At 35.0% G+C, this 70,609-nt stretch overlaps 7 protein-coding genes, 1 long non-coding RNA gene, 1 other non-coding gene and 2 pseudogenes across 18 annotated transcripts in view; 6 read left to right on the top strand and 5 right to left on the bottom strand.

Moving 5' to 3' along the window:
* The first annotated feature begins 7,411 nt into the window (after positions 1-7,411).
* Positions 7,412-8,136, top strand: LOC132048045 (uncharacterized). Its single transcript, XM_059438992.1, has 3 exons — positions 7,412-7,562; positions 7,640-7,706; positions 7,797-8,136. Exons 1-3 carry the CDS (start codon positions 7,498-7,500, stop codon positions 8,121-8,123), a joined length of 459 nt encoding a protein of 152 aa, XP_059294975.1. The 5' UTR covers positions 7,412-7,497; the 3' UTR covers positions 8,124-8,136.
* Positions 8,137-16,511: 8,375 nt separating this feature from the next.
* Positions 16,512-17,761, top strand: LOC132048044 (uncharacterized). The gene is made up of 3 exons (XR_009412884.1): positions 16,512-16,807; positions 17,028-17,069; positions 17,182-17,761. It is a non-coding gene; the product is annotated as an uncharacterized LOC132048044 (long non-coding RNA).
* A 7,879-nt stretch (positions 17,762-25,640) lies between these two features.
* Positions 25,641-32,474, top strand: LOC132037506 (cystathionine gamma-synthase 1, chloroplastic-like). The gene is made up of 11 exons (XM_059428040.1): positions 25,641-26,154; positions 28,430-28,533; positions 28,710-28,783; positions 28,915-29,083; positions 29,348-29,407; positions 29,512-29,715; positions 29,806-29,892; positions 30,613-30,720; positions 31,546-31,641; positions 31,742-31,860; positions 32,157-32,474. The coding sequence occupies exons 1-11, from the start codon at positions 25,740-25,742 to the stop codon at positions 32,278-32,280; spliced, it is 1,560 nt and encodes a 519-aa protein (XP_059284023.1). The 5' UTR covers positions 25,641-25,739; the 3' UTR covers positions 32,281-32,474.
* A 1,431-nt stretch (positions 32,475-33,905) lies between these two features.
* On the top strand, positions 33,906-37,835 carry LOC132037495 (SPX domain-containing protein 4-like; annotated as a pseudogene).
* A 1,423-nt stretch (positions 37,836-39,258) lies between these two features.
* Positions 39,259-41,573, bottom strand: LOC132037484 (uncharacterized protein At5g39570-like). Its single transcript, XM_059428024.1, has 2 exons — positions 39,799-41,573; positions 39,259-39,641 (listed from the first exon to the last, which is right to left on the bottom strand). The coding sequence occupies exons 1-2, from the start codon at positions 41,059-41,061 to the stop codon at positions 39,564-39,566; spliced, it is 1,341 nt and encodes a 446-aa protein (XP_059284007.1). The 5' UTR covers positions 41,062-41,573; the 3' UTR covers positions 39,259-39,563.
* Positions 41,574-42,443: 870 nt separating this feature from the next.
* LOC132047588 (proteasome subunit beta type-6-like) lies at positions 42,444-43,103 on the bottom strand. Its single transcript, XM_059438611.1, has one exon. The coding sequence runs from the start codon at positions 43,101-43,103 to the stop codon at positions 42,444-42,446; it is 660 nt and encodes a 219-aa protein (XP_059294594.1).
* A 1,836-nt stretch (positions 43,104-44,939) lies between these two features.
* LOC132037468 (uncharacterized) lies at positions 44,940-51,046 on the top strand. Of its 2 annotated transcripts, XM_059428005.1 has the most exons (5): positions 44,946-45,290; positions 45,543-45,629; positions 49,771-49,920; positions 50,007-50,204; positions 50,684-51,046. In XM_059428005.1, the coding sequence occupies exons 1-5, from the start codon at positions 45,063-45,065 to the stop codon at positions 50,783-50,785; spliced, it is 765 nt and encodes a 254-aa protein (XP_059283988.1). In that variant the 5' UTR covers positions 44,946-45,062; the 3' UTR covers positions 50,786-51,046. The 2 variants fall into 2 exon arrangements, with proteins under 2 accessions (XP_059283996.1, XP_059283988.1); XM_059428013.1 differs by lacking the exon at positions 45,543-45,629 and having other exon boundaries at positions 44,940-45,290.
* Positions 51,047-52,693: 1,647 nt separating this feature from the next.
* On the bottom strand, positions 52,694-52,766 carry TRNAA-UGC (transfer RNA alanine (anticodon UGC)). The gene has a single exon. It is a non-coding gene; the product is annotated as a tRNA-Ala (tRNA).
* A 5,675-nt stretch (positions 52,767-58,441) lies between these two features.
* Positions 58,442-59,917, top strand: LOC132048043 (amino acid permease 6-like; annotated as a pseudogene).
* A 3,765-nt stretch (positions 59,918-63,682) lies between these two features.
* LOC132037454 (microtubule-destabilizing protein 60-like) lies at positions 63,683-67,166 on the bottom strand. 3 transcript variants are annotated; one of them, XM_059427980.1, is made up of 8 exons: positions 66,196-67,166; positions 65,905-65,956; positions 65,726-65,821; positions 65,288-65,407; positions 64,928-65,026; positions 64,343-64,402; positions 64,146-64,240; positions 63,683-64,061 (listed from the first exon to the last, which is right to left on the bottom strand). In XM_059427980.1, the coding sequence occupies exons 1-8, from the start codon at positions 67,092-67,094 to the stop codon at positions 63,926-63,928; spliced, it is 1,557 nt and encodes a 518-aa protein (XP_059283963.1). In that variant the 5' UTR covers positions 67,095-67,166; the 3' UTR covers positions 63,683-63,925. The 3 variants fall into 3 exon arrangements, with proteins under 3 accessions (XP_059283963.1, XP_059283978.1, XP_059283970.1); XM_059427995.1 differs by having other exon boundaries at positions 63,683-64,056; XM_059427987.1 differs by having other exon boundaries at positions 65,905-65,950.
* Positions 67,167-69,984: 2,818 nt separating this feature from the next.
* Positions 69,985-70,609, bottom strand: part of LOC132037412 (coilin-like) — a 6,626-nt gene continuing 6,001 nt past the window's right edge. For 5 of the 7 annotated variants that reach the window (XM_059427930.1, XM_059427939.1, XM_059427949.1 and 2 more), the window contains exon 12: positions 69,985-70,564. In XM_059427930.1, coding sequence (XP_059283913.1) covers positions 70,284-70,564 — 281 coding nt within the window. In that variant the 3' untranslated portion in view covers positions 69,985-70,283. The remainder of the gene's footprint in view (positions 70,565-70,609) is intronic. The other 2 variants (XM_059427955.1, XM_059427934.1) reach the window with 2 other exon arrangements.

Genomic DNA, 70,609 nt, shown 5'->3' with positions numbered 1-70,609 from the left:
CTCTAATGAAAAAACGGAGATGCAGAACCCACTGTCTCGTTGAGTCGCCAGGTTGATGATGACGAATTACTTGAAGGTTAAGAGGAAGAAGGAAAGGACTCAGAGGAGATGCAGAACCCGAATGGAGGACGTTTCTAATTTCTAAATTTGGGTGGGTTCTAATTATAATGTGGGACCAATCAGAAAATGCCACGTGGCTTTTTAAAAGAGTCAAGTTAGACTGAGTTTATCTGTTTGTTCGGAAGGGCATTTATGAGTCAAAAACAAACCTTAGGGGTATTTTTAGACCCAAATATGGAAGGAGGATATTTATAAGCCTTTTCTCATAGGTTAGGGATATTTATGACTCTTTTCCGTTTTTTATATTAATAGTGACTGTGAATAGTGTTATACGCATAAATAATATCCCAACCATACAAGGTGAAAAACACTCACAATTGGTGAATAATACTTTCATCATTAATGAAATACTTTTACTATTGTGAATATTAATTACTTCCCTCTGTCCCAGAAAAATTGTCCTCCTTTCCTTTTTAGTCTGTCCCAAAAAAATTGCCCCCTTTCTATATTTAGAAACAATTTAACTTTATGAGATGATTTACAGCCACACAAATATCTAAAGCTTGTTTTGGACCACATATTTCAAAAGTCTTCCTTTATTTCTTAAACTTTGTGTCAAGTCAGAAGAGGACAATCTTTTTGGGACGGAGGGAGTAGTAGTTATGATCAATAGTTTTGCACTATTCCTGTGAGTAGTACACTGCGCCAGTACGAAATTACATTATCTACACCTACTACTAGTATTGGAGAGCGTATTAGGCGGACAAAAGGAAAACATAATTAGAAGAGAAAAATAATAAATTTCACAAAACAACACAAGAGACGAGATAAGATTTATGTAGTTCGACTTTTGCGTACTCCACAACCATACAGAGAACAACTTTACCATTAGAAAGAAGAAGAATATAGACGTGATGATTTACAATTGAGAAGGGTATGCCTATTTAAAGACAGAAAAATCAACCCAAAATTTCCTCCAATTAGATATGAATATGCAGAAGAAATTTTTTGCGCAGCAACTCAATAATTTACCTTTCTTTCAGGATTATTCTTATGTGACATTTACTTTCTTTGTTTGTCTTCTTCTTTTCAATTGTCTTTTTTTCCTTATTCTTTTAATTGTTTCTTTTCTTATTGTCTTTAACATTCTATTTATACATATGGGTCTGTTCCATCAGTAGTATCGTGTGTTAATGAGTATGTATAAAAGAAGTGTAGAGTTGAGAGGGTTTAATCTATCTTGAGATGGCTACATTATTTTTATTACGCTCCGAAAAATATTACTATTAACTATTTGTCTCTGGTAAGGTCAGTCAGTGAATTTTTTATCATAAAATTTAATATAATCCAGTATGTTATAAAATGAGAACAAATAACAAACAAGAGTAAAAGATGAAAGCAATAGAAATAGAGAGATCAAGAGAGACACTAGAGGAGAGCTTTTCTTATTTCTTTCATATGTTCCAAGTTTATACAATATGACTTCTTACACCCAATTTCTAGTATCACATAGGGGTATACAAAAAAAAATGTCATAAACATGACATTGAACATTTGAGATCGGGAGGGAGGCGGGAGACATGATATTAACCAAAGATATCATGAGGGAAGATCATGGGTAGGTTATTTCTTTACGAGTTTGACATTCACCATAATATTTCATAACAAAGTATTAATTGTGTAATTTCTTAAAATTGTATTTTCTCTTTATGAGTATGAATCTATCGTTGTATTAATAATAATTTTATACTCTACCAACACTTGCAATCCCGTTATAGTAATAAATTAAAATTTTAGGAATTGATTTGTCAACATAAAGTACTTGAAATAATAAATCTTCCAACCAATCCAATGCTCACTAGCTTAACTAAAGCGACAATCTGAATTGTCATGATACAGTTAACAATGACAAATTTTTTTTTCTCAACAAATATATAGCACTACTTCCCAAAGTAAAAACATAATTAGTAATAGAACAAAAATCACCTAAGTAGTTTGATTTGCATCATCAAATGAGACACGTGATAAAATTTTGTAGTTATCGTAAATTAAATGCATTTAACTAATAATTAACTTCAAACTTACCTGCAATAGTTGTAAATAAATACCTTGGTCTTATACAAGTTGGTGAAGAGCAGTCAAAGAATATCTTGAGTCAGTTGAAAGTTAGATTTTTATAATCTGATAGTTCAAATGTGTTATAAAGATTGCAGATTGCATTATGTTTATTGATGAGAAAATTTCATAAATAGCTAATGCTAAGAGCGTAACTACCACACGTAGATATAGTTTGCGTATTTACAAAAAGTAGCTACAATTCTTTGTATCAGACGGAAGAATTGTATCAAGCGAGTATTAATTGTATCAACGAAAGAGCTGTATCAGTCAGGTATCAGCTTTATCAGGCGGATATCGATCAGATGAAATTGCGCGAAAGAGATGTATCAATACATACAGTTACGCGTGTGTATTGTGTATTCGCTACAAACCCCAAAATGTAGCTATGGTTCGTAATGTTTTGAAACTATAGCTCTGTATGATAAATGCAGTCTAACTGTTTGCCATGTTGAGTAATTTTTCCTTTACTTATTTGGGTGCAATCTGATTTCCATTATCAAGATAATTAACTTGTCTTACATACCTTCGAAAAATATATATGTACATATCAATAATCAATCAAGGCGAGAAAGTGTAATATTCCAATAATCATGAACTTCACAAAGATTCTAGTGGCAATTTTCCTTGCAATATTTTTTAGATCAAATGTTGAAGCTTTTGATGAGGCTAGAATAACATCTTATAGAGCAAAATGTGCACTTAAATGTCTTCTCTTTCCGTCTGATTGTTATCCAAATTGCATTAAGAAATGTCATGATGCCATTAATCGGAGCTTATGTGTTCCACAGAACGTTGCATCAAGTTCAGAAAGGTATAATTCTTTTCATAACTTACTTTGTTTCAACAATTCACTATGTTTGTCTAGACGTACTGCATATCCAAATGGGTTGAGTTAATAAATGGGTGGGTTATTAACTCCCCAAAGATTACTTGGGTTGAGATGAGCGAGGTCAAGATGAGCTAAACAATAAGTTCTAACCAACTCGCCCAACTCTTACCAAATTTTAATTTTTAAAATTTCTTATTACGTAATAGTTCTTTATTATGGTTATATATAACATATAAAATAATTTTGAAGAAATTGCACGGTTTTCCTTTCAAATGGGCTCGTCTTTAATATCTGCCCTATGCAATCAAACTTATGCCTAGCGGGACAAATTCTTTAAGTGCGTGGTGCATAACTTATGGGATATTATGGTGCGAAAATGTAAACTTTTGCCCCGTGAAATAGTTATTTGTTATGAGGGCAAAAAATTAAAGAACAATACGAAATATACACTACTAAAAAAACTGGTTTTACCGACCTCAAAAAACCGACCTCAGTTGAGGTCGGAAAAAAACCGACCTCATGAGGTCGGTAAAGTCGTAATATTTATTTTTTAATTTTTTTAAAAATAAACCGACCTCATGAGGTCGGTAATATTGTACCAAAATTTAAAAAAATAATGTACCGACCTCACTAGGTCGGAAATTTATTTGATGACAAATATATTATAACTTTATTTTTAATTTAAAAGAATACCGACCTCACGAGGTCGGTATTAGTTTAAATAAAAAATAAAATTATTAAATATACCGACCTCATGAGGTCGGTATAATTAATCAAATAATTAATATATCCAGACGCATCCAATCAGTCCCATTTCTCTCTCTTTTCCGCTCACCTTTTCTCTCCCCTCTCCGTCTAACCCTAACAAATCCGGCGACGTCACCGTCATTCCTGCGCTCATCTCCGCCGCCGCCGCCGTCCCTACCTTATCTTAATCCTAATCGCCATAGCCGAGCACCACAGAAGAAGAGCGTACAGAATAGGTATGAAATGTTCATCCACCCTCTCTTCCGTGTTATACTCTGTGCTTAATTGATTCATGTCGAAAACCCAGTTGAAAAATAACATTCTTGCACTGTAGTTTTTTTTAGTTTGTTGTTAGATAGCTTTTCTTTTGTTCTAATGGTTGTGTTAAACCACTTAATTTCCACTATAGTGTTGAACTGAACAAAGATGTACCAGCCAACTCTTTTAACTCAATGTCCTTTCTGAAAAAAGCTTGTTTTAGAAATGACATTGAGTTAAAAGAGTTTGCCTAATTGACTACTTCTTCCAAATTCCTCCCCCATTTTCTATGCTCTCAAACTTAATTTCTTCACTTCATTTTCCCCATATCTCACGCCCTTTTCTTCACTTCATTTTCCATCTTCTAGGTAAGCCCTAATTTCTCCTTTGATTCACTAATTTCCTTTTTCGTTTTAATTCCCAAAGTTACTTCCCTTTTTTTTTTTTTTTTTGGGTTTAATTTGTTACTGTAACTAAAATGTTCAAGTCTTGGAGAGAATTGACCCAATCTTCCCTTTTCTTTTCTCAGTTGTTTGTGCTTGATTTAGGAGATCATTGTGCTGCCTCTATTGACAACTTCGACGATCGAGACAAAAGCATCCTTAATCTTTCTGGTATGTATTTTCCTATCTCAAAATGTGCTTTCTCTATTTTAATTGTTGAATTGATGCTTAGTGTAATTTGGAATTAGAAACACCGTAATTGTTATCTTGTTGTCTTTTGTCTTCCATTGTTTTGCTGTCTTTGTTTCTTTTTTCATTATTTAGTGATTAACCTGCATGCTAGCAATCTTTTGATTTATGAACTATTAAAGCTTTTCTCAGTTACCAGCTGGGAATTCCTAGTACGAAGCTTTAATTTGCTAATTAGAACTAACTGGTGATTTGGGTTTTGAACATTGAATTAAATTAAACATTGAATTTGTTCCCTAACAATTTCAAATTTGGTGTTATTTGTGTAGATGGAATCTCGTAATTGGATGTATAATAGGACAAACGAAAATCGAGGGGGGATGAGGCAAGAATTTGTAGACGTGTCGATGCTTTTGTTGGCTATGCAATGACACTTGAAACTTTTCTAAGTCATGGCTTGGTTAGGTGCCCTTGTGTGATATGTCAATGTAGGAATTACGAGAAACCAGAGATTGTTAGGCTTCATCTCTATAAAGACGGCTTTCAAAAAGATTATACAGTGTGGACTAGTCATGGAGAAATGAAGAGTAGTTTTGGTAGATTTCAAGACTTTGTTGTTGGTGAAAGTAGTAGGGCGGTGGAACCTAATGTCCAAAATTCTAGAATGCACGACATGGTTCAAGATGCTTATGGGATGCATTCCGATTTTGAATCCGGTAACCATGGTGAAGAAGCTCCAAATGAAGAAGCTAGTCGTTTTTTTGAACAGTTGAAAAAGGCTAGTCAGCCTTTATATGACAGAGTCCCCACTCTCAATTGTCGTCGTCGTTAGATTATTAAGAATCAAAGAAGATTGTAATGTTCCTCAAGGTGCAATGGATGCTGTGATTGGCCTTATACATGAATTAGTTGACCCGAATTTAGAGATACCTGAAAATTACTATAAGGCAAAGAGACTAGTGTCTAAATTAGGACTCTCGTCGATGAGAATTGATTGTTGTGAAAATGGATGCATGTTATACTATAAGGATGATGAAGGTCTAGAATCTTGTAAGTTTTGTGGAAAAGCTCGTTTAAGCGGACTCGTAGCGGGAAGACGGTTGCCGTTAAGGCGATGCATTACTTACCTCTTACACCAAGGTTAAAGAGGTTGTACGCATCAAATAGCTCTCTTTCCTCATATGAGATGGCACAGTGAAAATAGAAGGCCGCCTGGTGTTATGTGTCATCCATCAGACTTTGCGGCTGAACCACGAAACATTAGGTTGGGTTTTTGTTCCGATGGATTCACTCCACATTCTGTTTCTGCTACACCATATTCTTACTGGCCTGTTTTCTTAACACCCTATAATCTTCCACCTGAGTTGTGTATGACAAGTCCATATATATTCCTTACTTGCATCATTCCTGGCCCACGTAATCCAAAAGTTTTGATTGATGTATACTTGCAACCTTTGATTGACGAGTTGAAAATGTTGTGGGTTGAAGGGGTTGAGACGTTTGACGTTTCTCTTAGCGAAATTTTAATTTGCGGGCCACTTTAATGTGGACTATTAATGATTTTCCGCCTACGGGATGTTGTGCCGGTGGATACCGCCGGAAAGTTAGCTCGTCCTTACTGCATGGAGAATACTAAATCGTTCACTTTAAAGCATGGCAAAAAAATTCATGGTTTGATTGTCACCGTCGAGTTCTTGCCAATGGATCATGAGTTTAGGAGTATGAAAAATGCATTTAGGAAGAACAAAATTGAACGAAACTATCCACCTCCAAGACTTTCAGAGAGGAAATTTGGGAGAGGGTTGAGAACTTTCCAAAAGTTGCGAAGAACCACCGTACAAGTTCGATGGGTATGGGCTTGCACATATTTGGACCAAACGAGCATATTTTGGGAGTTACCATATTGGAAGGATAATCTTCTCCGGCATAATCTTGATGTTATGCACATTGAAAAAAATTACTTTGATAATTTATTCAACACAGTATTGGATGTCAAGGGCAAGACAAAAGATAATCCAAAGGCAAGATTGGACTTACAGGAATATTGTATGCGTAAAGAGTTATGGTTGCAGGATAAAGGGAACGGCGTATTCAAGCCTAAGGCTAGTTATTCATTCACAATGGATCATAAGCGAAAGATTTGTGAATGGGTTAAGAACTTGAAGATGCACGATGGTATGCATCAAATTTGGAAAAACGTGTTGATATGGCGCAAGGAAAGTTACATGGGATGAAAAGCCATGATTATCATGTTTTCATGGAAACTTTACTCCCATTGCATTTAGTAGCTTGCACGCTCGAATGCGGAAGCCTATGACGAAATTAGTTTGTTCTTCAAAGACTTGTGTTCCGGACGTTGAGGGTAGACAACTGGATCGGATGCATCGAATATTCCGTAATAACAAGTAAGTTGGAGAAAATTCTTCCAGGGGTTCTTCGATATGATGGAACATCTTCCAATTCACCTTGCGGAGGAAGCTCGACTCGGAGGCCCAGTTCATTGTCGTTGGATGTATCCCTTCGAGAGGTAATAGGTGTAAATTTTTTATTTATTTCTCTCTACTAATTTATTTTAAAAAAATCATGCTTAAAATAATATTATGCAGAACTATTGGCAAGTCTAAACGGGCTATCAAGCAGAAACATAGAGTTGAAGGATCAATTTGCGAAGCCTACCTTGCTAAGGAAACATCTCATTTCTGTTCTTACTACTTTGCGAATGTTGTGCCATGCTTAAAAAACGGACAATTCCGGCATTATGAAGGAGGTGAGAATGATGCTTTAGCAAAGCCGATATCAATCTTCAATCGACCGGAGTTCGAGTTCAAAAAACGTACAAGAGAATTTAATGATATGGAGTCTAAATCTGCATCGCTACATGTCTTGCTAAATTGCCTGGAAGTTCAACGATATTATGAGTAATTTATTATTATTTTGCACTAAATATCCAAGTATAAAGCATAACAACTAACTCAAACTCCATTTTGTCGGACAGCTACTTTGTGCATTTAAATGGCATTGAAAAAGTGTACGACCAGTTTGGGAAGTGGTTTAACGATTATGTAAGTGTTACAGCCTTTTCACAAAGCTAATATAATTTAAAAAGTGCGCATTATATTATTGCTAACTTACTATTTCTTAACTATTAATAGGTTTACAGTACAGAGTATGGTTACCATGACCAACTTTTAAAGGACATATCTTGGGGACCCGGTATGGTCTATTCTATGGACAAATATGTGGTAAATGGTTTTAAATTTACTACCGAAGAACGATCTAAGCATACAAAAACTAACAACAGCGGGGTTTGGGTTAAAGGTGGGGATGGGAACCAAGCCGGGGTCGATTATTATAGTGTAATTAAGGAGATCCTAGAACTGGAATATTCTGGTGGTGGCAAAAAAAGAATTGTACTTTTTCGGTGCAAGTGGTTTGATCCAACCCCAAATAGAGGTACAAGGGTACTCGAGCAAAGATAACATCATAGAAGTAAATCACACGAGGAGTACGCGGCTTATGATCCTTTCATTATTGCCCAAAATGTTAGACAAGTGTACTATGCTCCTTATCCCTTGCGTCCAGATAAGTCTGCTTGGTGGGTGGTAATTAAAGTCAAGCCTGTGGGTCGAGTGGAAGTTGAGAATGTTTTGCCTGTAACGTTCCAGGATGACGACATATCAGTTGTTCACCAAACAGTTGACAATGAGTTAGAAGATGATTTAGAGCATGCAGAACACATATTGGAAGAAATAAATGCGAGAAGATATTAATGCAGAGGTGAACGAATGTAATAATGAAAACGAAACAACTGATGAGGAAGAATGGTCAGAAGAGGGAGATGGGGATGGGGATGAGGATTAATAGCAATTAGTAAGTATTTTTTTTAGACTTACATATTTTCTTTACATGTTTAAAATTAGTAGCTGATTGTTTACTTCCTATTTATAGGTTCTATCTGGAATGGCTTAGCTTTATTACTCGATTTTCGAATACTATCAGTGTTTTGGAGTTGGCAACTTTTATGAAAGAACATAAATGTGCGTCTTTATTCTTCCTCCTTAGCCTCTTAAAAGCATCCTTATGTTGTTTCTTTCTCTTTTGTTTCCTTTCAGATACCTCAACGAAGACATTCTTTGAGCCATTTCGACATTTTAGAGATCTGACAAGGGTAATGCACTTGACAATATTGATGGTGTAGTGGTACGTTTTATGAATTTTTCCCTTTTGTAGAATTTTACCTTACTAGTCCTATTGAGGCAAACTAACATAACTAGCAAGCATGTAGAAAATATGAACTTGACAAAATGGTAGTCATGACCTGATGTACATTAGTGAATGTTAGACAAACCTGCAAATTGCCTGCATTTACATGACCTGATGTACTAGTATCCTCTCTGCTAGCTTGTTGAGTTCCATGGATTTGCTATGACCTGATGTACTTGCAGGTGGTTTGTTAAATTCCTGACTATTTGTTGTTGTTTTTTCCCCAGCAAAATCATCCTTTACATTGTTCTAGATATTTCCACATATCTCAACAACTTTAGATGGAGATACAAAGTTGTTCTCCTGATTAGCAAGACTGCAGTATCTCATTTTCTTTGTTACGAAGTTTCAAGAAGTTACTTCATAACCTGCAGGTCATTTATTCACTTCTTGGCTACCTTATTCTGCATATCATCTTGTGCTTGTGTGTCAATTTTGTCATGCTCTTGTCCTGTATGCTAGATGTTTTGAAGGAAAGTCAGGTAATGTAAAGCAACTTAAATACAGATGTTTATCGATTTTAGCCTTTTGCTGTAATCCACAGGATCTAAAGGAGGTAGATAGTATATTAGACTTCATTGACTTCTTTCAAGTTTAGGACTATCATAGATTTGCTTCTTCTTTTTGTATTTGTTCAGAAGGATTGTTGATTCTTGTACTGCCTGACTAGCTTCATGCTAAGTTTCCGACTGTATGCTAGAAAACCTGTGAACATTATACACTACTCTCTCTGTGTATGTTTTAGAATTTTATGAACTTTCACTCACTGGAAAGTTGTTGCTGGAAATTTTATATGTTGGGGGTGGTACATCGAATATTGTTAAACTCCGCTTACTTCTTTAGCTTTTTTGCGGTCGGACCTCCTAGTTGTGAAAAGAGAAACGGCAATCTTTTACATCGTCCAATATATTTCCGAAAGGTATCTTTGGTTTAATATCTTGAAATGTAGCTAGTCGAAGAAAAAAGAAATCGGATGTGATTATATTTTTATGATGTTTATCATTTGGGTTCATATTTTGGTATGCGGGAGGATATAGAAAAGGAGATATTGTCAAGGGCATCTACGGGATCGGTGTCTCTCAAAGCACATTATGGTATCATAATCACTTTTGCTTTCTGTTTGCTTTCCAATACGGCATGCAGATAGTTATAGGATGGTCAAACATGTTTAAGGTGAATATAAAATGTCTCTGAGTAAGTATTTTTTCTTACAAGTGTCTTGGAGTAAATCTCATTGGCGGTAATCTCTCTTTTATTAAGTCTAGCATTGCTAAGAGCTGTTTCTCTACTGCTCTTATCAAGCCTACTTGATTGTTTCTACATAAAGCCCGATAAAGGTTGGTAAGTTGTTATTATAATGTATCTTACTTTCTGTAGCAGATTTCTCTGGATTTGCTTATGCATGAGACCATTTGAGCAATTTCTATGTAAGTTGATGAAAATATTTTCATGCGAAAAACTCAACTTTTATATATATTGACCAACAGAAACGTCTAATCGCATGAGTCTATCTTTGTATCTTTTTCAATTTTGTTGGAATAGTTGACTTCATTTCTTTGTAATAACTAATTTTTGTATAATCTATTTAACGAAAGAGAGGATGGTCATGTATCGTTTGTCGATTAAGAATCATTCTCCTTCCGGACAAAATAAACGGATGATCGTCCATTTACTGCCTACTTACGTTGCTTCTGTTGGAATAATGCTTAACTGTCCTAATACTTGGTTGAATTTGAACTAAAAGTACAAATTGTCGAGTTCAAGTGCTCTTCATGATGCTAGATTCGTAGTTCCAATGTATTTCTTAGGACTACTTGACAGCTTTTGCTTTGAAATTAGGTGAGACTAATGGAATAATATGGAGGAGGAGAGGAGGAGGATATAGTAGCAAAGCAAGTGAAAATTAGCAGAATCCATTATTCTAGCCAGTGGATGGTGAGATTAATTGTAATGCACTTAAAGGAAATGTGATCTTTGGTTCTTGTGAAGACGGGTTATAGGAATTTCTGTGTTTCTTTACATACTAAGAGTAGTTGATTATACCTCCAATTTATAGCGTTCGAATTCTTCTTTAGTATAATATATCGTTATTTCAGTCTTCTTTTTCCTAATGTGTATCCATTTTTCCAGAGATTGAATGCAAAGAATTAAGTAGTCAACTACTCGATCAATAACAAATCGTACAAACTACTTTGTAATTAAGTGTAGTATACCTATTATAGCGAATTGCAAAAGCCTCGCCTCTAGGGCGTGATTTTGGATTATAGAAAAGGCAGCTAGTACTGTATAAATGTTTTTATACATATTCAGTGGATTTCTGAACACAAATACAAACTTTGGCCAAATTAAAGCTATTGGATTGTACTGACCCGTTGCTAGAACTCTTGTTGCCTCTCTGCCTCGCCTCTTGACAAATGTGGAAAGGTGTCTATGTCAAAGAAGAGTCTTTAAACGTGCTTCTTGGTTATATTTTCCGTAGTCCATCAATTGACTGGAATTAATAGTTTCATTTGCAGTAATCTCTTGTCCAATCTGTTCTTATTTTCTTTCCTTTGCCATGAAAGTTTCATGGGTCAGAATACTTAAATGACCACTGCTGTACACGATTGGATGGATCCTAGGATGGTTCTTATTATGTACAATTCGAAATAAATCATAAGTAGGTAATCGTGCGTAGCTAGATATGTTTATATAAGAATTCTTTGGTAAGGAAAATCTGTTGGTAAGCAGAAATGGACATTCTTGTTGATAGATCAGAGGTGAAATATTTGTTGGTTGATATCAGAATGTTATCCTTTCTGCTAAGGGAAGGACATGGAGTCCATGGCATACTTCTCATCTCGGGTTTCATCCCGAAATTGCTATGAACCCGGCAGAGTTCTTGCCTGTCAAATTCAAATAAGGAAATGCTTTCCCCAATCATTAGGGAAAATGGGGTCGATAAAGGAGGGAGGTGCGGCAGGGGAAGGAGAACATTATTCAGCTGATAATCTACAGCAAGTCCATCTTTCGGTGTGTTTCACAAAGTCAAGAAGGCACTGATATTTTCTTCCAACTTTACCCTTATAAATAAATGAACTTTTACATAACCAAGAACCATTAAAGAGTCAGACACATTTTCGAAGCATCTAAATAATGCAAAGAGCCAGAAGCTGCTTTGACAAGAAAGAATTTTTGGACAGTGAAAAGCACATTTTCTTGGACAGGAATGATTAGAAAACTAAATTTCCTGGCAGTAGAAGGTCAAAGTATGGAGACATACTTCTCATTTCAAGTCTCAAACTCATAAACAAAAGCTTATAACCAGCGTAGACGATGATGTCGAGTGGGTTATGATTAGATTTATCCACACCTCTCTGTTGCATTTACAACTGAAATTAAAATGCAACTTTCAACCCATGGAAAATGGAAAAAATAAGATAAGGAAGGAAGATGAAGTTAATTTAAGATTTTGTGCTTCAACGTGGTATAGGCAAGATGATGAAAGAATTACAGTTCAATTACTAGCTTCACAGTTAGAATGTTAAATGACTTCTCTGTCTCTATCCGATCGTTATTTATTTGATGTCAACTACTATTAGCTCACTGTTCTGATCTGACATGCAATGTGATTTTTTCAATTGGTGTTGATGAGTCTGAGTGACTTATTAGATGGATAAAATATTCATCTCCTTAGTTAGCCAATTGATTTCAACCATCTTTTAGTTGAATTGTTAGTAGTATTGATTTCAACCATGTTCTATTTTGGTTGTTTACTAAATATTTGATAGTTTTTTCTGTTGAATTCGAGATTTAACTTGGTTGCTTACTTTCTAATTTCAAAATCAATATCAACATTCAAAGGCGGAGTTTCTTCGTACTCACCACCCAACACACACGGTACGGAAGAACAAGGGAGGAAAGGTGGCTTGAGAGTGTTGGTGGTCCCACTAGGTTTGGCACAGCTTACGGAATGCCACATCGTGCATTTCGTCAATACCGGTCGTCCCTGGAAGGCTTACATTCTTCCAATACCGAGTCGTTTGATAGAGTGAGAGCTATGGCTATGGAGCAAAAGATTGCCGAGCTATCTAGCCAACTACGGTGCCTCGGAAGGGAAAGGGAGAGGCGAAGGGATATGCGGTTTGACGGTATGAAGGCCCGATTAGACGCGTTACTTGCTTGAGGGGGATTCCCTCGTGTCCTGATGATGCTCGTAACCCCCATACTCAATCTAGTGGTGCGGATGATGATGGGACTCACGTGTCAAACACACAAAGGCATGTTTGAATGTTAATGTTGTGGTGGATTTGTGGATTGTGTAAGTGTTTTGTGGATGTTTGCGAGGGGTGAAGTAGTCTAGTGTTGTAGACTAACTAGTGTAGATTAGTTTAATGTTTTGTGGATGTTTGTAAAGGTTGACGTAGTTTAATGTCTCTTTTGAATGTTTGAATGATATTTTGATTCAACTTTGAAGTAGTTTCGAATTGAATTTGATGTATCGGTGGTTGTAGTATATGTGTTTGTTGAAGTAGCTTAATGTTTTATGTATTTGTAGTAGTTTTATGTATATGTGAATTGTTGAATTTCGACTTGGTTTTAGTTGAATATAAAATTGTTTTCATCGTGACAGGGGGCAGCTGGAATAGTAGTTAGACTGTACCAATTTTTTTCCAGAATACCGACCTCATGAGGTCGGTTTTATGGAAAATTTTCCCATAAATTGGAAAAAAACCGACCTCATGATGTCGGTCTACAAATTGCAAATTACCGACCTCATGAGGTCGGTTTTCTGTAAAAATTTTCCAAAAATTACAAATTACCAACCTCATGAGGTCGGTTTTCTGTAAAAAATTTCCAAAAATTACAAATTACCGACCTCATGAGGTCGGTTTTCTGTAAAATTTTCCAAAAATTACAAATTACCGACCTCATGAGGTCGGTTTTCTGTAAAATTTTCCCAAAAATTACAAATTACCGACCTCATGAGGTCGGTTTTCTGTAAAATTTTCCCAAAAATTACAAATTACCGACCTCACGAGGCTCAAGGGTTCGTAAATATTTTGCAAAAATTGTAAAATTCCGATCTCACGATGATGAAAATATAAAACAATATGTTACATATAATCATATAAATTACCGACCTCATGAGGTCGTTAAACTCATATCATTATATTATTAATATAATTTAACGACCTAATGAGGTCGGTAATTTATATAATTAATATCCGACGTAAAAAATTTTACCGACCTCGTGAGGTCGGTTTTTTGCGACCTCATGAGGTCGGTTATATTACCGACCCACTCTTTTCTGACCTAATTTTGAGGTCGGTTTTTGGCCAAAATCGACCTCATGAGGTCGGAAATAGCCATTTTTTAAGGTCGGTAAAACCAGTTTTTTTAGTAGTGATAGGGCATTAATTGCCAAAGACCCAATAATATTTTCCTTATAAACATATTTTAACAAGGTTTCTCATCTGTCTATTTGGATTACATATTTAACCCAATCAGCCTCAACTTTTAAATGAGACGAATTATGTAAGTCAAAATGGGTCATTTGCACTTTTGTTCTATTTTGTGTTGGCCTTTAATTTTTACCCTTCAAATGGGCTGGTTAATTTTTGCCCTTCAAAATCTAACTTATGCCAAGAAGGGCATAAGTTACACATCATAATCTCCACAAGTTATGCCGTATACTTAAAGAACTTATGCCCCACTAGACATAAGTTCGATTCTGAAGGACAAAAATTAAAGACCAGTCCATTTGAAGGACAAATCGTGCAATTGCTTGAGTCAAAATTGAATGAGTTAATAAATGGACTTGTCATATTGTTTTGGACTAATTTTCCACTCTTAGTCCCTACTTGTGAAGTTAATTTAACTCAATGAATGACATACATCTGAACAATTTTTGTAGATTTGAAGCTAATGGAAAGTTGCATAGCTGAATGTAAATCTTATTGCTCTTCTTTTGCAAAAGCAAAGTAATGACAAAAGTAGAATAAATATGCTATCTTGATTACTCCTCCATATGTAAATCAAGGTTTATGCATCATTCACACTCATTTTAATAAGGCCAGATACCTAACATAGTGCCAATCAAACTTGTTTTATACAAAATCTGTGTTAATCACTGCGGTGCAATTATGACAAAGACAAATTGGGTCTTCCCAAACCAAATACCTTCGATGGGTCGTTCATCTTGGTTTTCAAAAGGTTATTCAAGAAATTTTAGTTGACTAACGGAGATAGGATTTTCATTAAGAGAATTTGAAATTTTATAAAGTAAATACATAAAGAAGTCAAGGCAATGACATTCAACATCTATTATACATATATTAATAATTTTATTCTAATGCTAATTTTTCGACGAAAGGGATCTCAGAATGCCCCTTGCCACCCCTAGCTCTGCCACTAATTTCAGAATTAACCATCTTGTTCCTTCTATATATAAGTTCCAACTAGAATGAGTTGATTTCCTTAACTTATGAAGGCATGTATAATTTGGAGAAAATACAAGGGAAGTTAGTATATTTTTGTGACGGTAATCCAATTTCGACTTCTTTTACTGGGCCTGGGCTATGCAATAGTTGAAAACATGAAATGTTGACACCTACAACTTTAGTGATCCTAAAGTTAAAAGTAAATGTTTCAATCTCAATTCTTTGTTGTTTTTCTTAAATGATATTATATCATATATATTTCGACAATTTTATTTTTGCTACTAATATGAATGATATAAATATTTCCATTAACCCACAGGTATTGAATTTTTTTCTGAATATTAATTCGTTAGTCTATAAGATTGCTACAACGTAACAAACTTTTTTCTGCAGTAAAGGAACCATTCAAACTCTGTTCATCGCCTATACTTAAGAGAGAGCAAAATTTCTGTCTTAACAATGGAACTAGTTTTGGAAGTTATTGCAGAAGAAAATAGCATTTTTTTCGAAAATTATGTGATGACGAGGTAAAGGTTGTAACAATGAGAAATTGCAACCACATCTTCCATTCTCAGATGCATCAAAATCAATCGCTCATATAAGTAGGAATGCGTATGTTAAAATGTCATTTTTCTATTCATTCCTGACCTCATTTAAGAATTATCTTTTATCCAATCAGAAGGAATAAAAAAAGGCAAATCTCTTATGCATTTTCTAAAATCTTTCTTCTGATTCAAAATCATAGTGTAACATGTATCCTGTCTTGTTCTAGTCATTGAATAAATGATAAAATAAGTTTTTAAAAAATAAGTATTGTTCAAGAATCAAATCTTGTTAGAACTGTGTATATTCTGTTCATCCTTTTGAAGGGAAACTAAATGAAAAATGTTGCTTTAAAAAAATTGCTTCAAATAAAAAAGGTCTATTTTTCCCATGTAATTATCCGTTCATCCTTTCGAAAGGGAACTAAATGAAATTAATTCAAAAAAATCTTGCTTCAAATTAAAAAAAGAAATCTATTTTCCCACGTAATTCGTCAGTCGAATCAACATTCTCAGAGAGAGTCATTTGTACACAAAAAACTCCAAAAACTTCTTTAGAATCTATATATAATATTAAGCTAGGCATAGACAAGATGATGTGACATCTCTCAATGGTCTCCATTCTTATTTATTTTTTTTCTCCTTTTTTTTTGACCTTTGTCCCTTCATTTATCTATTTATTTTTATTTTTAATAGCTAAAAAGTTCTTTAATTCAATTAATTAACTTTTCACCACCCACTTTAATTGTCTTCTTTATTAGATATCTTAATATGTATTTATGTGTTGTTACACCTTTTCCCTGCCCCACGTTGTGAACAGAAAATGTAAGATTTGCTTCTAGGAAATTAAGGAGTCCAACATTACTTGAGTGGAAAAGATTAAATCAAATGAGAAATGTTGAGAGTGCAGTTTCATTATCAAACACCAGCCTCAAGGTAAATATCACGTTTGCATGTCAAATACTACTATATATGATCAAAAACACGTACTTTATCAACTTTATCTTGAATTAATTTGCATCAACTAAGGATCGGTGATTGTTTAGAAGTAATCTGTATATTAAAACAATTTGTCTTAGTTAGCAAAATCTCCTCTCTCTTTATCACAAATTTCTTTTACCGTTTATAATTTTTTAAACATTTTTTTTTTTTTTAGGTTCCAGATGATGACATTGTCGTTCCTTTAATTTGACGCCAGGTTAATCCTTTTGAAATCATTTTTTATTTATCTTTTGGTTTATAATAATGTTTTTGTCTTACAAAATTATTACTTTGAATGTAATTATATTCTATTTACTGCTGCTGGACAGGAAGATATGATGGCATGAAACTTGATTACGTGCATTGATTGTTCGTCCACTTCAAGCACTCAAAATGGATCTTCACAGGGGGTTTGATTTGATTACTTAGGTAATTCTAGGCAAAGACGTTATTTTCAAATTGTGTTTTTGTTCTCTTCTATTCTTTGAGTTCATGAATGTATTCTTCTTTACCGTGAATGTATTCTTCTTTACCGTGTTATGTTTTTGGAGATTCATTTTGTGATGTTTTGGTTTCAAATTAATGTTGTTCTCTTTTTTTTTTTTTTTTTTTTTTTAATTTCTTTGTTCTGAACAAAGATCTTTGATAAGATGTATGATTCCATTTTATCTATCAATAATGAATTATGAAACTTTCTCTCTGAGATGTGAAACTAACAAGTCTATTAGAAAGTCGAATGAGAAATTTTCACACGAATTTTAATTACGTATTTTTAATTGCTATTAACTTTGCTCCTCCTCTTCTTCTTCTTCTTCTTCTCATCTTGCGATGATGAAAAGCGTGTTTATGTTATTGTCAGCTTCTAAATTAAGTTGACTATGTTATTATTCCTTTTTTCTTTTCAATGAATTTAAAGTTATATTGCAATATTTTTGTTAGGAACAATATTTTAAGTTTTTTGTAGGGTTGGAAGCCATACTGCCTATGGTACAATATTTCGCGTAGTTATTGGTTGTTAATGCCCCAAAAAAATATGACAGAGTCTAATAAACATTAGAAGCCAGCCAAAGAATAAGCAATTAAGTTATCTTTTTAGTCTTTTAGAACTTTTATAGTAGTTATACATTTTCATGAGCACATAGTTTTAATATTTTTTAATGTGAATGAATAAATTAAATATGACAATGTGTGGTAGCAATGAAATCACATGAGAATGTTTTCAAATGGTTGGTTGTAAAACTTATCAAATGCGTGTAATTTATGACAAAATAGATGTTATCCATATACAAATTAATTTTTATATAAGCAATTTTGGAGAGAGAAAATTGAGGATTTTGCAACCAAAAAAAAAAAAAAAAAAAAAAAGAGGATACAACATGGGAGTTGTTTCACTAGAGAAGAATAAGAGAGAGACTAGGATTGTATAGAAAGAATTCTTCTCTCAATTTAAAGGAAGTGGCGGGGTGCATGATAAATGCTAGGAAGTTAGCTAGAAAACGAAGCGCCCATTTTAAGCTTTTGTTTAAAATTTGGGAAGCAAATGAGGCAAGGGAATATAACAAGATATAAATTATAAGATATTACAAGAACAAGGTCATTTGATTCCCAGAGTAAATAGGTGCTCTAGAGGATTTAAAGCACACTAAAGAAAAAGCCCATTTCACTATATGTAACTATTAGGAATAGTAAAGGTGATGTGATACCTCTCTTTCACCAAGCAACACAATTATAGCAACACAATTTGTTTTTTCTTCTTTTTTGGCCTTTTCTCTATTTTTTCCTCCTCATTTATGTGATATAAAAATGCTCAAAAATCTCTCCTTTAACACTCTTAATCACGCTAAATAACTATGTTATAAAACTAAAAAATCATTTCGTTAACTCTCTTAATTATTATAAAAGTTTCCGACCTCCCTTATTTGGTTCTCCTAATTACACATCTATATTCAGAGTATTGAAGAAGGGTCATATTTTTCTTTCTAATAACGTAAATGAGGTATAAATAAGGATAATAAAGAGTCATATTTTTTCTTTTCTTATTCGATAATGAATGTGAATAGATGATTAATGTGTATCAAACCTATTATTATTAAAAGCCCAAAAAAAAAAAATCCCCTTTAGTGTCCCCACATCAAAGGAGTTATCTTTTGGAGAGTTATTACCACAACAATGTTGCAAATTGCAATAATCATTGTATTAATGTTGTTAAACTCTTCCATTTCCCTACATATTGAATATATATTTAAGGGCACTTTTAATACTTTTTCTACTTCTTCAACACTACATGCACATATTCTATTCGGAAATCTAATGCTTTGTTGCTCTCTGATAATCTCTATAGGATGAGAGTAGGTAAATACCACACCAAGTCACTAAATGGTATCATGACTTGTCTTTTACATTACATTTTCCGTCATGTGTATTAATTTTTTTTGTTTTCTATGATAAAAGCATAACCTCCACGGTAATGTTTCACTATCGCAACTTAATTCTTGCAATGCTCTCTTCAACAAATACCGGTATAAGAATGAGAGTTGAGATATGTGAGCTCTAATATTAGTGAATCTTACGCGATGCAAAGACACAGTAGATGAGCCTCAGTACGGGTACCGAGTATGAGAGAAAACCAACAAAAATAAAGTTCTCTCTAACTTTTAAATTTCCTGCATAACTATATTGGAATATAATTCAAGTATTTCCTCACCCTAATTTGCCGAGAATATATCTTTATTTATTTATTTTTATTACGGTCATTTGAAAGTCAGGTAATTTATGATCAAGTAAACTTAATGTTGTTGTTGGTTGAACCACTAATATTGCTATAATATTCATTGAATTTAGTATGAAGTTACAATAATTAAATGATCAATTTATTGGAACTTTTCATATCAACTTTTTTATGTTTTCCTTCTTTCTATCGGCAGTTTTTAGTTTGAAATTACAGCTTGAGAATATCTCTTTAGCAATTTTCCTGAATAGGCAATCTCAGGATCGGGACTTAATTTGTATTTCTGTATTTCTCTCTTTTATTACACTAACTACACTGCTTATTGCAATATTTATCAAATAGTGACATTAATTATTTAACAATATATTTTAATCTTTGTTTATAACAACATAAGCGCGGATAAAATTAACTAGTTTTATATCAATCACTCTTAACTCTGTTGAGCGGTACTGGAAAACGATTAGTTGCATAAAGGGGAAGACTAATGTGAGTCTCCTCATAAATCTTAATTTAATACTATATGATATAGTCTCCTTATTTAAGGAGAGGTCTTACTGTAGTTTGTTTTTTTATTTTATTCCCATAATAAATACGGGAAAGAGAAGAGGATAAGGGTAATGAGATCAAATCCACAACTATTGTTGTTGAGAGATTTCGTCGATATCACTAAACTATAAATCTTGATTCGGTATTTAATATGTTAGGTAATTGACTAATAAAGTGACAGTGAGTGAGAGCCCATTTTTAAATACGTGAAAGTTAAGTCTTCTTTTTATATCATATTCAATTTCTTTTTCGATTTTATCATTTGCTAATCAACGCGTACTAGGGCAATTTGGATTTGCTCATCACAACTGGGCTCATGCTCCTGCCAAAATATTTTCTATTTTAAAGCTCAAATTTAAATTTTTAATTATGAGTGAAGAGATTATAACTTTTCTTTCGAATAATCAAGTATAGGTAAAGACAGAAGAAAAGATTGAATTCTGGTTTCGAAAAGATTCGATTCCTTTTACACTAACCACCCTGTCAACCTTGCACACATGTCACTCTCGTCCCAGCTATTCATTTTTTGTCTCCTAGTAACTACTCCCACAGTCTCAAAATATTTATCGTCCTTACTAAAAATATTTGTATCAAATATTTATCATTTTATTTACCTAAAATAAAATTAAGTATCTTTTTTCCATTTTACCCTTGTATTAATTACATCAATGGGCTGATTTTATGAGTTCACATATCAACATTTAAGAAGATTCATCATTAATGGAGTAAATATTTATTGAGGAGAGAAAATATGATGAAATATGTTAAGAGGGTAAAATAGTCTAAGAAGATAAAATAGTCAAAGTGCTACCCTTATAAATGTTTTCTTAATTGGCGTGTAAATGAAAAATGCGACAAATATTTTGAAACGGAGGGAGTAGTAAGGATAATTATATTTAAAATCAAGAAGAAAGAAAGACACTTAAAGAAAAAGGTATTATCAGTTGAGTCTCCTGGTTTTATTTCTTTTTTTACACGGTCTACTTAAATAATGTCTGACTGTGTCTTTTTGTGGTTCAGTTTAACTCAATGTTTATTTACAAAGAAACTAAAAATCAACCAAGTTGGTTTTATTCACTTAAAATAAATCAAACCAAACGTAATACGACTCTATCGATTTTGGTTTTGTCAGTTCTATTTATTTATTTATTTATTTTTCTTTTGTGTGTCTGAGGGTTTAATTTTTGAGTTTGTACATTGAGTGACAAGATCTACATAAAATTTTGGCTTAACACATAGCCAGTCCCTTAAACTTGCCAATACATTTTGTTTGGACACACTAAGTCCTATTCCAATTGAACACCTCAAATCTTAATAAAGTATTTCAATTAGATATTTTCGGTTCTTTTTTTTTTTTTTCATTTGTCTATTAGATAGCTAAGTTAATAACATAAAATATCGCACCTCCTTTAGTTATACGTATCAACCTTAAATAGAGAATGCCTGACATTTTACAGCTTATTGAGACGAATGCGTATAATTAAAGGAGATGACATATTTTATGTGGTTAACTTAACTACCTAATAGACGAATGGAAACACACGCAATTTTTTTTTTAAAATTTGAATCGATAATGTCTAATTGGAACAGTTTATTAAGAATTGAGATGCTCAATTGAAATAGAGCTTTGTTCGAATTACAAATAAAATATCCTTGCAAATTTAAGGGGCTACTTATGGGTTAAGCCTAACAATTGTCATATGACTCCAATGCGCGCAAGAACAGTTTAGATAAGGGCAATAAACTAAGTACAGATTATGCGTAAATACCAAAGATTTCAAGCAAAATTATCATTTCAAGTAAGACTATTGTATATGGCTTTGAAGTTTCTCTTATCACCTAATATTTGTCGTTTGATCTATTTAAAGCTCACGCACTGTTTGAGTGATTAATTAATTAATTAATTAATATAAATAGTTAAGAAAAAAGAGAGAGGAGGGGGTGGGGGAGTAGCATGGTGAATTTTGTAAATCAGTTAAAAACTTAAAATTAGTCAAAATAAAAATAAGTAAATATACGAAAAGCCACAAAGACTTAACATATACATTTCGACATTTCTATAACGTCCTTATAAAATGGCACCTCACAACAAAAGCTAAGTTTTTTTTTTTTTTTTTTTGAAACTGATTTTTTTAGAGTCTTCTTTTGATCAAGTAGAAGTGTTTGGATGAAACTCTGTGGAGTACAAGCATCGGATGACAAATCGGAACAAGTATACATATAAAAAACTTTTCATTAATCGATACAATATAATCTTTCAGCGAAGAACTCAACTGGTACCCTTAGATCAGGATGATTACACCACTAAGCTCAGAGGCGGACCCATATGGAAGGGCGGGAGTGCATTTGCACTCGTTAGCTTCGAAAAATTATGTGTATATATATATATATATATATTCCTTGAGAAATTAATAAATATTTAATTGTGCACTGCTGCTTTCCTTACATGTCACCCCGGTCGAACCCGAATGTCCTTTTTAATTATTTTTAGGAAAACAATAAGGGTGAATGAGCTTGCCTAGATTCGAACCTGCACCGTTAACACATGTTGCACAGCCTTAGCCACTGAGCTATCTCTTTCATTTGATTCGCTATGTTAAATTTTATTTATTACTAAAAGCCTCAGCTACTTTCATTTGCTTCACTGTATTAAATTTTATTTATTACTAAAAAATTATGTTTGACTTATATACTTGTATTTTCGCCACTACTACGCTATTAGTGATCGATCCGATATGGTAATATCCCTCAATCGTCATTAAAATATTTATTGGCGTTTATATTAAGATAATGGTGCTCCCGCCGTCTTAAAATCCTAAACCTGCTTCTGACTAAGCTCATGTATCTACGAAGAACAACAAATTATATTTTCTAAATAAAAAATTATTGTAATGTTTAAAATCACGACAGGATCGAAAAGGGCAAGGCACATGGAGGCGCCATAGATATGGCGATAGTATCTATAATTGTGGTCAACACCATGCCAACAAGCCTACTAACTCGAACATGGTACTACACAATTCTTTCAGAATCATGGAACCACAGAAATTATAATGACACTATAATTTAATGAAACTTAAAATTTTAGTACCAAGATATACACATATTACATTTGTTATGGTGTGGGGTTTGAGTTATTTGTGTACATCTTAATTAATTGATCTAATGTTTACTACTTATAATTAGTGAATTTGTCCGATCATAAAACACCAATAATTTATTAAATATAATATAATAGCAGAGGTATTTTACCCTCTTTCAATATAAAGCACTTCCAATGATACGATGGCAATTTTCATACTTCAAAAAAATATTATATGTTAGAACTTATCATAAAAAGGTACAAATGACACGATTTTTATAAATGAACTATTTTTGTAAAGTTGTTATGTATTTCTTAATTAATCACTTTTTGACTATTTTCCGAGAGTTTCTCCTTATATTAAAAAAAATGTAAAATAGAAAGAAAAAAAGTTACACCCACTTCGCCGTTTTATATAAATATCCAGACATACGATTTGATTCCATAAGGAAAAATGTTTTGAATTCATATGAAGAACACACTATTTACTCTTGCAACTTCCACCGATTTTAAAATAAATTAAATTATTAAAACATTCTCAAAGTAAAAGAAGAAAAAAGAAATAAATATAATAAAACATAAATGTTTCTTCTTCATGTATATAAAAATTTAAATTACCTTGTTCTCCCTCCTCCCATGTTGCTCTGCATATTTTATGGTTGTTCTGAAAACTTAAACATAACAAACACCAAATAGAAGGTGTATTTCAATATTTAATATTTATTCCTTTTAAGCAGTCAATTATATATTTTGAAACTTGGTTAGTACTTAGCACACTTCCAACAAAGTCATAAAGTTACTAAGTAAAAAAATTACAGACTTATGACAATAAAAAATTTCATACAAAAATCAAACTAAGAGGAATCATCGAGAAAATTTACAAAAAAATAAATATAGAAGACAGTAATACAATGCACATACATCAATCTCACTATCTTAATCGTTTGAAAAAAGAAGAGCAAAATACGGAAGCAAGGCATAATTTCTCGAGCTCTGGTCGACATATCCACTCCTACAAGCCGATCACCACTTAAGAGCCTCCTCCTCCTTCTTCTTCAAGCCAAATTAAAACATAAATATAACAATGTAGTAAATATAACAACATTACTATTTTAAATATGGAATGAAAAGATAACCTTGGGTAAGGTCTCATGAAACATAAAATATGAGTTTATATAGAGAAAAATGGAGGAATGATATAAGCTATCTTGGACTTTTGAGTTAAATATTTGAGAGTTATGAATATGAAAATTTGGAAAGCATGAGAGTTATAAATATTATAAAGAGTAGAGATTGAATAGGTGAGTTATGGAGGTGAAATTTTAAAGCAAATAAAGGGGAGTGGAAAAAAAGGACAAAAAGAAATGGTAGTAAGTGCTACATCTATGTGGGAAAAAACGGATATCAACCTTTATTGACTACTGGGACTTTATTGGGCAAATCAAAGGGATCAGTTTTATCTTAATTGTTAGAGACATTTCAGATTCTTTTCCTCCACGAATAAGGAATTTAGCGGTGGAAGTTGGAACAATAATAGCTATTTTATTGTGAATTTGACTCGATAGCTAGTTTATATAGGTATGTGTAATGTAGTAAGTTAAAAGTAAACAATAAATTACTCCATGAATAAGAAGAGTGGAGAATTAATTGTTGAGACATTTATTGTTGTTATAATAAAATACATAAAAAGATGGGATAAAAAACAAAAAAATAGGAAAAAACTCAAAAAAAGGAGAAAAAAGATAATTGTGTTTCTAGGTCATAGAAAGGTGTTACATCACCTTGTCTATGCGTAGCTTTATATTATATATAGATATAGACTAATGTGAAGGAGGTGATAAAAAATTTATTACAGCAACTTATTGGGGACAAAAGAGTAAATTTAATAAACTTTATTGGGTTATTGGTTAAAACGTAAATTATTGACCGAACTGATAAGCCAATAGCATAGAATACGAAATCGTTTTTGAATGTTAAACCAATATTAATAAATTAATAATCTGTCCATCCCATTTATATGACACTCTTTTCATTTTTAGTTAGTTAAAAAAAGAATGACACCTTTCTATATTTAGTAACACCTTAACTCTAAAACTTTTATTTTACCCTTCATGAAATGATTTCTAGCCACAATTTTTTTGGCTTATTTTAAACCATAAGATTCAAAAGTTTTTCTTCTTTCTTTTTTAAATTTTCTGTCCAGTCAAAAACCCTCCTATAAATTGGAATTGATAGAATAAGTAATAGGACATTTTTACCCATACACGTCATTGCATTGATGATTGAATTGAACTAAACCCAATTTGGCCCAATTAATATAGCCAACTTGACCAACAATTAGGAGTATATTGTGTGTTTGGACCCCACCATTCCAGTGTAGAAGACGCCAAATCTCAACCGCGTGATTAGTATTTAAACTTTGTGTGGAAGACAATTCCCTCAAACTTTCTTTTCATTTTTTCGTGGCAGCGAGAAAGGCTCGGCCGTCGGGGTAATTACATTTTTGACCCTTCCAAAACCCATCATCCCCAATGGCCGTGTGTAGCTACACTAGGGCATTTCCGTCATTCGAATGCCGTTCGGAACCCGATTTCTCCGGCAGCTTTCCCCGTTTCTCCAGCAAGGCTAACTCCGGATCTCAGGTTCATAATCATGGTCTGTCTTCTCTGATTTACAGGTTTCCTCCAAATTTTGTGAGGCAGTTAAGCATTAAGGCGAGGAGGAATTGCAGCAACATCGGTGTGGCTCAAGTTGTTGCGGCTTCCTGGTCAAATAACGACGCCGTTCCTGAGTTCGATTCGTCCGCTTCTGCTGCCGTTACTTCGATTGGTATCACCGCAGATGATGAGGTGGTGGCTGATTGTAATGAGGATCAAAATGTACAGATTAAGGGTGTTAAATATGCTTCTTTTTTGAATTCTGATGGAAGCCTTGCTATTCATGCTGGTATGATTCATTTTACAACTCATACCTCTAGTTTGTTACGGTTTCCTCTTATTATGTTTTGCTCTGCTTCCTGAATAGCAATATTCTGAAAACTCTGATTATATATATATATATATTCTATTTTAAAAGCATGAATATAAATGTTAGTTGGCCAAAATATCCTTTAAATATTGAACGACTTTTATACCCTTTTAAGTTAAATTTTTTTCTAGAAAATAATATCAAATTGGGTAAAATTGTAATATTAACTTTTTTTCCATACTGTTTAGGACTTCGAACCCAACTGAAAAACTATCATATTAGGTTTTACTAAAAATCATGGACTTTAATTTTCAGTAAAGAATTGTTATTTCACTATAATTGTGAAACTATAATCCTAAATATCTACACTAAACAAACAGATAACATGCCTATGCTATATAGGATATTCCAAAAGCAACGGAAATTTAGATCTTTCATTAAATTAATAGTTAACATACTTTGGTGCCAAATAATTAAAAAGTATAAAATAAATTGGATGTTCTTTATATTTAATCTTTGGATAACCATGTTTTTTATGACACTATAACGAAGAAAATAACTAATAAACATCCGATTTAGAGCGCTATGTTATTTTGTTTAATCACATAGAGTTGTATGAATTTTTTGATTCAATAAAATAGATCAAAGTTTATAATATTTGTCAAATAACTAGGCATAAATTACTGTTTACTTTTATTTAGTTATTTGTGTTAGGGGGAGGGATAATTACAAAATCAACTCTCACTAATCACCACATGGTGAAGAATGAACTACCCTTCAACACCTATACTTTAATTTTATTTTATAGTCTTGGTAAATTTACTTAGTAAATTATATAATAACATGCAAAACATACATGATTTTAAGATTCTTTCACTTCTAGATATCAAGAAACTACTAAATCAGCTTTCACGTCAACCTCAGAAGACATAAAGCTCTTTTTTGGGTAAAACGTAAAACTAATAGAACTGTGAGAACATGAAATACCTACACTATCAAGAATAGAGATAACGTTGTTATCATCTTGAAATCTAAACAAAAGATGCACAAATTAATAGGAATCAGTAGTGGATTGATTTTATATATTAACGGAAGTTGTAATGTAATTAAAAGTAATATTACCCAAAAAAAAAATTGTGATAATGACAGGGAATAACGTGCAAGCGCACGTTCATAGAGACTAGTATATATATATATATATATATTGTATTACAAAATGGGACGATCCATCATCCATGCGACTTGATGAATATATTTGATGAAGGGGAGCCTTGGCGTAACTTGTAAAGTTCTTTGTCATGTGATCAAGAGGTCATGGGTTCGAACCGTGGAAAAAGCTTCTTGCAGAAAATGTGGGTAAGGCTGCATACAATACAATAGACCCTTGTGGTCCGGCCCTTTCCCTACCCCGCACATAACGAGAACTTAGTGCACCGGGCTGCCCATTTTTAATGGTCTAAATCAATATAGAGTGGATGTGATATAGATATATCTATAGCAGTTCAGGATTGAGGTGTAGTTGATTCATTAAATGAATGGTTTAAACTTACAGTTTACTTGACAATCTTGGAAGAGATGCATGCATGAAATATGTTTTGGGCCTTATCATTTTGTGTAGATGACTATCATACTGAAGGCTTAAGTTGAGGACAAAAATAATGTGACACTTAAAGCTAAAATTGGATAGACCTTCTGGATAAATGATCAATAAGGATTCAACATTATTTATCAGTTTGTCTGAATTAGCGCATAACTCTCAGTTCAATTGAGGTTCAACTTTGCACCGTCAGCCAAATTCTAAGATATTACGGTTAAAATGTCGTCTCAGCTGAAAAATATTGGTGTCTTGGCTGAAATTGGAGCTTGGATGATCTCTTCATATTTGCTTAATGCTCATTCCAAACCACTGTTTCTGACTTGGATTTGGATTTCAACACTGTTGATTCTTTTTTTCTTTTACTCTTCTGACAAACCACAGCAAATGACAGAAAGAAAAAGGAAATGTTGTTCCTTGAATATTGTTGCCTGAATGCATGAGGGTTCTTGGGTTGCCTCATATGAAAAGCAACCTTTTTATCAATAACATAGATGCACTTTTCTGGACATTCTCTACTTTGAATAAAGATTATTTCGATATATACCTTTGCACAGTGCAATTGATCTCAACAGGTTTTTTAGAGGATGGGGATACTATAGCTTTCAGATTGGCTGTGTGAATCAAGAAAAAAAACTTACGTTGTTTGTTCTTCTGCAGGTGAAAGGTTGGGATGCGGTATTGTTACTGATGCCATAACTACCCCAGTGGTTAACACATCTGCTTACTTCTTCAACAAGACTGCTGACCTTATTGATTTTAAGGTATTTACTGTTATATTTGATCCTTGAGTTGCTTACACAGTATGAATAAAAAATACAATGGCTCTCTAGTTCCAATGGCTTCCCTTTCGTACTGTTAGTAAGAAGATTGCTAGGCACATGTTTCAGCAAGCTGAATTTGTCTTTGTGATCAATTTCACCTTATGATATTTTGGCAGGAGAAAAGACGTGCAAGTTTTGAATATGGGCGCTACGGAAACCCCACTACTGTTGTTTTAGAGGAGAAAATAAGGTTAGCTTTATCTTTGGTTAATTAGTTTGTTTTCGTTTTCTATTTTGTCTTTTTATTTTCTCTAGTTGTCTTATGTGATTGGTACTTAAGGGGCAATTATTCTACTAATGAGGTATTTGTATCTCTAACAGTGCACTTGAGGGCGCTGAATCAACCTTGTTAATGGCATCTGGAATGTGTGCCAGTACTGTATTGTTGTTGGCCTTGGTACCTGCTGGTGGGCATATTGTAACAACCACAGACTGCTACAGGAAGACCCGTATTTTTATTGAGACAATACTGCCTAAAATGGGAATTTCGGTACTTCAGCTAATCCAAATGTTTAAGATACTAGGCATTCTATTTTTGAAGTTTAGAGATATTACAAGATTTCTTGACAAGACAAAACATGTTATTCAGAACTGAGCTACTGTTTTTATTCTTGTAATGAAAAAAATAGAATAAATCCAGTCCAGGTAACACTCTCCCAAAACTGCTGGCGAATAATATAGTTGAACCATAACATTTCTCTTTTGTTGAATTAGTCTAAGGGAAAAAAAATGCTGAAGTGTTTCATTATCACAGGCCACAATCATTGATCCAGCGGATATTGGAGCTTTGGAGTTGGCATTAAATCAGAAGAAAGTCAGTATGCAAACACATTGTTGCTTGTCACTCAACTATTATGACCTTAAATAGATAGAGTTGTGGAAGATAGTTCCCAATGACTGGCACCTTGTTCAATGCAGGTGGATCTTTTCTTTACTGAGTCTCCAACAAATCCATTTTTGAGATGTGTTGACATTGAGCTGGTTTCAAAGCTTTGTCATGAAAAAGGAGCCTTGGTTTGCATAGATGGGACGTTTGCGACTCCTCTTAACCAAAAGGCCCTTGCTCTGGGGGCTGACCTTGTTCTGCACTCTGCTACAAAATTCCTTGGTGGGCACAATGATGTAAGTGGCATTTGCTGCCAATTTAACAATTAAACAACTATGCTGCCACTAAGCACGATCAAACTGATTGCTATGCTGCACTTAATACAGGTTCTTGCAGGTTGCATTAGTGGTCCTCAAGAATTAGTTTCAGTAATTCGAAACTTGCATCATATCCTGGGTGGTGCTCTCAATCCAGTGAGTTTTCTTAATTGAAGTCTTGATTGACTTAATTCCCTGGCTTTCTATGCTGTATATGTATATGTAAATTTTGGTGAAGGAGAATTGCTTTGGGAGGGTTGGACTGAACATATTTTCATGGCGGGTCAATTTGGGCAGAGTCCAGTCAGCCCATCTAAAAATTGGGATAATTTGGACTTAGTATGTTGCCCAAATTGACCAATAAAGAAAATTGTCAAAATATTTTTAACTTTTTTTTGTTTCATATGTCTAATTTAGTCATACTAAAGGAAAAGTTATTAGTTATATTTAGTTATTAAACAAATTATAAGAAAAATAATTAAGAAATTAAAACTTAATTAGATTTGAGCATGTCGGGCTATGGCCCATTAGCTAGCCCATCTCGACCTAATTCAAATAACCCACCCATTTATTGGTTCAACTCATTTTAACTAGCCCAAATTCAGCACAACCCTCGTTTGACACCCCTAGTCATGTTGGTACGCTTACTTAAGATTAAATGTTCATTAGGTTTCTTTTAGTCTTGTTAGAGGTTATTATCCAGTAGAAAAATGTAAAGAACTTTTAGTGTTTGAAAACCTAAATTTTAAGTATGGGCGACAGGTCTAAATGGAGTGACATGGATATTACAGCGTAGTTGTTGATGTTGTATGAAGTGTAACTCGCATTTTAAGCTTGTATTTTGAAGAAGTCTGATTCAATTTTTCCATCTACCAGAATGCTGCATATCTTATTATCCGTGGCATGAAGACGCTGCATCTTCGTGTACAGCAACAAAACTCAACTGCATTGAGGATGGCCGAGATTTTAGAGGCTCATCCCAAGGTACTGTAGGCTTCCATCTCTGTCAGTCATGGTTTGAAATTCACACTTGGACCAGAGTACAACTACCTAATTGTTATTCATGAGATTTTATATATATGAGAAAAGTAAGAATGCTCAACTTGATGTTGGTTAGAGTAAATGCCAATCTTATGAGCATAACATTGACATCATGGTCTAATTCTAGGTTATAAAAACTGGTTTAATCTGTGAAGGGGTTGGAAAATAAATAAGACGCTGAAAGCAACTAACGAAGAAGATGGCAGTCTGCTGTTTTCAGCCATTATTATGGGTGAACTTTGTTAAGCCAGATAAACTGGACGGTCTTTTCTCTGTCACTCCTTTGCACCTGTAGATTGTGCTGTAAACATCACAAAGCTGTACTTTTTGGGTGATTCAATTTTTTCTTTCCTTCGTTCATTGACAAAAATTATTCTTACATCCATGCTTGCAACTTCTGGATGCTTCATTGTCTTCCGCAACGACAAAATGAGCACTCACCAAGGAAAATAGGTAGGAAACAAGAAAACAGTAAACAGAAGAGGAAACATTCATTAGTGTTGATCAGTATCCTCTTACCTATATACACATCTTTTATTTTCCTTGTACAGTTATACTCCCTGTACAATCCACCTTAACTCATGTAGCTACTTCATCCTAATAATGCATGATTGGCTCATTAATGAACATATAAATGACTGTCAAGCCACACTTCTAGCTTTTCTTTGAGTAGTTACATTAAAGTTAAGAGGTCTAGTTTTCCTGCGTTTCATTTAGATCTCTGCCAGTTCTGCAAGTGCTGTCATATCTGAAAAGAATGAGTTGCAGGTGAAACATGTCTATTATCCAGGCTTGCCAAGTCATCCGGAATATCATCTTGCAAAGAAACAAATGACTGGATTTGGTGGTGTGGTCAGTTTTGAGGTCTGTATTTTATGATGAATCTACGATCTTTGGTTAACCAAGTATTCCTGTTATTTCTCTCTACCTGCAGTAAATTAAAAGGCTATATTTTTTTTATTAGGTTGATGGAGACCTCCTAACTACTGCAAAATTTGTGGATGCTCTGAGGATTCCCTATATTGCTCCATCATTTGGAGGCTGTGAGAGCATTGTGGACCAACCAGCAGTAATGTCTTACTGGTATGTCAATATTCTACTATTTCATAGTTACTTATCAAAAAAGTATATTGTATTCTAAGGTTGGCGGTATCTCAGTTTCTCCCTTTAGCTATTTGGAGCATGTGTAGTGAAACTCTAGAAACTAAAAAGCTTTGATATCAACTATTAACATATAGTGTGTTTCAAAGAGTCATGTTTTATATTAGGTCATGCAATTATCTTCCATCTGTAAAAGCATCCGAAGTTTTCAAGATAAATAAGAAATGAAAAAATTGGAAACTTGTGGATAACATGCGTGATTTTCTTCCGGAAAACAGGGATCTTAGCCAGTCTGATAGAGCCAAGTACGGGATCATGGATAACTTGGTTCGGTTCAGCTTTGGAGTGGAAGACTTTGAAGACGTGAAAGCTGATGTTCTTCAGGCTTTGGAGGCCATATAGGCTGTTTCACATGCAACAATTCTTTTTCTTTTTCCTTTTCCTTTTCCTTTTCCGTTTTCCTTCTTTTCCGATGGTCCTGTCTTGATTTGGTTGTTCGTACTTCTGTTATTGTTGACTTCCCTCATGTGGCCAATGGTTTGAAATGTAATAAAAGGATCATCAAATAGATGATCCAGTCCATTACATTATCTGGATATTTTCATGTCGTTTTCCTTAGTCCTCAATTTCTTCAAGGACGTGTACTTCAAATGGGCTAGCTGTGGTAGTAGGAGGAGATTTGTTTGGAAACTTGACTAAGCAAATATGAAAAACCAGTGACAGTGAATTTGGAAGGGATGTTGAACTAAATGAGGAACGGAGGACGAACTAGGTACTTCAAGATAATTTGGTCAATATTTTCTTATGATACGGTTTGGGAAAATTTAGTGATAAACTGCCTAATTAAAGAAAGTAGTACTTGTTGAATGCGTCAATTATTTTCATAGATCGTTTTAAGAATGCCTTTTTTAAAATGAATTTGTGTTCAGTGTGGGAGACTTCTACAGTTAGCACTAGATTAGAAGTCTTGATGTTTCAATAATGTTTGTTCTTTCAAATAAGAAATCTTTCAGACAAATTTTAATTCAAAAGATTAATCCTTAATGAAAAAATTTGCAATTTCCTATTATCTGAACCATATTTACAACTGTAAAGAAGAATACAGGTCAAATAATTTGCCAAAAGTTGGTTAGGAACGGTATCTAAACGATTCGCAGTGTTCAGACTCTAGCTAAAGGACCACTTATCTACATATGTAAGGTTGCTATTCTTTTTTGAGACTATCTAGATTATTGATTGACCTGAAGTCGAGTTTTATGGCAGCAATTTCCTAAATTTGTGTTCTATGGTTGTTCCTGCGTCTCTTGGAGCCTGGGGGACAGAACAGCTAAGCTGACATGACACACTACCAGAATCTGTAATCGAATATTCTTTCAGAAGCTAGTACGAAATTCTGAAGTTATGGCTTTCCGTAATCGGCATTGCTAAAAGTTTCACATTTAAAAGTTAAAACTTGTGATTATTTTTTTTATAACAAAATTTGAAAATAGTATTATTTGTGAATTTTACTCATATTTTCTCTCCTAAGATAATTGGACATCAGAACAAAAAAGGTCCGGCCGGGCCTATGGCCATTGTTGCCAATTTCTTGTTCGACTGACGGATCTTTATTTTAGTTGTTTGAGACGTAGTAATTGTTGTTATATTTAAAAGAGTTTAAATTATATAATAACATAAAAGAGTTTTACATTATCAGTAGTAAAATCTTATTATAACATATGATTTAATCTATTTTTATTACATGATAATACTTGTTATGAATACTTAGTGACTATTGTAGATAAGTTAATCAGATGGTATAATAAGTTAGATACAGTGGGTGTGTTTGGTACGAAGGAAAATAAGTGATTTTTTTACTTATTGCTTAATGTTGATACGTAAGCAAAAAAAATATTATCTCAAGAACATTTATATGTAATATAGAAAAATACTATAAGAATGAGATGGAGTGGGGAGTGGGTGTTTGGGGGTGGTGAGGGTGGATAGTGGGAAGACCACTTATGGAACTTATTTTCCCTATTTTAGGGGAATCATTTTTCTCATTTTCAAGAAACTTGTTTTTCAAAATATTTTGACCAACCAAACACGGGAAATTTGGTGGGTGAGCGAATGCATATCCTCAAAAAGACTGAGCTCAAAATTGCTAATTGGTTTAAGATGTTACTCGCAACAGTTTCTACTTATTGTCGCCAATGACTGGGATTTCTACATTCCAAAAGCAAAATTTTGTCTCCATTTAATGCATTAGTTATAAACTACTAAAATTGAAAGATTGGTGATATGAAGTAGGGGAAAGAATTTAGCATACGTATGGAAGAAAGCCTAGCTGAATGGAGGGAGAAATACTTGTGTTACAAGCCTTTGAAGAAGCTTCTCAAACACAAACTTGGTTTATCAGAATTCTGAATGAGGAACTTGACAAGTTCAACGATTTCTACGTGGATAAAGAAGAACACTTCATTATCCCCTTCCACGTTTCGTTTTTAAGGGAAAATTACACTTTACGTCTATTTTTGAAAATATTTACGCCACATAGCCCATACTTTGTCTATAAACAGCAGATTTAGCCCATATTTGTGTAACCTTTTATACACTTTATACAAGGGCGATACATCATGTATAATGCTTTTCCCCAGGTATAATGTTGGATCAAATTGTATATTTTTGAAATATCCCTTTTTTCTAATCCTCCAATGCTGTTTGTATTATTTCATCTCAATTTTACTTCATTTCTGAAATTTTAATTGCCTGTAATTTATTTATTTTACATAAAAAAGTTTCATTCTTTTGATGTAAAGAGATCACGTGATTTTTACTTGTGATTAGTTTGATTAATGTAACTTTAACAGATTTGTACAGGTGATAAGCTCAGCTTACAGTTTCCTGCATTTCAATCAATCAGTCAACTGCGCTGAATTATGGTTTAGTTGTGATCAACTATATGAATCCTTTATATCCGTTGTGCTTTGTTCAAGTTCACAAACCGAAATTTCATCAGAATTTTTACATGTTATCTCCATAAATTGGATCACATTGTTAGCTTTTGATGGTTCTGGGAATGTGAAGGTTTTTAAGAATATATTTCTGGTATTTACATGTCCTATTATTCCTAGATTGTTGTTGTAAAGAGGGATAACAGTACTGCCACTTTTGTGAGTTGGACTTAATACTTGGGTGAGACTAAGGGTGGAGGAACTGAAGATTAGGGACTCTTAGATGGTCCAAGAGGACAACAAATTTGGTAAAATCTCTTTTGGATGTTTAATATGTTGCTACAGTATGAAAAATTTGATGGACGATTAAATGGATGTGATTGGTGAACGTGAAGCTAAGATTATTTAAGAAGCAGTAAGGTGAGACGGCAGTGAATCTATGCGTAAGTTGTGGCAGAGCTACAGTTTCATTGCCCGACTAACAACAATCATGGCTGCTGCACAGTGGAGACAGCGTGGTGTAAATGCAGTCTATGTTATTGGGTTTCGCGATGCTTGAATGACTGCGGTTAAGTGTGTTATTTTGTTGTAGAGGCTGAAAGGAACTTGTGGTGGCCATTTCAAAAATTGTGGAGGCAGAAACCAGAGAGTGAATTAGGATGCATTTTCAGTTCGGAACTTATGGGGGAATTTTCTGAATTTTGACTCATAACCCTCTATGAGAGTTTAGAAGGGGACTGAAAATGGACAGTGTTTTCTTTTTCCTTAACTTGATGGAGAGGTAAAGATAGGAAAGGATGCAAGAATGAGCGCATAAGCATATCAAATGTGGAAACAAAATGAGAGTCATCATATAGCAGTTCATATTTTATTGAATTCTCATGTCTCAAAGACATTCGTAATAGATAGTTAGTCTCAAACTGCATTAATGTGGATCTGATCTTTTCTTCTCTACTTAACAGGAACTAAAGGAAAGAATTGAACGTGTCAAGGAGAAGAGTGACGAAAATGGAGTTTTTGAAACAGACAACGAATTCAGCGAAGAAATGATGAGCATCCATAAAGACTTTGTTTCCATTCACGGGAGATGGTTCTTCTGAAAAATTATAGCTCGTTAAATTTTGCAGGTAAATAGAAATTTTAATCTGTTACTTTTCACCTTGCACTTTTGATAATAGTTACCATTGATGAGTTATATGTATTTCCAGCATCATAGTGTCTAAGGTTTAGAAGAGAAATATTCTTTGTGTTGAGCCGAGGGTCTTCCGAAAACAGCCTATCTACCTCACGAGGTAGGGGTAAGGTCTGCTTACATTCTACCCTCCCCAGACCCCACTTGTGGGATTACACTAGGTATGTTGTTGTTGTTATGAGAGTTGACCACGTTTGCCAAGTAAGTTTTACATCATCCCTTTCTTCCTCTCTGTCTCTACACACATCAGCTACTGTTCCTCCTGAAAGCCTTCCCTTTCTTTCATAATCTTCTTCTTCCACCTAGTCCTCCCAACACCATTCTATTCCCAAGCCGCACATCTCTTAGACTCTGACCCTACCTTCTCCACTGTTATTGGATCCTTCTTCCCTATTCGGTCTCTTACAGGCAGCTCATCAAAATACATAAACTGAGGTAAAGACGCAGCTTAATTTCTTAAAAGTCTGGGCAAAGGCTGCATGAAAGATAGAATGGAATGCAACTCCAAAACAGTGTTAACTAGTACAAATTTATTGCAAGTCTTGAGTTGCTGTCTTTTTCCCCACTTCACCCCACATTTTCATGCAGTTTAATGTGTTAACACATTTCCTCCATCTCCAAGTTTTCGTTTTCTCCAATACCCTTTCCATTTTCTTCTGACGATTCTTTCTTCCTCTATTCTAATTTCTTCTACCAGTTCACTTTTTCTTTTCGTTTATGTACATCATTTTTTTGAATTAACACATTATTTGAAATTTTCAAGAGCCTAGTAGTTGATACAACAAGATGGTACGGTCTTGGGATGAGACAAAGAGAAAATAGAGGAGAGGATCGGAAGCTGGGAGAAGAAGGAGAGAAAGATGACGAGAACACGTGGTGTGGGGATGGAAAGGGAGGGGGTGTTGCAAGGAGAAAGGAAGAGAAAGTACGAATGCTTTGATGAGGGACAATGGCTGATGGGTATTAAGAGAGATGAAGAGGGGGTGATGTAAAATTACAGGAACTACTAGCTCCACTTGGCAAACAAGGAAAACTTTCACATATCTTGAGTATAACACAAAATAAGATTTCTTGATTTAGAGGTATAACTACTTCTGGTTGATTTCTGCTATCCGATCTTATGTGAGGTCAAGGTATCTACTTTAACAATTTTTTCATTAGGACTTGTTAAGATCTTGAAGAAGTATGATAAACGAACTGGGGATTGTTGTGTCTTCCGTTCACACAACTTGCTCTTCATCAGCCGATCTTTACTACGGAGCCTCTGACGAGATTAGTCCATGAGTGTGAGGCTAATCTTGATGTCCTATTTCCTTTGGAAGCAGAAGTTGTTGAATCAGCTGCCCCTGCAGATGAGCAGAGAGAAACTTCTTCTTATGCCTCCAATGTTTCCCCTGATACGACAGTTCCTCTGGAAGAAGAAAATGGGAATATATACCGAAGCAAACTAAGCTGCAATAAGAGCCATTCAGGGACTAAAGAAGGCAAGCTCAACATATAACCCTCTGTCATTTTCATCTATTTCGGGGAACCAAGATAATGACAGCCGAGGTGCTGTAACAGCAGAAGAGTCTGATTCTGACTCGTTGGTTGCCTCTCAGGATGGTGTAGAAACGAATCAAGAGGTTTCCAGTTCCCCATGATAGAGTTGACCCATCTTGTTTTCTTATGTTCATTAGTGGGTGTAGTGCTGAAACTATGCACTTTCTGCTTTGTGTACTATAGGTCTGAATAACTGCTTACCCAATCAATAATATAAAGGAATAAACTCTGCATGTTCTGGAAATTACGAAAGCTTGATGATCATCTACAAATGCTATCTCTTACGGCAATTTTTAAGCGTTATATTCTGCCTGTTTATCATGGCTTTTTTTGCTTTCGTTAGTTTCATTTTCATACTGCTTTGATCAGCTTGTCCTTATCTGACCTTTTTTGGTCATGTTTTCTCTTGAGCCAAGGGTCTTTAGGAAACAGCCTCCCTTTTGTAGTTGTTGTGTTCTCCCTGTTAAGCTGGAGAGTGAATAAATTATTTCCTATGCAATTTCTAGTCATTTCGAGCTCTTCATGGATCAGTCATCAGTATATATGAGCATACCGAGTTAAGTATCTTGGTGATTCCTAAACTTGTCCACATATGCCCCAAGTATCCGACAGAATCCAGCAATTAACCTGTCAATCAAGTTTGAGTGGAAAGCTGGAGCTGCTACCAAAGGATGGTCGAAATTTTGCCAAGAGAGGCCAGATAGAAGTAAGTACTTTTAATTCTTTTATTCTCTCACTTCTGCATCTGTGAAATTGTTTTCCATTGTTGCTTCCTAGCAAGGGGAAAAGATTAGTGAGTAGCTTCTCAGCGGACCTATGTGGCAATTCTATCTTTGTTGCGTTAGCATGTGTCTTCTTCAGCTGCATCTTCCTCAAAAGATGAAGTAGGTAACTCATTTTATAATTACATGTCATTATGTATTAAACTTTCAAATAAATGATAAACAAAGAAGTGTCATAACAGGACTGACTGTTTTTTCCCTCAAATTTTTTCCATTGAATTAGTTTTCATTGCAGTTAACCTTCTAACTTTATAATGTGCCTTTATTTTATCCTTTTACCATTTTTGTCAAGTATTGATTTGAAACAAATTGGTCGAAGAAGTTTTTATGGCATTTCTGTAACGAACCAGAATTCTCAACATATGCCAAATTACATGATAATACTCAAACAATAAGAAATCTAAGGATAGAGATAAGAATGGGGAGAGAAAGGGGATGAGAGGAGTAGACATTTTCCTCATACTAAGCATAGTCCGATTTTGCTCTCACAAACCGCTATTTATCAACCCGGATCCCAAACATAGCCACTTAATCTGATATTGGGCTGCTTTGCCAATACCATTACAGGCCCATTCATAACAATTTCCATATGACAGTACAATAAGAAATCAATGTAAAAACTCTTGAAACTTTGAAAAGAGAGTAAAAGAAGAAACGCTTTTCCTCTGATAGCAAACGCAGAGATAAGACATATAAGATCCCCAGTTAGTATAGTTTGTGAAAAATCATCATTAATGCTCTTGAAGAATTCTACTTTGGCCCTCCTAGTTGGCACAGAATACTCTAATAGCTTTTACCTTGAATAATCCTTTCATCTTTTGTATATATATTGTTCTTTCCAGCCAAATGACTTTGCAAAGGTCACAACTTAAGCTTTTAATATTGATGTTATAAAGACACAACAAAAGAGAACCTTTTATGGCATAGTATTGCCTGAACAGTCTGGGATTTTATTTAAGTAGAGAAGAGCAAGATACCTACTACTAAAAAGAACTACCAACACTTTCTTCTCTGAACAGACAAAACACGACGAAGACATGCCAACTTTTATTTACTAATAATTACTAGTAATATGGCATTAATCTGGAGCAGATGACAAAAGCACTCTACTTAATCAGCAGTGTTTGCAATGGAACAAAACACTGTGAAGACATGCCAAGTTTTATTTACTACAACTTCTATTTACTAAAACTTCAATAAGGCATGAATCTGTGACGCAGGTACAAAGCACTCTGCTCATTCATCAGAGTGTTTGCGATGGTGGCGATGCTTACGTTGTTTCTTCTCCTCGTCCTCCTCAGAGTCATCATCACCCTGCCAATTTATCAGATCAAATCAATGGAAGCTGAATAAAATCTTGGTTGCATGCTGCTGAACACAGATAAGCTAACTAAAAGCACAAAACTGAGTTACATTCCATTGTTGTTATGCTATTCAAAAATAAAGAAGAGTAATCTAATCAGGTACTTACATATTTCTTGCGACCATAGCCTTCATCATCATCGTCACGCCTCCCATAGCTGGGCTTTTTGTAGTCCTCTTCCTCAGACCTTCCATAACTAGGCCTCTCAAATGTTGATGTCCCGTACCCTTCGCTCTCCGTTGTCTCATAGTTTGAACGCCCATAACTAGTTGATTTCTCTCCATAGCCATACCCACTGTCCTCTTCCTCTCCGTAGTTTGTTTTCTTCCCATATCCACTAGATCCATACTCATCAGAGTCGGTCTTTCGCCCATAACTTGACCTGTATTCTGAGTTTTTCTCCTCGTCATCACTCTCTCTTCTGTTCCTCGATCCATAACCGGATGCAGTTTCACTCCCATATCCACCAGATTTATTTCCATAACCAGACCCGTATTCCGAACTCTTCTCCTCGTACTCACTTTTTTTTCGATATCCTGATCCATATTCATCAGAGTCAGTTTTTCGTCCATAACCAGATCCGTATTCTGAACTTTTCTCTTCATACTCACTTTTCCTTCCATAACCTGATCCATACTCATCAGAGTTGGTCTTTCGTCCATAACCAGAACCATATTCTGAGCTTTTCTCCTCGTCCTCGCTTTTCCTTCTGTGTCTTGATCCATACTCATCAGAGTCAGTTTTTCGTCCATAACCAGACCCGTATTCCGAACTTTTCTCCTCATACTCACTTTTCCTTCCGTAACCTGATCCATACTCGGATTCAGGTTCTTCATCATTTTTGCTTTTCCTCCCATAACCTGATCCATATTCCGTATCAGGCTCCTCATCCTCGTCGTTCCGTCCATATCCAGATCCATGTGCCTTTTTGGGTTTCCCGTACTCAGTCCGGCTTCCATACCCGGTTTCATCAGATTTAATTCCACTCGCACCATACTCGCTTTCTCCACCATAACCTCCACTAGGACGATTCATTCCAGGCCTGCGACGAGGCTTCTCATCTTCATCCCCATCGTTAGATGGACGGGAAAGCGAGGGACGGGTCTTAGGCTTGGAATAGCTCTGATACTCATTATCAAGAGCTTCATCAGCATAGGCTGAGGGTTCTGCAGAGGAAGTGTAATGGGGACGATCATAGTCGAAATCATCAGACGTTGAGGACGTCGGAGGATAGCAAGTTTCCTCGGAAGGTGGAATTGGCCTGCCATATGTCAATGAGATATCATATCCACCACCATAGGGAGTCTGATCATACTCGTCGAATTCAGGGACATCGTCACTTTGACGGTGGCCTCTCGGGTAGTAAGACATGGTTTGTGGTAATTTTCTTGATTATTCTCTAAGCTTAATTTCCTCTTGATTAGAGATCTGAGAAGGTGGAATGCTTACAAGAAAAATGAGCAGTTAGTCGAAACATAAAAGGGGGAAAGACAGTTAGAAGTCGTTGGAGTAGGAAACAAGGTTGTTATTTGTGATCCACATTATACGCAAGCCTGCTAAAGTCACTCAAATTCACTGTCCAGATTTTATGTTTTGTAGTGTATGGTAATCATCACTTGGAGCTATTACAAAATCCTATTATTACATCTATTATTAGGGAATACCATCTGGATTATTTTATGACCAAAGAAAGTTAGAAATTAGTAGCGTAATTCTTAACTTTCTTCGGTCATAAAATGACTTATCTGGTGCGAGTAAGTATTTGTTGTTATATGATTGAATTCATAAATCAAAATTCCCCTTATTCTTTGAATTAAATTATGGTTATCACCTGGCATGAAAGCCTCGCTTAGACACAAACGCAGTCACCATTAAGAGTATTCAATGAAAATGAAAGTGAAAAAAAATCACACCAAACGACTAAAATTGACTTGATAAAGTATGATATTAATATCTTCTCTTTCCCCATGCCCCAAAGTATCTTTTTAAAATTTTATTTGGAATTTTAGAAAACCAATTATACTTTGCTTGATTTAACATAAGACGAATTAGTCAGAGACCTACCCTATAAGTTCAATAGGAGAAAAAATGATCAACGGAAGTAATGCTATAGATCTATTTCAGACTACGATACATACAATCAGAAAATTACAAAACTGCTAAAAAGGGGACTAAGCACAATTTGTTGTGTATTTAGTTTGATTTGATTTAGCAAACTATCTTCGTTTATTTAATTTCTTCTGAAGCAAAAGCTACTAAACCAAACTCAAACACTGGGAAAATTTTATGGTTGGTCATCCAGGTTCATCTTCATTTCACAAAAGTCACTTTCCTTTTTTATTGATTACATAAAAATCATTTTATTTTACTCGCTATCACAAAATAACTGTAGACGGATTTTATAAAAACTCCACCAAAAATGTGACCGTGGCAACGTATTAGAGCTAAAGTATCCGATGAAAATAGATAATAAAGCTTGCATCGTTTCTCTGCTTCCACGAAAAAACTATGAGAAAAGTGAGTAATTTCAATACAAATAAATGAAAACCTGTAACTAATATTCTCATCAATGAGTTGTAGTACAAGAATTGACACTTAATGAAGTCAGGCTCAAGCATATTATTTATACGCAGAGAAGAAAATAACAAGTACGTAAAATAATGGGATGATGATTATGAATTATGATATTAATATTTACACATAATCTTGCAGTCACTTCTAAATTGCCTTTGTAACTATCCAAAAAAAAAAAATTAAAAACCCTCGTTGATTTTCAGCAAAGAAATTAAATGCGCGCGTATGCATTCGAGATGAGCCCTCTCATTCACATGCTCCAATTCCAACGCTTCTTGCCTAATAGGAAGTGTGTCATTAGGGTGAAATACTCTCGTAACTCCTTTCGAGTTTACACTTGCAGTCTGAACACCACAACTACTAACACCACGTAATGACAACGCCTTTAACACCAATTCCTCGGCTTCTTCTTCATTCATCCCTTTTTTCCATTCTTTCTCCAAGAAATCATTCAAATAAGTTACCCCATACCCTTCAACAGCAAAATTAGACTTTTGCATAACCACCCCACCGTAACTTATCTCATAGATTTTATTTCTGTCACCAAGAATAAGCCCCGTTTGTAGCATATTTTTCTTGTTGTTATAAGTTGATAACATCGTACCTATAGTTTCAGCCACGACCATAGTGCTTTCTTGATCACGAATAAAGTTGTGAGCATCTTCTAACAGGATTTCTGTGTGTGCTTCTAGTGCATAGTGACATGAGAAAATATTAGCACTTAGTTGTGTGATTATGTCAGTAGAGCCAAGAATAACACCGTCATTATAAGCGATGCCGATGATTGTATTGGTGTTTGAGAGGTGGGGCTCGTCTGAATCAACGATGAATAAACACATACTTAATGTGTTAAAATAATTAAGGAACACAAGAAATTTTAATGAGAATGATGTCTTGGTGGATTTAACCGAGGGGAGTAGTTTGTCTATATAAAGAGTTAACTATTATTAATAATTGATTTGGAGTGGGAAATAGTATTGTTCCTAAATTAAATAGGAAAGGGAAAACGTACGTAGTTCTTTACTTAGTTCAAGTGGGATTATGAAGAGAATACTTGTTCAAGTAGGATTATGAGGAGGGAGAGTTTCCTTCAAAAATATTCAACAGTTTCCTAAAACTGAATTAGGGGAAATTTCAAAGACGTTCTTTTATGTTTGTCAATTTTTATTATTCGCGTGACCGAGTAATCTCGTGATCAATTCTACAATCCAGTGCATTTGGTTATTGTTTTTTATTTCGGAAAAAGAACCAAATTTCATTCATGTACTTTGAGAAATTATGTACTTCTTCCATTTTTTTTAACTAGACACTTCCGTTAAAAAAATATTTATATACAATCTTAGTTGTTTCCCTTTCGACTTTAAATCTTAGCATCCAAAAAGTCTATCTGTACAAACGATCTATGCTTGTATTCAGAGTTTCCCTGTGTTTTTATTTTACTGAATTTCTCATGTTAACTATGCCTTGAAAATCTTAATGTGACCACTAGTATTTTATGTAAATGATATGTGTAATATTGAAACAACAACAACATATCCAGTGAAATCCCACAGTATGGGGTCTGGGGAGAGTAATATGTGTAATATTGAAAGAAAATAATAAACCTATCTTGATTAGCTAAAATGAAGAACGAAAAAGAAAATTTTATTTTTAATATCAGAAACTAATAGAAAGAAACAAAAGAAAGTATATTTATTCACGTTTAAGTTTTTGAATATAATTTTCGTATTTTAGCTTTTTTGATCACTAATGCCCCTCTCCCTAATGGAGCAAATCCCTTGCCAGCAGAGGTAAATTTAGTCTATTTCCATTAAAAAAAATATCAAGTAAATTTTATTATAAATTTTCTCTCTAGGGTATGATTATATTGGCATCACAATATAGGGGTTGATATTCATTATTTAATTGTCCTGTTGGGCATTCTATAAAAATTTCAATTCACACCTTATATCTCATCTCTTCTATTTTATATTACGATGTCTGATTTACAAAATTTAAGATATTAATCTGACTTATATAATAATAATAATAATAATAATAATAATAATAATAATAATAATAAATGAAAGGTAGAATATTTATACTGAAGAAAGTCAATTTTTTTTTTCATACCCAATCATATAAAATTAGATCCAAATGATTGGAACGCATTATTATAACTCCCTCTAGTTCAAAATAAGTGTCCACTTACATAATCAAGAAGGAATTATTTCTTCCAATTTTTTTCTATTTAGATAAGTGAGTTTTTATGTAATAAAAAAACTATATTAATTAAGATAGTAGTATTTTATTAAGGCTAGTTTACTCAAAATACCCATTTTTCCTAAGAGTTACAGTAGTATTTTTTTAAGACATGTGACATAGACTAAGTAGAAACTTATTTTTAATACAAGGGAGTAATATTTTAATCATTGTTCAATTGCTATACATATTGACTCTAGCTAGCAGGACGTTCATTAAACTTGGTCGAAAGAGGACAATTCCTTTGACCACTTCGTTTATCATCTTTTGTTGCTTCTTCCTTTTCTTTTATCTTTTTATTTTTCGATTACTTTTAACTCCACAAATAAGAGAGTGTTTGATGAAACGCAGCAGTGGACACATAATCAACTGTGATACCACTGACATGTTGCCACGTCGGACCAAAAAAGGCACATGTAGATATGGCTGTCTGTCCATATGTTGTTTCTTTCCTTTTCCAACTGTCCATCACTCTACACAATTTCAGTGGATGAGTCCTTGTCTAAACCATCAAAAATAAGAGCAATCAATTAGTAGTCATCAAAGAAAACATAAGTATGGAGAAAGTTGCAGCAGCTCAAACATCATGTTCATGTTCATGTTCATGCTACAACAATTTTTTGGTGCCCAAATTGAAGGGAGGAGGATTCTTGTTCTTGCAGGCAGAGCAAAGGAGCAAGAAATGGAGGTCACAGCCATTAATCGTAAAATCACAGATGATAAGTAATGCTACAACCTACACTTCCAGAATTAGCACTGATATTCCTCTCTATGAAATCCCTGGGGTAACTATTTCCTCTTTTCAATTTCTCTTCCATAAGCATTCTGTACATATAAATCAATTAATTTCACCTCAAACTTAAATTGAGTCTGTTTTATTAATTAATCAATTGTATTAAAGTTCGATTATTTTTAATTAGTCTGTCAATCTTATGTAGCCCTCCACTACTAATGGAAGTTATAAATCTATCTAATGTATTGACATAAACTCATGCATAAATGTGAGAGTCATGCAAGTTGAATAATTGAAATTGCAGGCTTCCTTTGATAGATATCTGGAGAATAAGCCTAGAGTGTTCAAGGCCATTTTTCCCGACAAAAGAAGGAGCCACCAACTAAACGAGGTATGATGAACTGTTAAATGTCCCACATTATGTTACCTTCTCAAAAAAAAAAAACTGTTAAATGTCCCACATTGGTTGAGGTCGTCTTCTTATATGGTCTTGGCAATCCTTATCTTTTAGGGTGAGCCCCCATTTTTATATTTGTCCAAGCACTAGATGTAACGTCTTATAGGTCATGGGTTCGAGCCGTGGAAGTAGTCACTATTGCTTGCATTAGGTTAGGCTGTCTACAACACACCTCTTGAAGTGCGGTCTTCCCCGGACCCTGCTAACGCGGGATGCTTTGTGCACCAGGCTGTCTTTTTATTTTTCACTAGATGTTGCGCCTTGGGTGACGTGGGAGGTTTTGGCTACATTGAGGAGGAGTCTCACTGGATTTTGCAAAAGCTTTTGGATTGGTCGCGAGTCCGAAGAAGGAGGTTTTGGCTACCTCTCCGTAAATGGGGACGTATAGACTTTTTTTTCTCCTTAGAAAAGATGATACGGAGTTTGTACAGACTGCGAGGTCATTCCAAGTGAAAACCTTACGACCCAGGATAAGCTCCTTGTGATGGATTTGGTGATCAAGGGGAAGAAGAATAAGAGGGTCGTGGATGACCGGCTGAGGATCAAGTGGTGGAGTTTGACTTTGTCTAGTGCCCAGGAGTTGGGGGATAAGTTGATGGCTATGGGGGCTTAGGAGAGTAGGGGGATGCGAGTAGTATGTGGGTTAGGACGGCCGGTTGGATTAGGGAAGTAGCTAGAGAGGTATTGGGGGTCTCGAGAGGGTGCCGTAGTGGGCACCGAGGGGACTGCTGGTGGAATGGAGAAGTCTAAGGGAAAGTGAAAGCAAAGAAGGTAGCGTATACGAGGTTGGTAGATAGCAAGGATGAGGAGGAGAAGCGGACAAATCGGGAAAGATATAGGATGGCGAGAAAGGAGGCAATTCGGCGGCAAGGATGGCAGCTTTTGAATGTCTATATGCAGAATTGGAAGACAAAAGCGGGGACAAGAAGTTGTTCCGGCGGCTAAGACAGGAGATGAGGTCTGCGTGAGTACGGATCGGGTGGCTGCGTCGAGGATGAGGATGGCAAAGTATTGGTGGAGGAAGCTCTCGTTAGACGGAGATGGCGATCATGCTGCATAAACTCTTGAACGAAGAAGGGGACAGAGACATTATATTGGGAGATTTGGAGTACTCTGAGAGGTCTTTGCGATTTTGGGTATTGTAGAAGTATTAAGGTTGAGGGTGTTGTTCGTAGGATGCGTAGGGGAAGGGCGACCGGGCCTGATGAGATTCCTGGAGAATTTTGGAAGAGTGTAGGCAGAACGGGTTTGAAGTGGCTGACTGGGTTGTTTAATGTCATTTTTAAGACGACGAAGATGCCAGAAGAATGGAGGTTGAGTACAATGATTCCTTTGTATAAGAACAAGGGTGACATTCAAAGTCACAACAACTATAGAGGTATCAAGCTACTAAGCCACACTATGAAAGTGTGGGAAAGGATAGTGGAGATGAGGGTGAGGAGAGGAGAGGCGTGTTTATTGCAAAGAACCAGTTCGGATTCATTCCGGGGCGCTCAACCTACGAAGCTATTAAATCTTGCGAGAGGCTGTGGAGCAAGATAAGGAGAGAGAAGAAAGACTTACACGGTATTCATCAATCTAGAAAAGGCTTACGACAAAGTACGGGTGAGGTTCTACGGGAGATGCTTGGAGACTGGGGAGAGGGTACTGTGGGCGTACATTAGGGCAATTAAGGACATGTATGATGGAGCCAAGACCAAGGTAAGGACAGTGGGAGGGGACTCAGAACACTTCCCAGTTATGATGGGGTTGCACTAGGGATCAGCTCTTAGCCCATTTTTATTTGCTTTGGTGATGGATGGACTGACGCAGAAAATTCAAGGTGAGGTGCCATGGTGTATGTTAGTCGCGGATGACATAGTCTTGATTGACGAGACTCGTAGTGAAGTTAATGCTAAGCTGGAGAGTTAGAGACAAACTCTGTAGTCTAAAGGGTTCAAGTTGAGTAAGACCAAGACAGAACACTTGGAGTGTAAGTTTAGTGACATACCACATGAGGATGACGTGGAAGTGACACTTGGTACCCAGGCCATCCCAAAGAAAGAAAGGTTCAAGTATCTCGGGTCTATTATACAAGAAAATGGGGATATTGACGATGATGTCGCATACCGTATTGAAAGTGTGGTGGATGAAATGGAGGCTCACTGTGGGAGTGTTGTGTGATAAGGTGCCGCAAAACTTAAAGGCAAGTTCTACAAAGCGCGGTTAGGACCGACTTTGTTTTACGGGACGGACTGATCAAGAACTCTCATGTTCGAAGATGAAATTTACGCTCGGGGAAAAGAACGTCATACGGACGTGGGCACACTAAGAGAGATAGGATTAGGAATGAAGATATCCGGACAAGGTGGAGCGGCCTTAGAGACAAGATGCAGGAAGCGAGGTTGCGATTCTTTTGGGCATGTAAAGAGAGAGAGACACGATGCTCCGGTGCCGGGAGGTGTGAGGTTGGCTATGGACGGTTTCGGGAGAGGTAGAGGTAGGAGTGGAAGTACAGAGAGGCGATTAGACAGACATACGGAGTGGCCCATCTACCGAGGACATGACCTTAGATATGAGGGTGGAGGACGCATTAGGGTAGAAGACTAGCAGTAGTCCCGCTTACCTTTTTTCACTAGTAGTCGTAGTTTTTCCCTATAGTTTCTTGTCCTTTGTTTTATGCTACAATCTATCATTTCTTGTACTTCAATTTTTTTATTCATCTGTGGTAGCTACGACTCCTTTTTTTCAGTCTGTTGTACCATGATTTTTCGCTTTCGTTCTTTCATTCCCATACTACTTTGAATTGCTTGTTCTTATCTAACTTTTTTTTTCCATGTCTTTCGAGCCGAGGGTCTTTCGAAATGTCCTCCCTACCTTCCGAGGTAGGCGTAAGATTGCGTACACTTTACTCCTCCCCCGACCCCCCACATTGTGGGATTTCACTGGGTATGTTGTTGTTGCTGTTGTTGTTCCTAATATGGTCTCGGACTATTCTCATATCATGAGCTAACTTTCGAGGTTGACGGTCCAAGGTCCATTTTCATGACATGAATTCTCAATTCTTTGTCTTAATCTCCTTTGTGTTTTTGTTTGTTTGTGTGCTATGCAAGGCTAATTGAGCACCACTACTTGTCTAAATTTTTGCTCTTCAGCTTTCCGGCCTTAAACACTAAGTTAGGGGTCCGTTATTTCCTTTCATAAGGCCATTGTCCAATGAAAGTTACCTTGTTTAGATTTTGTCCGTTGTTACTAAGATCACGGGTCTTAGACCTGTATCGTATATTCGTCCTAACTCAGTAGTTGTAAACCTGAATTTGTTGTTGATGAATATAATATCTGGTCGGAAAACAAAGTTATAGGGGGTAACAAGTAGGTCTCATGTTAGTTATACTTCCATAGTGAGGTTTGTTAGACGCTCTATTCCTCTGAATTTTACTATTTTAGGTATTATAAACTACTCTTGATCATTACAACCTTTAAGTATGTTAGCTATCTAGGTGTTATCTCAACACTCTCATTTTGCCCTGCACAAATTCATTTTGAACTCTTTGCTACCTAGCCAAGGCACGAACACAGATGGAATGTCCTCGGACCTTGTGATCGTTATTACTAACAAAATGCACAAGGTGGTTACGTAATATTCCAATTTCCAGTGAAATTTTTCACCATCCTATGCCTACTCCTTTGTTGGCTAACTTTGTCTTCTTTTGTCATGCTGTCATCTTCTTCTAGAATTGAAAGCTTTGAAATACATAGCTGAAAGCTTCTCAAATTTTATGCTACATTTTAACCTTTCTTATTGACAGTCTGATTAAATAGAAGTTCACTTCATGCATGGAATCTAACTGGTTTATAGCTAGGGCTATCTGGTTAGACAGGCAGTGATGAATGCCTCAATTTGAAGTTTGAACTGAATTTTGACAACAAAAAGAGTGATAGGGACTGTATACTCAATTTTGACATTCATTCCCAAAAGTTACTTTTCCTCTTTAAAACGTCGATAGAGTAAATGGCTGGTTTTTTCTTTGCAGTATGTTGTTGCATTTCAGCATTTCCGCATACTTTGTTATTCTTGACTACTAGTTCCATGCAGGACGAGTGGAGAATTCATATGCTGCCCATAGAGTTCCTGTTTATGACCGCATGGCCAGTTATAGATATGAGATTGAGATGTAAATCCAAAGGAATAGAGTACCCACCTGGGGTCCCTAATAATGTTTCTAAGGTTCTTGAACTCGACATAGTAAGTATAAACCAAATCTTCACTGCATTCTTTCAATCATACGTTTGTTGTGTTTTATAAAGCGGAATCAAAGAATGGTTATGCAGATAAGATGGGAGCTTCAGGGGCTGGATGATGTGCTGAAGCCATCTCAGTTTTCACTTGCTGTAAAAGGCTCTCTTTACCCCTATAGGGTTGGACCACGGAGCAGGCTGAAAGGTCAACTACAGATGAGCATTAGCTTTGTTCTTTCACCCATGCTAGCTTTGGTCCCTGATGATGTTCGTAGAGATGTTGCAGAGTCGGTTAGATACTAAACCTGATCCCTTTCGCAAGAGTTTGACTTTTATGCACTGACTAAAACATAAGATTACATAAAAGATTTAAAAAATATACTCCCTCCATTTCAATTTATATGAACCCATTTGACTGGGCGCGACATTTAAAAAAGAGGGAAAACTTTTGAAACTTGTGTTCAAAATGAGCCTGAAAATTTGTGTGGCTGTGAATCATTCATAAAGTGAATTTATTTCCAAAATTAGGAAAAGAGGTCATTCATTTTCGCACTGACTAAAAATAAATAGTTCTCAAACAAATTGAAAATGAGGGAGTAGTAGGCAATTTACATTGTCAGTATATATATAAGTTAGTTTGTTTCCTTTTGCAAATACTTTCTTATTATCACTGTCAAGTGTCAACCATATAAATTGGAGTTTGATAGAATGTTAGGCAGGCTGAAAGGAAGCTCTTTGACAAATAATCCCATATATGCCTTATTGAACAGGTGCTAAGGGGACTACTGCAGAACATGAAGAGTAAAGTAAATGGTAGCTTGCTTTCAGACTATGCTGAATTCAAGAGAGAAACGCAGAAGAACTTAGTCTGAACAGTTTAATGGGAAGACATTGGTATTCAATGGTATCCAAGAATAAGGAAATTCTGTGATTTTATTCATGGGAATTGCACAAAGATACCAGACAAGTATTCCCAAAATTTTGGAAGTTAATTTTTTCTAAGATGAATTTCCAAGTTATGTGCGAAAAGTGACAGGCGGGTTCTTCTTTACAATTTGAGAATTGCGTCTTCTCTTTGCTTGTTGAAATATTTCTTTAGAGGAATTTAAGGCACGAGCACGGATTTGAATGTCCTTCGATCTTGTGATTGTTATTACTAAAAGAATGCACAAGGTAATTAAGTGTACGTTCCAATAAACTTTTTTACCATCCTGGGCATTTAGTAAAAGGCCCATGCTACTCCTTTGTAGGGGTAACTTTGTCTTCTCTGTCATGTGTTATCTTCTTCAACATTTGAATATTTTGAAAATTCATTATAGCTTAAAGCTTCTCCAGTTTTAAGCATTTAATCCTTTCTACTTGACAATCTGATTAAACAACTGTTCATTTCATGCGTGGAACCTAAACTGATCTTATAGTTGGGGAGCCATCTGGTTCGACAGTTGGCGTTGAATGGCACAGTTTGAAGTTTGAACTGAATGTACACTCGATTTTGAAAACAAGAAAAGCGGAAATGAATAACAGATAATGTCTTAGTTTGACATCAAATCCAAGAAAACAAGGTCCTTTTTCCTCTTTCAAAAGGTCAAGAGGCTCAATCTGTTACTGCATTTCAGCATGAATTGTTACGCTTGACTAGTAGTTCCATGCAGGAAGAGTGGAAAATTCACATGCTACCCATAGAGTTCCTATTTATCTCCGGGTGGCCAGTTATAGATATGAAATTGAGATGTAAATCCAAAGGAATTGAGTACTCACCTGGGGTCCCTCATAATGTTTCTAAGGTTCTTGAACTCGACAATATAGTAAGTGTCAAACCAAATCTTCACCGCCTTCTTTCAATCATAGGTTCATTGTGTTTTGTAATGCATTAATCATGTGGACTGGAAGAACGGTTATGCAGATAAGATGGGAGCGTCAGGGGCTGGATGATGTGCTGAAGCCATCTCAGTTCTCACTTGCTGTAAAAGGCTCTCTTTACCCCCATAGGGATGGACCACGGAGCAGGCTGAAAGGTCAATTACAGATGAGCATTAGCTTTGTTCTTCCACCCATGCTAGCTTTGGTCCCCGAAGATGGTCGTAGTGTTGCAGACTCGATTAGTTACTAAACCTGATATCTTTCTCAAGAGTTTAATTTCTATACACCGACAGTAAACATAAGATCACATAAAAGATAACTACAAGTAACTGTCCGACGTCTGTAATAAGTGGGAGCTGGTTACCTGGAAAATAAAGTAGGCAATTTTAGACTGTCAATATATATATATGTTAATCCCCTTTTGCAAATATTTTCGTACTCCCTTTGTCGACTGCATAAACTGGAGATCGAAAGAATGTTATGTATTTACAAAGGAAGCACTTGACAATTCTATGCCATTTTGAACAGGTACTGAAGAGACTTGCAGAACCTAAAGAGTAAAGTGAATGGTAGCTTGCTTTCAGACTATGGTGAATTCAAGAGGGAAAAGCAGAAGAACTTAGTTTGAACAGCTTAATTAGATGCACATATTTCAGATTGCAAGACCTATAGGAGTTTTAATTGGCACTAGTATTTAATGGGATCCAAGAATGAGGAAAATCTGTAATTTTATTCATGGGAATTGCACAAAGATAATTTTGAAAGTTAATCCTTTGAGAGTTGTAAAAAATAAAGGAATCTTTCTGAAGATGAATGTCGAAGTTATGTGAAAGTGACAAGCGGGCTTTATACATTACAATTTGAGATTTGTGTCTTGTCTTTGCTAGCTGAAATATATCTTTAGAGGAATAAAAAGAAAATGGAGATGCGGGGGATCGAACCCCGTGCCTCTCGCATGCAAAGCGAGCGCTCTACCATTTGAGCTACATCCCCTTTGGTTTCTTTTAACAGAGATCATATACTAAGTTACAAATTAATATTAACTAATTATAGTGCCTAAGGGCCATCCCTATTGAGATGGGGTTCCCGTTTAATATTCCATCAGCAACTCAAAAATGCGGTGTTTGGTAAGACATTTTTATGCTGGCTTATTAGAAAAGATTTTTCGTTAAAATAGTGAAAATGACTTCATTCACATTTGCGCGGAAGTCATTCTCCTCGTAATGATCTCAATTTTTAATTTCATACTACTTGTTAGTTATTACTACTGGTATATTTAGAAATTATTATTAATCTTTAGTCTTTAGTACTCAAAATTCTCATCTTGTTAGTGGGGTTCGATTCCCCACCTTGTAATTCCCAGCTCCCCAATTTTCCCTTCTCTTACCCCAACTTTTGAAGAAAAAAAACAGTATCATACATTTTTCAGAAAAGGTCCAGATCTTCCCTTCTACTATATGAAATTATACGGATATGCCCGTCGTTAAAAGGTGGTCTCGCATATGTCCTTAACGTTACTTTTTAGTCACTCATGCCCTTGATTTAACGGAAACCTGACAAAAATATTGGAGGTCAGATTTGTGCAGTTTCGCGTAGTATAGGGGCATATTTGATCCAATGAAATTCCTAAATATTATGGCACAAAAACAACAATATGACACAAAATATCATTGCATTCCAAAACATAAAAAACATTTGCAATTACAATCCATGCATCCACAATTACATTACGTCTAAATTATACAACTAAAAGATCAAATGCAATTACAACCATCTTTTAAAAATAGTTTTCACAAATAAAGCACCATTTTCCCTTTTCAAAAGAATTGTTTTACTAATGATAATATCATTTTTATTTTTCAATTTGTTGATGACCTGAATAGTTCTTTCCGGATATTTTTCGTCTTTCCAGTCCCAAGATCTACACGATATTGCATGCAACAATTGTCGCACAAAACATAAACATAAAAAAATTCATTACAAATCTGCCACAAAAAAAAAAGTCACAAGGAAAAAGAGATAACGTACATTAGACTTGTGACACCTGAAAAAACGTCTCCCGCAGTGCTGAAATTTTGATAACAATAATATAGAGAATATTACATTTTAGGCATTTATATGGTCTTACATAAAATTCAATGTGGTCTGGCCCTTTCGCGAATTCCACGCATAACATAAATTTAGTAGAATTATTTGAAGTCATGATGTGAGATGGAGTGCAGCAACTCCACATACACGAACCCTTCCACAATTATTTGAAGAACTCGAAGTTTCCGACATTTCATAAACAAGTGAAAGAATAAGAGAGCAAAGTGTGGAGTTTCAAAATGCAATACTATAAAATCATTGGCCGGCATAAAGTGCACCACAAAAAAAAATATATGAGAACTATTGGTCCAATATGCAGTTGTTGCATGCATTATCGTGCAGATATTGGGACTGGGAAGACGAAAAATATCTAGAAAGAACTATCCGGGTCATCAACAAATTGAAAAATAAAAAGAAGATATTATCATTAGTAAAGAAAATGGTGCTCTTGTTTGTGAAAACAATCTTTAAAAGATGGTTGTAATTGCATTTGATCTTTTAGTTGTATAATTTAGATGTAATGTAATGGTGGATGCATGGATTGTAATTGCAAATGTTTTTTATGTTTTGCAATGCAATGATATTTTGTGCAATATTGTTGTTTTAGTGCCATAATATTTAGGAATTTCAGTGGATCAAATATGCTCCTATACTATGCAAAACTGTACAAATTTACCCTCCAATATTTTTGTCAGGTTTCCGTTAAATCAAGGGCATGAGTAACCAAAAAAGTAACGTTAAAGGCATATGTGAGACCACCTTTTAACGATGGGCATATCCGTGCAATTTCGTATAGTAGAAGGCGATTTGGATCTTTTCCGTACATTTTTTGTACAAAAAATGACTTTCACCGCATCAAACACACTCGACACGGCAGAAGCTAAATCCGCTTATCCATGCAAAAGAACTCCATTGACACCAGTGGACAATGGACACAAGTGTGTATCGGAATCGGAAACAAGTAATAGCATAAAAATATGTATGTAGTTTATTTGTATCAGTTATAATGTAAATATTCTTGCGTTGTTAACTTGTTATTGATTGTGAGTGATTGATAGGTTAAAGTTGTAGACAGGTATTGCCTTAGGATTTATCATTTTCCCAAAGAAACAAGTCTGAACATTATCAACCAGGGGCGGATGCAGAGCCAACCGAGGGTGTTCACCCGAACACCCTCGGCAAAAATTTACAGTGTATATATAAGGTGGATTTTTTATGTTTATGCATATATATTAGCTTTTGAACACCTTGACTAAATGAAAAAGGTTAGCTCAAGCAGTCCAGGGTATTCAAAATTGTCTCTAGTGTTATAGGTTCGATTCTCATCAACAACATTATTTTTTATATTTAGCTTTTGTTATTTTTTTCGAACCTGCTGAGTTAAAATCCTGAATCCGCCACTGTTATCAACTTGTATTTTTCAACTTGTGCCAAATGTTAGTACTAATATTCATTCTACTTATTGTATACGGTAAAACCGGGTCAATGTGTGACCGGTGAAACCGGAGCCGAGGATAAGTCCAATGAGCACGAGCATGTTCGATCTTTTCTTCACACCGGGGTGTCATGCCGGATGTAATTGACCCGAGACAAGATAAGCATGTCTGTTGGTCCGGATACGCCGAGCCCAACTCAACGTGTCCGTTGGTCCGGATAGATCAAGTCTAAGTCAACGTGGCCGTTGGTCCGGATAACATGTTGTGAGGTTGCCCCGCGTCATAAAATCGTTCTACTATTTGCACTAACGACCGTACGGGTGTCAGACCGTACGGTAATACCTTATCTTTTTTAGGGTTTTTATTCATGAAGGCTTTGTATTGTGTTTATGGCCCATACGGCATACCTATAAATAGAGAACATTCCTCCCCCTTTTGGGGGTTAGCTTCTTTTTCATATCTCAACATTGTAATCATAAAACATATAAAAGCTCTCTCTCAAAGATATTGGTCCGGATTCTTTGGTGTTCTTCCTTAGCTTGCTTATCCTTTCAACATTATTTAATATATTTGGCATAAATCATCAATCATCGTACACATACATACAACACAAGCACCTATACATATAGATATAGCTACAAACAAATCCATTGGCACTTCATACTAACCTAATAGATTAAAGTTCATCCACATATCTTATATCTCACTTACAAATTTAATTGTTACTGAAATTCGGGGTAAACACTTATCTTGTTAAATTGTTTACAATTCTTGCTAGATTAGCAAAACTTTCTTTGTTCACAAGTTAAATTGATTTAGGCATAACTTTAGTATAAATGCTATTATGTCTATTTTGTTAAATTTATTCACAAGTCATGTCGGATTTGACAACTTTTTGTGTTGTTTCAATTATTCACAAGTTTTGTCGCGCATGCAAGACTCGGCAAAATTCATTCTACCTACCTTCGTTAATTATTTAGGGTCTATTTGGAAAGCCACCTGGTAAATAGAATTGGTGTAATTACTAGGGTGGTAATTACACAGTATAGTAATTACGAGGGCCTGTTTTGTTTGTCATAACGTAATTACAAGCATATTGTTTGGTTGCACATGTGTAATTACACAGTTAAATTAGTTTTAAAATAAAAATTAATACTTGACAAATACACTATTAGATAAAGGATCATTCAAGGGGGTCAAAGGCTTTTTTAAAATCTATTTTGAGAATCATTACTTCCTACTTTCGTTTAGATTTTCATAGTGAGGGTAAAGCTTCTTGCACTATGACAACATTATCAGTAGCCCTATATCCTAATAGGAAGCTACATTGAGTGGAACTATAATTTTAGGTAGCAAAGGGTAGATACAATTAACTATGATCTTGGCAATGGTCTTATATATGGTATTACAAAGGCCTATAGGCATGTATTGAGTAAAATTCCAAGGTTCTTAACCTTTGGAATTGAGGAGATATAGTTAGTATTGATATCCTCGAGAATTTTAGAGTTAGTGAAAGTGTTATGACAAAACTTGCATTACTATAGTGTTTTTGAAAGAAATAGGGCGTAAGTCATCCGGCCCAGGAGCTTTTAAAGGCTTGAACGACATAATGATGTTGTATACCTCAATGTTTGTCAGCGGCTTGATAATCGTAAGTTGATCTTCTAAGGTGAGACAGTAATGGAATGTTGTAGGAGTTTGTGTTGGTCAAAATATAAGTTAAGCAAGAGTAGAGTTTGTCAAGGTGGATAATAATAATATTTTTGAATATTGTCCATATAAAAAAACCAGTTCCCTCCAGGGCCATGACTCATGAAGGTTTATATGGTTTAGAGGATTCGTGTTGAATGGTGGATAAGTGATTTTTTTGTGTTCACGTCTCCATCCTTTAGCCATTGAACGTGTGATTTGAGTTTCCAAAATTCTTCTTCATGTTTTAGAATTAAATTAAAATCATTTATCATAAGGTTTTTTCTAAGGAGCCATTTGGACATGATTTGAAATCATGAGATGAAATCACGAGATGAAATCAACAACAACAACAACAACAACAACAAGATAATCCCCCACCATGCGGGGTCCGGGGGAGGTAGAGGTGTCTGGAGACCTAACCCCCACCTCGAAAGGTAGCGCTGGCATTTGTTTCCGAAAGACCCTCGTTCAAGAGAGGAGAAGAGAGGAAAACAAGACAAAAGGAAAATGTTTGGACATGCAATTTGGATTTCTTAAGTTGTATTTTTTCTTATAGACATAAAAAACCCCACAAGTTGTGAAACCCATCAAAAATTTACCAATTCGTATACAATCTTACCAAATGAGCAAGTCATAGTTCATAACAAAATTAACACGCTATAAGAAATACAACATCAATTGATCAAACTTTAGTTCAATAAAAAGGAAAATTTAACATTAATAGTAATGTAACTACTCTTTAATATAATTCTCCCACGTGGTACGAACAATCTCTTCACACCAAGCATGCATTTCCCGATCAGATGACCGAAAAGACGAACCAACATTGTTACATTTAAATTTTATGGGTTTTTTTTTTACAAAATATAAACTTATGATCAAGTTTTACATCTAAAAAATTTGAAATCCCAAATCATGCCTTTTTGGATGACTTGGGATTTGAGATGAAATCATGAGATGAAACGCATCTCCAAACGCTACTAAAACTATTTTCATGATTGGGGTCCATGTTTTGGAGGCCAAGTAAACGTGCCAGAAGATCATATTTTTATTATAAAGTATTTTCAAAGGGATGCTTATTCCAGTAAGTGACGTTTTTAGGTAATTAAAGTGCAGTAGAGTAATTTCGATTATTAAGCCAAGAGTCCTGGAATAGGGCGGCAAAACCAGGGTAATGGTTAGCAAAGCACGTCCATAGTAGGACTTGTGCTACTCACCGTAATCAATCATATACCCAATTGGATTGGGATTTGCTATTTTCCATAGGAAAAATTTCATGAAGTTTATGTTAGGAAATTAAACCTCTATCCCAAGTAATTTAATCCTTAATCAAACAGGACAAGGATTTATAGGTGATGTTATATAAAGGCTTGCATAGCAAGCATTATGAGTACTACACCAAAACAAGACACGTAAGAGTAAGAAATTCTGAATCAAGATTCTTCTTTAGCAGACATAAACTTGGAAGAACACTTTGAATATGGCACCTGAGTTTCAGAAGAACACCATGTCCGTGCCAATGGAGCTCGAAAGTGGAGACGTTCAAGAAAACTTTGACGATGATGGACGCGAAAAAAGAACAGGGACTTTGTTGACTGCGAGTGCACACATCATTACTGCTGTTATTGGTTCCGGAGTGCTATCTCTAGCATGGGCAATAGCTCAATTAGGATGGGTGGCTGGTCCTGCTGTTCTCTTTGCCTTTTCTTTCATAACTTACTTCACTTCTACACTTCTTGCCGATTGTTACCGTTCTCCGGACCCTGTTTCTGGCAAGAGAAACTATACTTACATGGACGTTGTCCGCTCTCACTTAGGAGGTGTGAAGGTGACATTGTGTGGAATTGCACAATATGCTAACCTTGTCGGAGTTACCATTGGATACACAATAACAGCATCTATTAGTATGGTGGCGGTACAGAGGTCAAATTGCTTTCACAAAAATGGCCACGAAACTAGCTGCTCAATTGAGAGCTACCGTATATATGATCATATTTATGGTGATTCAAATAATTCTTAGCCAAATACCAAACTTCCACAAGCTCGTGGCTATCAATTCTTGCTGCTGTTATGTCTTTTGCTTATGCTTCAATAGGTCTTGGACTCTCCATAGCCAAAGTTGCAGGTTTGGGGCACCATGTAAAGACAAGCCCAACAGGGGTGGTAGTTGGGGTGGATGTATCTGAATCAGAGAAAGTATGGAAAAGCTTCCAAGCCATTGGAGATATTGCATTTGCATATGCTTATTCCACTGTTCTCATTGAGATACAGGACACACTGAGATCATCACCTCCAGAAAGCAAGGTAATGAAGAGAGCATCACTAGCTGGAGTTTCCACCACAACCTTGTTCTATATACTATGTGGTACCGTTGGCTATGCAGCCTTTGGAAACAAAGCTCCAGGAAATTTCCTAACTGGCTTTGGTTTCTATGAACCCTTTTGGCTAATTGACTTCGCCAACGTCTGCATTGCTGTCCACCTTATCGGAGCTTACCAGGTTTTCTGCCAACCTTTATATGGGTTTGTGGAGGCGCGATGCAGCCAGCGATGGCCAGACAGCAAATTCATCAACTCTGAACACGTGTGTGCAAGTTCCATGCTGTGCGCTAAATACAACGTCAACTTGTTCAGGTTGGTGTGGAGAACAACATATGTTGTAGTGACATCTGTGATTGCCATGATATTCCCCTTCTTCAATGACTTCTTAGGTTTGATCGGGGCAGCATCGTTCTATCCATTAACTGTCTACTTCCCAATAGAGATGCACATTGCCCAGAGAAAGATACCAAAGTATTCTTTCAAATGGGTATGGCTGAAAATACTGAGCTGGACTTGCCTCATCGTATCACTTGTTGCAGCTGCTGGATCTATCAAGGGTCTTGCCACTGATGTCAAGCATTACAAGCCTTTCTCAACTCAACAATAACTTCCATACCTGTTCAAATTAAATATGTAATTTTTTCAATACCAAGTGTAGTGGTTGTAGGTTATTCTTACAAATTTAATACAGTAAACTTCTTTTACAGAAAAAGTAGAACACAGCTTAGTTCATATCATATCATTTGAAAGATAGATTATTATTGTGGTATGTGATGGAAGTAACAATTGTCAATAAGAATAATATAATGCCTGTACCCAATATTTAACTACAACAAATTAATGTAATCTAAGAAGATTGAATGTCCTTCCAGTAAGTAATTTTTTTCATTATGATCATTCAACTTATGATTTTTTTCACATATGGCCATCCCAAGTTATGAGAAGTAAGAAAATGTTTTTCACTTCTAAGTTCTACCTTTGAACCAACAAGTCCAGCAAATCCATTATGAATTTTTTTGTTTCCAAACACAATTATCTTGACAGCTATATGTTAGACAGCAAGCGATTGCTTTTTAGCAAAATACCACTGTACATCTCTTTACGTGGGCTCTGTTTTCTGTTTGGTGAAGGCTGTGTTATCTTTGACTGTTTGGTTATGATTGTTTTCTAATTCTCTCTGAATAAAATATTTTCATCTTTGCTTAATTGTTAACCTGGAGTTAGATTTTCATTTTTCTTTTCTTTTTTCAGTTGCCCTAACGAAAGTGTGTTTGGCAAACAAAGCATGGTCTATCCTGGTTGATGCTTCTAATAAATGGAGCAACCAGCAACTTGGTTTCCTTATACACCTTAGCTCTTAGAAGATCAAGCTTGTACATACGCTTGTAAGTACCCTTAATAATCAAGTAATCTGAAAGCTTTGAAAGTGCAAGTTGCACACATGGAGGATAAAACGAGAGAAAGTTGTATGAGATAGTTTGGTCATGTCCTGCTCTGGTAGACATGTTCCATCATTTGTTGATTGAAGGGGCTAAGAGGAGAAATATTATCTACATGATCACTGATGCATATCAGAAACTTGTGAGAAGAATTCAGAGGCAACATCTATATGTTGAATTGGGAAATGGTATGAAGATCAAATTGTGGTAGGATTACTGGTTCTAGTCACATCCCTTGCAAGAAGGAATTTCAAAACTTATTCAGCTTCACATCACGTCCTAATGTACAATAGCCTACTGTAGAGGAATTAATAGGTGGAATATCCCATCAAGAAGATTGAATGCCTTTCCAATAAGTAAACTTTTTCCTATGATCATCCAAATAATGTTTTTTCACATTGTCCAAAATGTTTCTCGAGCTAATTTGATGTGCGTCCATTGTTTGGTAGTGACATTGTCGTCAACTAATTTTGATATTGTTTCCATACACATAATAAATAGATTGGGCGACAGGGGACACTTTGACGTATGCCTCAGAAAGCTTGAAAAAAGTTAATAGGTTTACCATTTACAAGTAGCGAGAAAAAAGAAGTAGAGATAAACACAAAATGATTAATTGGATGAGTATTCTAGCAAAAGTATGGCGTTGGAGGGAATACATATGTGCCTTTATGAATGATATATTAAATTAGGTATTTAAGATACTTATTGTTTCTTGAAAATATATTAATTAATAATCACATATTTGTAAATAATATTGTAAAAGTAATTGTATACATTTGTCAAATTAATAATGTTTTAATTTAATTAATTATAAAAATTGAAAGCACACATTTTGTAAGAATTTCATCGTTGGATATTTCACAAAAAAAGATTAATATTTATACATATAATGTCATAACACTATTCAAATGTTTAACAAAAAAAATAATCTATCAATTGTAAATGAAAAATGAACAACATGCAATGTAAAACAACAAGTGAATAGTACTAAAGCAAATAAATTGAAATAAAAAATATAACCTAAATTCAAAATCCAAAAAACAAATGTTTAACATGATACTTTTATGTCAAATTCCAACATGGCATAAAATAAGTCTCAACATAACTTAAGTAAAAATAATTCAAAATAAAGTGAAAAAAAATATTTAAGTCTATAACCTCATTCAACAACGGAATTCTACTTTAATAACATCACTCATTAAATGTCAAGTTTGTTAATGACTTATTCTTTCTAATATTAGGAAGTGTAATTTCAAAGACTAGAATAATAATGTAGTTACACTAAATGAAGAAAATAAGGGAAAAAAAATACGAGCAATTACATGAAATCACAAGAAGTAAAGGTTGGGAAATGAGAAGAAAGAAAATGATAGATAAATAATATAAAAATATTTTAAAATGTAAAATTAAAATAATAGAGATATAAAAATAAATTAAAAAGAAAATAAATAAAAATAAAAAGAAAAGAAATAAAAAAAGTAACCATGTAATTACACTCAATTCTCAACCCAGAATTGGAGAGTGTAATTATTCTCTCCCAATTACACTCAATTACATGCTGGCCCTGTAATTACTTGGTCTGACAAATATGTCAAACTATGTAATTGCACCCAATTACACTCAATTCCAATTACATGGTTGGCTTTCCAAACAGGCCCTTACAAGTTCTGTAGGATGGCAAAACCTGCATGTATTGTTCAACTGTGCAAATTTTGCCGAACTGACAAGACTTGATCATATATTTATTCCACTTACCTTGTTAAATTGTTTACAAGTTTTGCCGAATTGACAAAATCTGTATGTATTGTTCAATTATGCATATCTCTAATTAAATTATTGTCTGTTCAACACCTATCAATCAAACAATTTTTATTTCATCATCTTTTCATCATGTACACTGAATATCTAGTTTTATCTAAGCACGACTGATTAGATATTAGCACCCGATTTGGAGCAAAAAATCAGTGTGTGTGTGTGTGTGTGTGTGTCTGTTTGTGAATTTTGATTTTGCTCCGACATTTCATTAAACATATTTAACGTTGAATTAACTAAGATGTGTGTTTTACGTTTACAAAGCCAATATGGTACCTCAAAGATTAGAGGACAAATGTAACATAACACATGAGTAATTAAATATTATAATAGTTAATAATTTGTTAAATTGGTGACGATTCACAAGAAAAAGGATAAAAAGTGCACCTTTTTAATTATATTGAAGGTTATAAAAAGTGTACTTATATTAGAAGGATCATACTCAGAATTTGTCAATATTTAAGGAATGAAAAGTGCAATTTTCCCACACAAAAGACATTTTTTTATTTCACTAAACATTTGTAACGTTAAATTTTTTTTCATGATTACAAAGTAAAATTGGTCCTCAAAGAATATAGGTTCCGAGGACAAATGAAACATAAATTTTAAAAAATTTTAATAGTTTAAATTTGTTAAATAAGTATGACGATTCACAAGATAACTTTGGTAATTCCTTCAAAAGTGTATCTTTTTAATTATATTGAAATTTAAATGTACTTATAATTTTTTTAAAATACTCAGAATTTGTCAACTATAAGGAATGAAAATTTAAACATTTCAAATGAAAAAAAAAATTTAAAGACCACCCCAAAAGAAGGGCAATTCTGCGAAACGGAAACTGAAGCAGCCAAATAATAACGAACCAAGGTTCCGAAAATTTGTTTCTTTATCTGATGAACTAAACAACCAATTCATCTTAATTGCCCTTGGTAATCCACGTAGCATCTCAAATAAACTAAAAAATCTCATTGCCTTAATTTATTTTTCTTTTCAGGAGTCAGAATTCCAGTTCATTATTTGCTTCACTTTTAGGTAGATTTCAAGTTGTGATCAATGCTGATCATAGTTGCACTATTGACATATCAAAAAGGTTGGCAATAAAACGCCGAGCAACGGGAAGAGTAAGTTCAACAATCATTTCAATGGAAAAAACTGGAGGATCAAAATGTTCTCATTCATAAGCATAATCACAGAAGTACTCTGATTGTGCCAATAGAGAGTTGTTGATTAAGATGGCATACTATTGTACCAAAAACACTGTTTCCTTTTCCTCTATCAACATTGAGACGATTAAGAAAAATTATTGCTTCATATACACACTGAATAAAAGAATATGAATCGATGATATGCAGGACACTCCCTCAAAGTTCATCGCTGCATCCCCATTCGTTCTTGTTGTGTATGTACATATCATTCAAAGACATACAGCACTTGATCTTCTTGTGTTGAGGTATATGGAACTTTGGATCTCTTGGCATGGTAGGATTTTTTACTGACCTAATGCAGAACACACCAAATTTCCTATTTAGAAATAATGCTCATGTAAAGCTTGTACATAAAGTAAAGTTGGAAACATGTTACCTTCTAGGAATGAAAGGCCTGTCAAAGTAGGGCATTGGTTGAGCTTTCGGAACAAGTTCCTTTCTCAGCCTCCTAATTTCTTCTTCCTCAGCCATCTAGAGAAAGTAATCAAAAATCAAAAAGAAAGATAATTATGGATGGAAGTGCAAAACTGCAGATATATGCGTATTTCATCCCAAAAAGTTTGTTTGGCTTACCTTCTGTAGTCTCTCTCTTTCCATTTTGTATTGTTCAATATAGCTCAATTTTTCTGCAACCTGAGATACAGCACACTCTTTGGTTATTTCTTTACAAATAAATGCAAGCACTTCACATGCTTTCCTAGTAAATTTATAACATGGAACAAGAATCTAAAACTAGCCCCTTCCTTCACTGGAAGAAATTTGCTCAGGTCCTCCTATTGGCACACTTTCTTTGAAAATCTCTTTGCACAGACGTTACATGTTTCATATGAAATATTCTCGATGAAAACAAAAATTGAGTACAAATAAATGCAAGCATTTCACATGCTTTCCTAGTAAATTTATAACATTGAAAAAGAATCTAAAACTAGCCCCTTCCTTCACTGGAAGAAATTTGCTCGGGTCCTCATATTGGCACACTTTCTTTGAGAATCTCTTTACACAGACGTTACATGTTTCATATGAAATATTTTCGACGAAAACAAAAATTTGAGTTTATTCATAGCAGCATTTTGCACAAAATTAAAGCCACTTTTCGTGAAGAGAAATTAATCTAGGTTAATGAATGGCCAAAGTTAAAAAAGAATAAACAAATTTTACCTGATGGTCAAACTCAGAACGTTCAACAGCCCTAATGTCACTGTGCAGCACCAGATCAACTGGCCTTGTGATCTCTTTTACCAGAGGCTTTGACAAAGACTGAACAGTTGAAAACAAATTCAGTTTCGCAAGTATAATCCCAAGTGCAAAAGACTTGTGCATGGTCAGAGAGGTAATAACATGAACTGCCTATAACATTTTACTTTATTTTCTCTTTGATTTTATTTCAAAATTCCAGTCCCCAAATATGAGATCAACAAGATGCATTCCCTTTTAAGTTCCAGGCATAGTTAAACAAGATAATCTTGTAGATCAATGCATTCACATACAAAGTAATGACTAGTGAAAAGCTTATGCTACCTCTGGCTCGTCTGTCGTCCATGGAAGGCCTTGTGCAATTGGTATCCGCTGTTTCTCCTCTTCCTCCGCCATTTGTTGCACTTTCTTAAAAAATTCTTCCTCCTTACCTTTTCCCCTTTCCTGCAGCAATAGACAATCTAAGCAACTACCCAAGTAAATTGGTAAATGATTAATTGGATTGAACATGACATCCTAAATTGAAAAGGCAGATATATATATATATATATATGCAGTTCCACAATGAAAGGACACAATTAACCGGTTTATCAAAGAATAGGAACCTATACAAATAAATACCACCCTGCTAGTGATCAGGGAACAACGAACATTATGAATATCAACAAAGAGAATTTAAATGCAACTGCATATTTGGTCATCTTTGCACAAGAAGCAACCAATTAGCCAATGCTAGAGCAACCAAACACACAATTCACTAACCTCAGTTCTAAGTTTGAAGGGCTTTTGGGAGGTCGCTTTGAGCTGCTGTCTTCTCTTCCAGTTTCTTCTAGTAAATGTGCCTGCTGATTCAGCACTCTGCAGCATTAAGAATGAAAATAAGTGAATAAAGATCAACATGAATTCCCTCCATCTAATGCTGATGGATTATAAGTTCTTACATCGCGTCTGCTCCTTCGACCATCACCTGATGTCCTGCTTGAATTACTGAAGCTTGGAATAGGACAAAAAGAGGATCCATTTCAGCGAGGAATAAAAGAACAACGGCAAGCAAAAGTTACATCTCAATCATAAACATTCTGCTATACTAACCCACCATATACAAACTCAGATAAACGAAGGTTGAAATAGGTTGACAATCAGCTTAAAACTAGTTGATTTCTAATGAACCCTTATAATATTGGAAAGTGAATAGAAAAGTTAAAAGAATCAATGGTGTTTCGAGTACTAACCATCCGTTGCTGCTATCCAATGAGGAGGCACGACGTGGATCCAAGCCTAAACTCTCGGTAGTGAGGAAAAAATCCGATGGACAAAACGAAGAAACGGCGGATACCTGTGTCTGTAAGCCAGGCAATGCCCATTTTTGTCCCTTTCTACAATCTTCTTCTTCCTTTTCATCTTTTTCCACTTTCTCCTCACACTCATCTGTTTTGGGCATTGAGAGCAGCTTCTCAAAAGCCTTAACTAAATGCTTCACTTTTCCAGCACTATTTTCAGGTACACTTTGTCCTACTTGTTCCAACAACCTTTCCCTCCCCCTCTTTTCACCCGAACCCACGTCTTGTTTTGACATCTCAGTGTTTTGAATCAAAGACTCGTCGCGATCCAACTTCTCTAATTCATTCTCATCAAGATCATTTCCACCGCGATTCTTGAAGAACTCTTCTTGAGAAGCCCTGAGAGTCTCATAAGCAACACAAAGACACTTCTTTTTCTCAACACCAGCCTTATTATTACACTTACAAACCATTGAAGGGTTCAGATTATCTCCATTAGTCTTCTTCTTCTTCGCGATCACAAACTTCCTCTGACGAATCTTGTTTTTCGGTGAAGGTGAAGACAATTGATTTGAATTTGTGTTAGTGTTTCTTGAAACTGGTTTCTGGGTTTTCGTCACCGATTTGGAAATCAATGGTGATTTACAAGATTTTGAAAAAACTGGACTGTTTTCGACATTGGGGTTCAAATTTTCGGTATTCTTGGAGCATTTCTTAGGCGTAATTAGCCTAGTGGATTTGGAGTTGGAATCCATTAAAGTCACTGGAAAAGCAATGTAATTGTTGATTAGAATTAGGGTTTTTGTGGTATTGCTGATTGTTTGGTTAGGGTTTTCTGGTTCTTGATGCATTCATCAATGGAAGAGGGAAAGAAGTACGTTGAGCTTTTGACGCTCCTGGTTTTTGTAACGGCTAGTTTTATTTTTTTGGATTTTGTTTGTTTCAACATTGGATTCGTTTTTTTAAAATCATAATAATAATAATAATTAGTTTGCAAATTGGACCGTTAAATTTAACTGATTGGAAGGTAGATCACTCGCCACTTAAAAGACCACTTGCTCTCTTACGGGGTGTCAATGGTTCGGTTCGATCGGTTTTTTGCAAAAACTTATACCATATCAATTATTCGGTTATTCTACTATATTTAACCAAAATTAAACTTTTGAAAACCGTCCCAATGAGATAGGTTTTTCTTTAGTATCGGTACGATTCAGTTAATTTTCGGTATTTTTTAAAAAATCACCTAATGCAATACTTTGGCAAGGATTAAAAAATTATGGAAGAAACAAACTGGAAACACTACATTATTGATGCTCACAAATACAACGACATCTATTTATAACTTATAAGGAACACACTACACGATAAATACGTATATTCGTTGCTTCTAAAAGAATATTAAAATTATTAAAAACTAGAACTATACAATGGATTGATGGATCTTGTAGGTAGTAAGGCGGCAAACCAATAATTGTATCAAAAATTGTATCAATTGTATCAACAACAGGTATTTTTTTGGTATTTTTTACAGTAAAAAACACACCCTAATTATTCGGTATGGTTATCGATTTATTTTAAAACCTTCAGTTTTATTAAAAAGAACCTAAAAACCGGTTCGGTACGGTACGGGTCGATCGGTTCAATCGGTTTTTGAAAAATCATTGACACCCCTGCTTGCTCTCGTTCGGGTTTTTTTTTTCTTTTGGTAATTACTTGTCCAGATAAAGTTAACTTAACATTAACGCTCCCACCGATCACTTTTACTTGTCAAAGTTGGACTTTACACATCCTGAGAGAAATAATAATTGACAATGAATACTTTACCATAATACTCATATTAATTAGTGTTTAATCAGCCTTAAGATTTGAGAAATGATTTGAGGAATAAATAATTAATATTAAGGGTAAAACATGAAAAAATATTTGTTTTTCCCTTGATATGTTAAAAGTGACATGTAAAAGTGAAAATGAATTCTTAGTATAGTGGACAAGTAAAAATGAATGGAGGGAATAATTATCTTACATATTAATTAATTAATTATTGTTATTTAAAATTTATTTTAAAGATATATGTCATGCATTTATTAGTTTGATAGGAACACTGAATATAAATAATTTTTCTCAATAATGACATCACTTTAATGATCTCTCACACAAGTTGTTGATTCTTTGAATAATTTGTAGTAGAGAAAAGACATCATTTCACCCCTGAACTTGGCACGAAAACTCACTTTAGCAACTAAACCTCACCACAAAAGCTCCCCTTGCCACCAATTTCATCCGGAAAAATGACGTCGGCGATAACTTTCCGGCCAACCAAACCCACATTAATTAATCTATCTAAGAAATGAATTTCATATTTCTTTTATTATGTAATAAAACTCATTAACCAAATTTGTTTACAAAGAAATAGAAAAGAAAAGGAGAATGACATGGAGAAGGGGAAACAATATTGACGGAAATGGCAGAGGATGGGTGGAAAAGAACAAGAAAGAGAAAGGAAAAAGACGAAAGAGAAAAAGATAACCTAAAATGAAAATAAAAAATTAAGAAAAACATAATTATTTTATTTTTATATATATATATATATATATATATATATCAGTGGGTCCACCTTTTTGTGTTCTTTACTCTCTTAGTTTTTTTTTGGTTTTTTTTTTTTTTTTTTTGTCATGTCGGCATTTGGGGTTGTATTTAATTATGATGAAAGTTGTTAAGGGGGTATATAAATACAACTTAAGTTTAGTTGCTTTAAAGTGAGTTTTCGTGCTTCGAAGTTTGGGGTGACGTCTTTTTTCTCTTTGTAGTATTATAGTTGTACATCCATAATACCATATGAACTCAAGAGTTCATTGGAGCCCCTACGGCTAATTAGCTCTTTGCAACTCACTATCATTTTTGTAATTAGGTTGTCGTTATGGCTAATTAGCTCCAAGGCCTTGAAGTGAAAACTAAGAGATGTCTTTTAATGGGTGATGACTGATGAGTTGAAGACTTTAGAGGAACTTCCCAAGAGTTGCAACATATTTAAGGTTCTATTGTCGAGTTGGAAGAGAGGAAGACAAGAAAACAACAAAGCTTGAGAAAGCCCCTTTTAGTAGTTGCACAACTAGCCTAGTTGATGTTGATCCTTGAGCACGACTAATTTTGCATAAGTTGAGAGTTTTTGATTAGTTTTATTGGTTTGTCACATGCCACTTAAGTCTATTTTAAGTTATTTGCTATTTTTAATCATTTTAGGCATGTTGGCCTATTAAAGAAAGACTTGAGGGTTTTCTTTTGTTGTAAAATAGCCTTGAAAAATGTGAAGCATCATCTTATGATGTTTTTGGTGGTTAAAAGTTCTCCATAGTGAGACTTAGGAAACTCGAATGCTTCTTGGTGAACTCTATAGATTATTATTTTTTTATGACATGAGAACCCGCAACCGCTATCCTTCGGGTGCGCACAGGATAAACCCAACTCATGCGCAATAGCTCGCAAACCACACAGGAGAGATGAACTCTATAGATTTTATTCATTTAAGTGTGAGGATTCCTTGAGGTAATCTGATTCCTTTTGTGTTTCTCTTGATATCTTGGCTGCCCATCTCTTGACTATCACATATATCTTTGCGCCCATCTCTTGACCATCACATATATCTTTGCGCCCATCTCTTGACTATCACATCTCCTTTACTTTTACACGGGCGAGGAAGTACATAACCATAACACAAAAATAATAGGAAAAGGCTAGAATATCTTACACCAAAAGTTCAAACCAGATTTGCATAGACACTCGCAGTACAATACAACAAGAAGTTTTGGCAAGCTACATATAGTACATATTTTAAATGCTAGCTGCGAGACGGCCAAAGGTAACACTAGCAAAATTCACCAGGGAATGCATTAAGATCACTAACTTGCTGCTACTGTAAGCAGCAAACTTTCCCCTGATACCTACCAAACGGAGTTTGTCTTTCTTCATTCAGCTAAAATTTTGAGAGTAAAGAACAGTATATACAAGGTTTGCTTCATCTCATAATTCATTTTTTAAATCTTTCAACGGCCATTGTAGCCACGACCACGGCCTCTGAAAGCCATTGTAGGACCACGACCACGGCCTCTGAAGGCCATTGTAGGACCACGACCTCTGCCTCTGGCCATTGTAGGACCACGACCTCTGCCTCTCAAGGCCATCGTAGGACCACAAGCACTTCCTGTCAAAGCTCTATGCGACCATGAGCTCTTTGCAGGGTTCCACTTACCCCAGCTACTTTCTTCATATGACTGTTCTGTATTGGCCTTTATGGTCTCACTGAGTTGTTCCCAGAGGTTTACTACTACATTGTCTGCAAATAACATTAAAGTCTAGTTATGAAATTCCA

The sequence above is a fragment of the Lycium ferocissimum genome, chromosome 2 (assembly GCF_029784015.1).
Source record: "Lycium ferocissimum isolate CSIRO_LF1 chromosome 2, AGI_CSIRO_Lferr_CH_V1, whole genome shotgun sequence".
Taxonomy (NCBI): Eukaryota; Viridiplantae; Streptophyta; class Magnoliopsida; order Solanales; family Solanaceae; genus Lycium; species Lycium ferocissimum.
The sequence above is the reverse complement of the archived record's forward strand: the minus strand, read 5'-3'. Positions and strand labels throughout refer to the sequence as shown.

Bases quoted from the DNA above. Each gene is read 5' to 3' on its own strand.
- LOC132037484 (XM_059428024.1), bottom strand. From the start codon at position 41,061: ATGTCTTACTACCCGAGAGGCCACCGTCAAAGTGACGATGTCCCTGAA. The intron at 39,642-39,798 runs GTAAGTACCTGA...ATAAATTGGCAG, and splicing joins GCTATGGTCGCAAGAAATAT to GGTGATGATGACTCTGAGGA.
- LOC132037468 (XM_059428005.1), top strand. From the start codon at position 45,063: ATGGAGAAAGTTGCAGCAGCTCAAACATCATGTTCATGTTCATGTTCA. The intron at 45,630-49,770 runs GTATGATGAACT...AGTTCCATGCAG, and splicing joins GGAGCCACCAACTAAACGAG to GACGAGTGGAGAATTCATAT. The intron at 50,205-50,683 runs GTTAGATACTAA...CTTATTGAACAG, and splicing joins GTAGAGATGTTGCAGAGTCG to GTGCTAAGGGGACTACTGCA.
- LOC132037454 (XM_059427980.1), bottom strand. From the start codon at position 67,094: ATGCATCAAGAACCAGAAAACCCTAACCAAACAATCAGCAATACCACA. The intron at 65,822-65,904 runs GTAAGAACTTAT...TTAATGCTGCAG, and splicing joins GTCGAAGGAGCAGACGCGAT to AGTGCTGAATCAGCAGGCAC. The intron at 65,027-65,287 runs GTAGCATAAGCT...TCAACTGTTCAG, and splicing joins GGACGACAGACGAGCCAGAG to TCTTTGTCAAAGCCTCTGGT.
- LOC132048045 (XM_059438992.1), top strand. From the start codon at position 7,498: ATGGAGTCTAAATCTGCATCGCTACATGTCTTGCTAAATTGCCTGGAA. The intron at 7,563-7,639 runs GTAATTTATTAT...TTTGTCGGACAG, and splicing joins GAAGTTCAACGATATTATGA to CTACTTTGTGCATTTAAATG. The intron at 7,707-7,796 runs GTAAGTGTTACA...AACTATTAATAG, and splicing joins GGAAGTGGTTTAACGATTAT to GTTTACAGTACAGAGTATGG.
- LOC132047588 (XM_059438611.1), bottom strand. From the start codon at position 43,103: ATGTGTTTATTCATCGTTGATTCAGACGAGCCCCACCTCTCAAACACC.
- LOC132037506 (XM_059428040.1), top strand. From the start codon at position 25,740: ATGGCCGTGTGTAGCTACACTAGGGCATTTCCGTCATTCGAATGCCGT. The intron at 29,893-30,612 runs GTGAGTTTTCTT...TCCATCTACCAG, and splicing joins TGGGTGGTGCTCTCAATCCA to AATGCTGCATATCTTATTAT. The intron at 31,642-31,741 runs GTCTGTATTTTA...TTTTTTTATTAG, and splicing joins GTGGTGTGGTCAGTTTTGAG to GTTGATGGAGACCTCCTAAC.